This window comes from Acomys minous (assembly GCF_964271855.1).
Source record: "Acomys minous genome assembly, chromosome: 20".
In the NCBI taxonomy this organism is placed as follows: Eukaryota; Metazoa; Chordata; class Mammalia; order Rodentia; family Muridae; genus Acomys; species Acomys minous.
The window spans coordinates 25029963-25097005 of record NC_140502.1 but is presented as its reverse complement, the minus strand read 5'-3'; the positions used below and the strand labels follow the sequence as shown (position 1 = coordinate 25097005).

Below are 67043 nucleotides of genomic sequence, written 5' to 3'. Positions count from 1 at the left end.
CAGGCTCAAGGTCAAGTCTGTGAGTGCAGGGGGTAGGGAAAAGCGGGAGATAGCCCCGGCCCCTTTGTGCGTCGCCGCGGGCGCACGCCCTCCGCCTCCTCTGCCCGGCCGGGAGCGGGGGAGGGGAGTGCCGCTCTCCTGCAGGGAGAGAGGGCGGGAGCGGCCACGCTCCTGTCACTCGTAGCTGGCTGTCACCGCCAGGGAAAGGGGGGTGGTGGTGGGTGGAGAGCGCTGGGACCCGGGAGTCCGGGATCCCGAGGAAGGACGGAGAGAGGGAAATGTAAAAGAGGCGAAGGCGGCATCGGGTGGCAGAAAGCGAGGGGAGACCGGGGGACGGTCTAGCCTCGGACGCAGGCGTTCGGGTCCCCGGTCACCTGGCCCAGCGGGCAGCCGGCGCTCAGAAGCGAGCAGCAGACAGGCCGAAAGGGAGGGAATTCCCGGAGAGGGAGGGCGCTTCCAGCACCGGCTCCCGAGGCACCGGTCCCCCGAGGGGATGGGAGGTGCTCGCGCTAGGTGGCTATGGGCGGGGAGAAGGAAGGATGCCACGGTCGGTCCAAGCCGACCGAAACGTCGGGACTTCTCGGTATTGGAGAGCCGGGAGCAAAGAGAGGGGACAGCAAGGACTCGAACGGGGACGGCCTCGGCTCCCACTCTGCAGCCGCGGGGTTCCCGGAGAAAGACCCGGCAAGAGAATGGTGCTTTGATGAGGAGAATGGGGTGAGATGTGTAAGGATCTAGGTCCGTACTTAAGAGGTTGGTACCACCCTCCCGCCCCCGGGGCAGTCGGGCAACCCCAAAAAGACGCCGAGGAACAGAGACGGCCTGGGCGAGCGAAGCCCCTACCCCCACTCTGGGTGGGGACACGGCCTCCGCCACCCCCCCTTTAACCCGCGGCACATTCCTTCACTGACAGCCACAAAGAATTGGTGCCCCCGCGATCCAGAAGGGCTCCCGTACCTAACCCCTGGGGACGATAGGGGTTGGGGGGCCCTCAGGAGAGCCGGGGCGCACAGGGGGTCCCCGAGTACCATTCCACGCGCTTGCGTCCCCCACCCCAGCCCAGCCCAGCCCAGACCCGGGGAGTGTAGGGAGGGGAGGACCGGCTTTTGGAGGATGGGGGTCCGGACTTGGGGAGGGGGACACTCACGACTTGAGCGGGTTCTGAATGGCGGTGGCCATGGCCCGCTCGGCTGGGCTCCCTCCGGCCCGGGGCGCCGCTGCCACCGCCGCCACCGCTGCCACCGCCGCCGCCGCCGCCGCCGCGCGCGGGCCCAGCCCGGCCTGCGCCGCCCGCTCTGCCGCCCAGCGCGCTACGATTTCATTCATTCTTGGGGCTGCAGCGCGAGCGAAGCGGGGCGGGCCGGGGGGCGGGGCTCGGCCAATCCCCGTGCGTCCCGGCGCACGACGGGACCTGGAGTCTAAGGGGCGCGAGGCGGCGCCCGAGGGCGCCCCTGCGGGGACTACACGTCCCAGGGGCCTTTGGGAGAATGGCGCACCCATTGGTTGCTGGGGATACAGGGCGGGGCTCGGCATCCCACCAGAGCATCCTTCCTTCCCACTCTGGGGATGTGTAGGTACCAGCTGAGCTCGTGGTCCCCTACCACCCCCCACCCCGACAACCCCGAGCCCCCGAGGGATAACAGATGACCCACAGTGTGTGTGGAGTGTTTTAGCCCCTGTGCCTGCTTGTCTGAGTGGTTCTAACTTGTAAAGTTTAATCGATGCCTTTGTTTACTGACTGGGTACCTGCGGGCCAGCATTCTCCTGGGCACTGGAAATATAAGCAAAGACAAAGTCACTGCTGGTCTGAAGGAGTCCACATTCTAGTGATGGCTTTAGCAGTTAAGAGCTCTTCCTGGAGCTGGAGAGATGGCTCAGAGGTTAAGGGCACTGGCTGCTCTTCCAGAGGTCCTGAGTTCAATTCCCAGCAACCACATGGTGGCTCACAGCCATCTGTAGTGAGATCTGGCGCCCTCTGCTGGCCTGCAGGGGTACATGCAGAGAGAGCACTGTATAAAAAGAGCATTTCCTGTTCTTCCAATGGACCCAGGTTTGGTTCTCAGCACCCACGTTGAGCTGCCCATAACCACCTGTAACCCCACCTTCAAGGGTCTGGCCTCTATGAGCACCACACATGTACAAAGTACACACACACACACAAAGCAAACACTAGTACAGAGAAAATAAATCTAAAATGGTTTTTTATTATGTATTCAATGTTATGCACGCATGTACACCTGCAGGCCAGAAGAGGGCGCCAGATCTCACTATAGATGGCTGTGAGCCACCATGTGGTTGCTGGGAATTGAACTCAGGACCTCTGGAAGGGCAGCTAGTGCTCTTAACCGCTGAGCCATCTCTCCAGCCCCTAAAATGAAATCTTAAAATGAAAGGTACTGTAAGTGAATACAAAATTAAGACAAATTTGAGATGAGCAAGGACCCTGGTAGTGTAAGGTCTTGTAGAAATGCACAGTGTGTTCTTGTTTTTTGTTTGTTTTGGTTTGGTTTTGGGGTTTTTTTTTGTTTTGATTTCTGAGACAGGGTTTCTCCGTTTAGCCCTGGCTGTCCTGGCCTCATGATATAGACCAGGCTGGCCTCAAATTCACAGAGATCTGCTGCCTCTGCCTCCCTAGCGCTGGGATTAACAGGCGCATGCACCACCATGCCCAGCGCACAAGCTGTCGTCTTCTTCTTCTTCTTCTTCTTCTTCTTCTTCTTCTTCTTCTTCTTCTTCTTCTTCCTCTTTTTTAGAAGCCCTCTTTTGACCTTCTACTTCATATAGGGCCTCATTAAGTTGACCAGGCTGGTCTTGAACTCACTCTGTAGCATAAATAAGCTTTGCATTAACTATTCACCTCTGTGCCTGCCATGGTTACAGGTCTGTGCTATGAGGCCCAGCTAACACCATTTCTTCCAAGCATTTATAGCTGTTATATTACATATATAGTTAATCATTTAACCCATTGTCTGCCTCCTCTCCTTAGAATGCTGGTTCTCATCGGCAGTGGTGGCGCACGTCTTTAATTTCAGCACTCGGGAGGCAGAGGCAGGTAGATCTCTGAGTTCGAGGCCAGCCTGGTCTACAGAGCCAATTCCAGGACAGCCAAGGCTACACAGAGAAACCCTGTCTTGAAAAACAAAAATAAAAGGAAGGAAGGACGGCAAAGGATGCTGGCTCCAAAGGGCTTGTTGTCCCCTTCGTGGCTCTGTCCTGTCTGTGTGAATGAGAAAACAGCTGCCACTGCCCTCTCTCCTGTGCGACTCTCAGGACAGACACAGCAGGCAGTAGTAAGGTGTCAGCTGCGCTCTGTCACACACCTGCAGCAGCAGGGTTGGGGACAGGTGGCGGCCTGCTGTATTAGGGACTTCACCACCCAGTGGGGGGTCCCAGGCTCCCCTCAGGGCAAAGGTTTATGAAAGGTTAGAAGGTGTCTGGCATGGTGACCTTTGGTGACCTTAGCTCTCAGGAGGCTGAGGCAGGAGGATCAGGAATTGAAGGCCTGCCTTGGCTGCACAGCAAGTTGGAGGAAGGGATCCTTGTTCGGTTGCAGAATATGAGTTGGTATATTTACTTATCCCCAGAGTATTATGGGATGCCCCCTAAGGAGCTCCTGACTCCGGGGCCTGAAGTGATGTGTTTCTGTGTTTCTGGCTGACCTCTGTGTGAATACTTTTTTTTTTTAAGATGTTTTTGGTTTTGTTTAGTTTTTCGAGACAGGGTCTCTCTGTGTAGCCCTGGCTGTCCTGGACTCACTTTGTAGACCAGGCTGGCCTCAAACTCACAGCGATCCGCCTGCCTCTGCCTCCCGAGTGCTGGGATTAAAGGTGTGCGCCACCACCATCCGGCTTTTGGATTTTTTTCAAGATAGGGTCTCTCTGTGTAGCCTTGGCTGTCCACGACTTGCTTTGTAGACCAGGCTGGCCTTGAACTCACAGCAATCAACCTACTGGGATTAAAGGCATGCTCCACGACGGCGGGGCAAGATTTTTTATTTATTTGTTAAGCATAGTGCCCTGCCTGCATGTACACCTGCAGGCCAGAAGAGGGCGCCAGATCTCACTATAGATGGCTGTGAGCCACCATGTGGTTGTCGGGAATTGAACTCAAGACCTCAGGAAGAGCAGACAGTGCTCTTAACTGCTGAGCCATCTCTCCAGCCCCTCTGTGTGAATACTTTTGAGGCCTGTCCCCCTGGTCCTGATCACTGGCCAAGGTCCTTGAGTTCCGACCTCTTTCATCCTTGATGCCTGGTCATCCTGTCACTCATGTCCTGGGGACCAATGCTATTTTATCATAACCATCATGATTTATCTTTTATTTTTTTGAGACAGGGTTTCTCTGTGTAGCCCTGGCTGTCCTGGACTCGCTTTGTAGACCAGGCTGGCCTCGAACTCACAGCGATCCTCCTGCCTCTGCCTCCTAAGTGCTGGGATTAAAGGCCTGCGCCACCACGCCCGGCACCATCATGATTTTTCAAGACAGGGTTTCTTTGTGTAGTCCTGGCTGTCCTGGAGCTAGATGTGTAGACCAGACTGGCCTTGAACTCAGGGATCCACCTGCCTCTGCCCCCCACCACGCCACCCCCACGCTCTCTCAAGTGCCGAGTGTTTTAAACCCTTGGTCACTTCTCTTCCATCTGGAACTGAAAAGAATGTCCACTAGAGGGCACTATGGCTCAGTCTTTGTCCAGCAGAGCTGGTTCTTGCCTCAGAGGATGGAAATGCCATATCCCAAATCCTGGGGATATTCGAAGGAGAAGTTGGCAAAGATGGTGGAATGGTGCGTTCTGATAGAGACTGGTGGAACCAGAGATGCGGCTGCAGTGACAGGGGTTGGGGGACACGATGAGTCGGGGGGGGGGGCTAAGCAGGGCCAGCCCGGTGGTTATCAACAGCCTGGAACCTGCACAAGGCTCTGTCCCCGAACATGCCGCCCAGCCACAGGGTCGCCGTGGCTCGGAGCAGTGGCAGGGTGTCTGAGATGGTGGCCCCTCGAAGCCTTCCTTGGTCCGTGCTGACCCCAGAGGCCATGTCGGTATCCCTGCTGCAGCTGGGGGAAGTGCTGACGCCCCAAGCCGCGTTGATGACTTGGTCGGTGTGGATGCCTGTGGTCCATGCTGTTACCGGAGGAAGCCATATTGATGTCCTTGGGCCGTGTTGCTACTGGAGACCACGTTGATGTACGTGGCCCTTGCTGCCACCAAGGGCCATGATAGTATCCGTGGTCCGTTTTGCAACCAGAGGCCGTGTGGATGTTCTCGGTCTGTGCGCCCATTGGAGGCCTTGTTAATATCCATGGCCCATGTTACCACCAAAGACGATGGGGATGCCCTGGTTTTCTGCCACTGCGGGCCATGTTAAAGTCCATGGTCCGTGGTCCATGTTACCACCAAAAGCCACGGAGATGTCTGTCCATGGTCTGTGCTGCCATCTGAATTTGTGTGGATGTCTGTGGCCAGAAACCATCTGGAAGTCACGATCCGTGTTGCCACTGTGAAGGGCTAGGAAGCGTCTTCTGCTGTGCTGCCAATGACTGCACACGCACAGCGAGATGAGAGACATAGACGGCTCCCGTGACAGCCTCTCCCCACGCTCCCTCCCCCACATAGACAGAAAGCCATTGAAGAGAACTCCTAAAGCTCCTAAGAACCCAGCACGGTGGCGCACGCCTTTAATCCCAGCACTCGGGAGGCGGAGGCAGGAGGATTGTTGTGAGTTCGAGGCCAGCCTGGTCTATAAAGCCAGTCCAGGACAGCCAGGACTATACAGAGAAACCCTGTCTTGGAAAACCAACCAATGAACAAACAAAATTTCTGGTAAGGATGCTGGAGTGTAGCTCTCCACAATTGATGGCTTCTGGGGTGGGTACAGTGAGGAAGGACTCTGTTTTCTTTCTTTTTTTAACGTTTTCGAGAAAGAGTTTCTCTGTGTAGCCTTGGCTGTCCTGGACTCGCTTTGTAGACCAGACTGGCCTTGAACTCACAGAGATCCGCCTGCCTCTTGTCTCCTGAGACTCCATTTTCTTTAGGGAGCTGGCCACTGGGAGTTGTGTGTGCAACAGATATTGGAATTGGTATTTCTTTTCTTCTTTTATTTGTGGGGAGATCACAAAGGGGGTGCCGACTGGAAAGTGAGCGTGATGTGAAATTCTGAAATAATCAATACAAATATTATGTTTGGTTTTGTTTTTTGTTTTTTGTTTTTTTAAAGAGGCTGAGGTAGGAGGATCACAAGTTCAAGGCCAGCCCGGACTGCTCAGTCAGTTTCAGGACCACAGAGCGTGGGGTGTCAGTGTGGACACGCCCTTCTTTGCTGAGTTAATCTGCTGAGTGCTTTACGGCTGGCTGGGCTATCAGGAGAGCAGCCTGTCTGGAGGAGCAGCTCTCTGAATCCAGGCCCTTAAGGGACGTCTCATTCCTGGTGCTTTGGGGACACCAGGAGGGGAGTGCTGGGATTAAAGGCGTGCGCCACCACGCCCGGCCGGTTTTCTGTCTCTGTTGATACCTCAGGCTGGCCTTGAACTTGAGATCTGGTCTCAGCCTCCAGGGTTTTGGGGTCCTCCCACACCTGGCTTTGGAATGCAGTTTGAAAACTAACCCGCGCAGCCAGGCGGGGCGCTGCATGCCAGTAATCTCAGCGTTCAGGAGGAGGATGCAGAAGAGTCGAGAGATCAGGGTTACCCTCTGCTAAATAGGAAACTTAAGATCAGCCTGGGCAACAGGGGACCCAGATGAAAAGAGATAGTTCTATGAGGAAGGGAGGAAGGAAGGGAGGGAGAGAGGGAGGGAGGGAGGCGCGAAAAGGCTCACGTCGCCAAGATGAAGCACTCGTGGACCTCACGTCCGCACGGGCTGCAGTTACGTAAACGTGGCCACTAGGGGGCACTGGTAGCAAGCAACTTCTGATGGACAAGGCGCTGCTACGTGCTCTGCTTGGTGGTGCACTGAATTTTGTGGAAGAAATTAATCAGGTTAACTCTAAGAGCAGGTGTTCCACGGCAGGGCGACAGGAAGATCTGAGACTGAGAAAAAGCACGGCGGCAGCGGGCTCTATGGGAAAGAGGCCAAGGTGTGTGCATGACACCAGTAGAGGGACAGATGACCAGAGGGACACATGAAAAGGGGGGGGGAGGGGAAACCTTAAAATATTTGCTTAGGGGCTAGAGAGAGAATTCAGACATTAAGAGCAGACTGCAGCCGGGCGTGGACAGCCAGGGCTATGAAAAAACTAAAAAGAAAAATATAAAGCACTGACTGCTCTTCCAGAGGCCCCAGATTCGGTTCTCACAGCCCAACATGGCAGCTCTCAGCCGTCTGCAAGTCCAGTTCCAGGGACCCGACGGCCTCTTCTGAGTTCTCTGGGCACCAGGCACACACGTGCCCCACAGACATATGTTCAGGCACATAGAAAGGGCCTGGAGAGATGGCTCAGTGGTTAAGAGCACTGTCTGTTCTCCCAAAGGACCCGGGTTCAATTCCCAGCAAGCACATGGCAGCTCACAACTGTCTGTAACTCCAGTTCCAAGGGATCTGACACCTTCACAGTAATGCATATAAAATTAAAATAAAGAAATAAATAAAGCCAGGTGTGGTGGCGCACGCCTTTAATCCCAGCACTGGGGAGGCAGAGGCAGGAGGATCACTGTGAGTTCGAGGCCAGCCTGGTCTACAAAGTGAGTCCAGGACAGTCAGGGCTACACAGAGAAACCCTGTCTCGGAAAAAAAACAAAACAAAACCAAAAACACATCCTCAGACCAAGAACAAAGAAAAGAAAGCATGAAAAGACTGACTAATGGGGAAATTACCAACAATTGACTTTTTGGAAACTATTTGCTTTGGAGAGGAGAGGGCGCATGTGCAGGTCAGGGGACAGCCCGCAGAAGTGGCCTTTCCTCCCACCATGTTGAAGGGACTGTTTGTCACACTCGGCAGCGGGGAGTCACGAGCCAGCTCCGCAGCTGCAGAAACGCATTTTTACCACAGCGGGGTCGAGACGGTTTTGCAGGAAAGGGGAACAGTGAACAACGGGGTGCGTATAGGCTGGAAGTGGACAGTTAGAAAATTGTCATTTGAGCCAAGTGTGGTGGCACACGCCTTTAATCCCAGCACTCGGGAGGCAGAGGCAGGTGGATCACTGTGAGTTCGAGGCCAGCCTGGTCTACAAAGTGAGTCCAGGACAGCCAGGGCTACACAGAGAGACCCTGTCTCAAAAAACAAAACAAAACAAAACCCAAAAAAACCAAAAACAAAAAAGAAAAGAAAAGAAAAAGAAAATTGTCATTTGTCTGCTCCGTAGGAAGCAAACTGTGGGCAGGTGTGTGTGTGTCTGCGTGTGTGTGTGTGTGTGTGTGTGTGTGTGTGTGTCTGCGTGTGTGTGTGTGTGTGTGTGTGTGTGTGTGTGTGTGTGTGGGTCCCCAGGGCAGCATGGGCCATGGTGAGAGAAGGTGGTGAGCTGGGCCAACCTCGTGACACAGGGCATGTGACACACAGCGTCTCCCTGGCCAAAGAGGTTGGGCCCTTTCACCATGACAGGGTCCGTCCTGCGTGCACCCCTCGGCACCTCCAGAGACCTCACCACCTTCTAATCATCTTTACTGAGGGATGCAGGCACGCAGGGCCATGGTGGAGGTGACAGGACTTCCCAGGACAGTGCGGATGGCATCTGAACTCAGGCAGACATGCCTGGCCTGTGGTAGTGCTGGGGTTTGAATCTTAAGACCCAAGACGTGCCAGACAAACGTTCACCTCCTTTCTAAAACGCACCCATGTGGAGGAGGGTCTCACCTGCGTGTGTGGTACCTGGTGCTCACAGAGGCCTGAAAACTGTCAGAATCCCTGGGAAGTGTGAGCCGCCATGTGGGCACTGGGAGTTGAACCCAGGTCCTCTGGAAGAGCAGCCAGTGCTCTTAGCTGCTGGGCCGTCTCTCCAGGCCCTCTTTCCTTTTTTTTTTTTTTTTTTTTTTTTTTTTTTTGAGACAAGGTCTCATGATGTAGCCGTGGCTAGCCTGGACCAGGATGGCCTCCAATGCCTCCATGCTGTGCCACACACATATCAGGGGGCCCAAGGGACAAGCTGTGGGAGTTGGTTGTTTTCCATCTTGTGGGTCCCAGGGAACCGAATTCAAGCATCAGGTGCCTTCACCAGCTCAGCCTATCTCCGGCCTCCCTTTTCCTTTATTTCTTCTTTTGTTTTTGTGAGACAGAGTTTCTCAGTGTAGGCCTGGCTGTCCTGGATCTCTCTGTTATCAGTAGACCAGGCTGGCCTCAAACTCATAAAGCTCCGCCTGCCTCTGCTCCCAAGTATTGGGACTAAGGGCGTGCGCCACCACTGCCCTGGCTCTCACGGTGGGGCTTTTTTAACCACACAGGCACGCAGCTTCCTGGTGCTTCTGCTGTGGGCTCGCACTTACGTAACTATACTGCCTTTTCATGGGAGCTGTCAGCAGTCGCCAACACCTCCGTAAGAATTAGCCAATCTCCTGGCAACACTAAAAAATGACTCAGTGAAGTGTTCAGTGATAGCTGAGCCCCGCCCGGGGTCGCCATGTCCCAGCCCTGTGACTTTCAGCAAACGCTGCCACTGTTGGTGTGGGCCTCTGGGTCTTAGGCTGAGGCGGCGGCTCTTGTTTTCTATGGGAAACCGAGAGTGAACGCCCAGGGCTTGAACCGGGGTTCCTCACCTCCACGGACCTTGAGGAACCAAAACTGGGTTCTCTGAAAGGGAAGTACAGGGCAGGCCACGAGCCCCAGGTGAGGGGAGCCGCTCGACGCCCCCCCCCAACCCCCCACCCAGTCCTTTGCATGGAGGGAGGAGGAGCCAGAGAGGCCGGAGTGTGTAGGGCCAGCTAGGCCAGCGGCGGGACTGAACAGGCGGGGTGAGCTCACTAGTCTATGGCTCCGATCCCGGTGTGGGGACCCCTGATCCGACGGCACAAGGCCTGGGGTGTCTCTCTCCATCTCGTTACCCACAAGGTCCTCCCTGCTGGGTTCTAGGGACACTAGACAGTTCTTGATCACTAGACTGGGATTATCCCCGACGGGACCCCAATACCAACCCCTCTGCTTCCAAGTTCAGTCTGCAGCGACGGCTGCACACAACCTGCGCAAGCGCACGGTCTTTCTCTGACGCGGCGTCTCCCAGGAAGTCATCCCTGATCTTTAGCATCGCTGGGGACTGAACCAGTCTCTCTCTTGTTTCCGCTGAGGAGGTGCCCACTGCGCACACACAGCCCCGGCCCCTCTCTCCCACTTTAATGCCAAGGGGTCCTGTGGCTTCAACTCCAAGAGCCAAGAGTGGGCTAACGACGTCATTGCCGCGTGCTGCCCTCACCGGGGTGGGGGTGGGGGTGCGAGTGGGTTACAGTGGGCCGTGCGCTCATCTCTACATCTCCTGGGCTCAGGGATCTGGCTTTCCTCACGGGAGCTGGGACTGGGTCCATATGGGGGAGGTGGGGACAGGATGCGAGTCTCCAGGACGCCTCTGGGTCAGCAGGGTACACGTTCTCAGGCCCCGTGGCCAGGAGGAATGCTTCTCCGTCTGCCACAGGCCAGCTGTGGCCTGGAGACCAAAGGCAGACCCTGCGGAAGGTCAGGGGAGTTGGGGGGTCGGGGGAGAGAGAGAGAGAGAGAGAGAGAGAGAGAGAGAGAGAGAGAGAGAGAGAGAGAGAGAGAGAGAAGGGAAGGAGGAAAAAAAAAACGCAGACGCCGGAGGCAGTTACAGAACCATTAAATACAACTTAAAAACAATCTGGGCTTTGGGGGCGGAGAGCAGAGGCGGCAGCAGTCAGGGTGGGGCAGTGTGCGCCCGGTCCTGGCGGGGGCTCAGGCTGGGGTCATCTGAGGGGCTGGGATGCGGGAAGCCCGGCTGCTTGTGCAGGCCCCGCAGCTTGGCCAGCAGCTCCTGGATGAAGTCCTGGGGACAGAGCGGGTTCTGAGGACAGAGCAGGACAGCGGCCTCCCAACCCCTAGGCCTGCGACTCTTCAGGCAACAGTTTATTCAAAGCAGGGAGCTGAGGCCTGGCAGGGAGGAGGGCGGGCCCTGAGATAGACCAGGGGGGAGGGGGAGGGGGGAGGAGAAGGGGGTGTGAGAAGGTGACTCAGTGGTCAAGAGCACTGGCAGCTCGTGCTTCCAGAGGGCCTGGGTTCAGGCCCCAGCTCCCACATGGAGCCTCAGAACCATCTGTGATTCCGGTGCCAGGGCATCTGATGCCATCTTCTGGGCTCCATGGGTACCAGGCACACGTGGGGTGCACAGAGATCCAGGCAGACCAAAACACATATACGTGTAAAATAGAGTCATGGAGAGAGCCAGTCAAAGAGCCAGCCCCGAGAGAGAGTTACAGACAGACACGGTCCGCAGAGGGAAGGAGGGAGGGAGAGATGTTTCTCAGGCTGAGGAACTGGTCCCTGGAGACCAAGGTCTGAGCCAGCTCCAGCTCCAGGCCGACTGACAGGCAGTGACGTTTGTCCCTCAGGCGGCTAGGCACTAAGGGGAGAAGCCTGAATATTTTCCCTTTTAAAGCAGGGAAGGAAATGGGGATGGTGGCGTTGCCAGCTCCAGAGCCCGCATGATGGGCCCCCCCGCCCCCCCCAAGGGGTAGACGGGATGTTGGGGGGAACCCCAGTCACAAGGGAAAGAGATGGAGAGAGGGTGAGCCCCCCGCCCCCACCCCCTAGACAACCATGGAGGGACAGGCACCATATGCGCAGAAACAGGAGCCTCACGGGGGGAGGGGGAGGGGCTCGGAGGCAGCAGCCTGTGGATCTGGGTGGCAGATGGTAGGAGGAGGAGGAGGAAGCAAGGATGACAAGCAGCAGGACAGAGGTGGGGGCTCCCTGGAGTTCCCCGGGCCAGTCTCCATCCGTCCTGGCTATGGCCAGCGTCCCCCTCCCCAACTCACCCCCCTTAAAGATGAGAGGACAGAGCCTCACCTCGGTGGGATTCCTGCAGGATTCCAGGAGTCCCTACGGGGAGGGCGGGGTGGGAGGTGCAAACAAACAAACAAACAAACAAACAAACAAGACAACCGGTAAATGACTGACATCTATCCCCTTCCCTTCCCCCAAGGGAGCAAAAGACGGGTGTGAGCAACGCGCCCAGGACCTGAGAGCGACCGAGAGGCCGGAGCTACTAGAAAGCCGAGCCCCTGCCTCGGGGGTCCTAGTTACGGTCAAGACCAGGTGTGTGGCCCCAGGGACAGTAACTGAGCCTCTCTGGGCCTCACCCCCCCCCCGCCCCCACGGTGGTAAATGTGCTTACTTTAGAGTGCGTTTGTGGGGGATTTGGTGTCTGGTATAGGAAGTGTTTAATAAACATGTCAGTTCGCGCCGTTCTGTTTCGGGGGACTCGTAAAATGTTGGGCTGCGGGGGCTGGGGGGGCGGGGCGGGGGGGAAGGGGGGCGGGGCGGCTTCCTCCCGTCTTCCCCACCCACCTGGATTTTCAGGCTTCTTTCAGCCTCGCTGTCCAGTTCCAACAGCTCGTCGATGTTGACTTCATCTGGCATATCTGACTCCTAAGGCGAGGGCGAAGCGGGCTGGTCAGAGCCCATGCCCCCGCGGTCACCCGCCCCCTCCACAGGCTTTTGTCCAGGACTCTGGAGGCACCCCACGAACCCCAGGCCCAGCTGGCCCGGATAGTGTGGCAGGCAGGGACAGCGCCACTGAGGCAGGCCGACATCTGGGTGTCAGGGGGAGGGGTGGGGTGACAGATGGGTGGAAAGAAGCCCAGGCCCCTCCGTACCAGCCCGATGCCCGCACCCTTGGCTCGGCCCCGGGTGCGGGCGGGGGGGGGGGGCATGATGGGGACCTCGGGGTTGGCTGGCACGGGGCTCTCTCTCTCCTTGGCTGCGGCTCCCACTCAGCAAAGCAGGCCCGGTCGAGTCTCTCTCGGAATGTCAGATTCTGGGATTCAGGAGGGGTTGGCTCCTGCCCTTTCAAGGGAAAGTCTTAGCCGTGGTGTGGGGGAGGGGAGCCAGCTGGGGCCGGCCCCTTCCCCTGGGGACAAGAAGGGCTTTCTGAGCTTAGGGCCAGCCAGGCCTTCCTGGGCCACACGGGCGGGCTGTTGGGTCGGGGAAGCGACCACCTAGGCTTGCCGTGGCGGGCTGGCAACAGGAGTCCTCTCTGAGAGCAGGGTGAGGCCTCTGGTCACGTTGGGGACAAGACTCAGCTGTCCTGGGCCTGAGGCCCCTGGGCCGAAGCCTCAAGTCCTGCTGCCCAGCTGGGGGAGTGAGGGTGCTGCCCTGTGTGGGAGGCATCTAAGTGTGCTGGGCCAGGGACTGAGGGGCCTCATGAAGGTGTTCGGGGACCCACATGGCCCGAGTGAGTGTCGCCAGTGTGGTGGCCACTCGGGTGTGGCCAGCTCATGTCAGACCTGGCGAGCTGTAGGGACCATTTTTATTTATCTTTTTTTAAAAAGTGGGGGGAGGGGCAGCCTGGTCTACAAAGCGAGTCTAGGACAGCCAAGACTACACAGAGAAACCCTGTCTTGAAAAAATCAAGAAGAGAAGCCGGGTGTGGTGGCTCACGCCTGTAATCCCAACACTCAGGAGGCAGAGGCAGGGGGATCGCTGTGAGTTGCAGGCCAGCCTGGTCTACAAAGCGAGTCCAGGACAGCCAAGGCTACACAGAGAGACCCTGTCTCAAAAAAACCAAAAGAAAGAAAGAAAAGAAAAGAAAGGGTGTGTGTGTGTGTGTTTCTGTACGTGGCCCTGAACGGCCTGGAACTGTGTAGACCAGGCTGGCCTGGAACTCACAGAGACCTGCCTGCCTCTGCCTCCCGAGTGAGTGCTGGGTCTAAAACCTGTGCGCCACCATGCACGGTTGGTTAGCTTCGGATTTTCCAGACAGGGCCTCCCTTATCTAGGGTTGGCCCTGAGCTAGCTAACCCTCCTGCCTTCACCTCCCAAGTGCTGAGATCACAGGCAGTAGAGGCCGTGGCCACCCTGGTTTCTAATGTCTGTGTTCCTGGGGGCACATTCAGCACTTTTGTGTAACTATAATTTCCACAGGTGTGTGTGTGTGTGTGTGTGTGTGTGTGTGTGTGTGCGCGCGCGCGCGCGAGCCTGGAGCTGTGACAGCTGTCCTTCAGTCTGTAGGCGGCTAATGGACGGTCCTATGTAACTCGAGTCACCTTGTATCCCGGGATAGCTACTGGAGTGTGGGGCGCTACAGCTTAAACTGATGCGTATCTCTCTCTCTCTGTACAGCTGTAACTCTCCCCTCGGCGCTGGCGGGCGCGCGGGGGGAGGGGGGCGCGTAATGGTGTTGCGTGTGCATTGTTGTGTCCGTGGCAGGCCATGTGTCGTCCCTTGAATTGATCCACTCGTGCCCCTGGGAGCCTGGGAGCGGCTCACCCCTGGTGCTGTATCTAGGAGTGGCTGTGACTTCCGTCCTCTCTGCTGTCCTATCTCCCCTGTCACCCACGTCTATGTTTGGCTTAAGGACATGCCCTCTGCCTATCCGCTCTCTCAATATGTTGGCGGCTCTGGCCCCCTGGATTCCTTCCTGTACGGGGCCTTCCGAGGTATCCGGACGCACGCGTGTCTGGGGACCCTGGGCGCACGCCTGTCTTTTGAGTGTGAGTTTGCTGGATGCCTCTGAGCGCAGAGAACAGGGCCTCAGGGCATGCGTCCTCCCGGCAAAGGCCGCTGTCGGTGCACGGGCGAGCATGTACCAGGGTCACCGAGGTCGCAGTCTCTCTCAGGCCACCTCCGTCCCCCCCCTCCCCGTCCCCGCAGCAGCCCGGGGGCCCTCGGGGTCTCACCCTGCCTCGGTACAGCTCCTCCAAGCATCCGTCGATCCACTTCTCCACGTCCAGCCGCCGCTGAAGCTCGCGCCGGTCGTACTTGACGGTGACTCGAGCGTGGCGCTTCTGCAGCCCGCTGGGGCTGCCCCCGGGGCCGCGGGCCCGCGACGGGGACTGCAGCTTGCTCAGCACGCGCTTGCCCAGCCGCTGCGCTGCCATCGCGCCGCCGCCGCCCGCCCGCCCGCCGTTCCCACTTTGCGCTCGGCCTCGCGCTCCGGGGCTCTTAGGGGCCGGGGCGGGGCCGCCGGGGGCGGGGGCTCCGCGCTCTAGGACCCGCCCCTCTCCAGCCGCCGAGCCTCAGTTTCCCTTCCTGCAGAGGCGAGCAGGCTAATGGGAGGGCTTCAAGGCGGAGTTCCTTCGGGGTGCACATGGGGGGCGGAGCGGGGGCCGGCGGGGCTCCCCTGCTCAGAGCGCTCCAGGGTGCGCACCCCCGGGCGGGGTCCTGGGACACGTGTGTGTGTGTGTGTGTGTGTGTGTGTGTGTGTGTGTGTGTGTGTGTGTGTGTGTGTGTGTGTGTGTGTGTGTGTGTGTGTGTGTGTGTGTGTGTGTGTGTGTGTGTGTGTGTGTGTGTGTGTGTGTGTGTGTGTGTGTGTGTGTGTGTGTGTGTGTGTGTGTGTGTGTGGAGTTCTGCCTTGTGCGCCCTCTGGCGGCAGCAAACGGTGCTGCAGGGGTGCCGGGCTTTGAAGTTTCTCGGTTTTTTTTTTGTGAGGGGCCCAAAGCTTTTAAGACCTGGTCTCAGTTAGCCACGTCTGTCCTTGAACTCCTACACCTCCTGCGTCCTCGGCCTGAGTGATGCGATCCCAGGCCTGAGCCATCACACCCTTTTCTTTCTTCTTCTTTCTTTTCCTTTCTCTTTTCTAGAAGGTGGTCAGGAGACTGACCCTGGTACCTCAGGAAAGCAAAGCAAGTGCTGCGCCTCCAGACTGTGCTTCATTCGTGAACCATTGTTTGGTACATCCCCCGCTCACTCATTCACTCCCTTAGCCACCCATTTTAAAATAAATAAGTAAAGGACGCACATCTATAATCCCAGCACTCGGAAGGCAGAGGCAGGTGGGTCACTGTGAGTTCGAGGCCAGTCTGGTCTACAAAGCCAGTCCAGGACAGCCAAGGCTACACAGAGAAACCCTGTCTCGAAAAACCAAAACATTAAAATAAATAAGTAAATAAATAAATAAATAAAATAATAATACTAAATAAGTAAAGCCTGGGTGGATAAGATGGCTCCATTGGTTATAAGCCTAAGGACCTGATTCTGTCTCAACTCCTGCAAGCTGTCCTCAGGCCTCCATATGTGTCACAGTACTGCGCCCGCGTGTGCACACACACACACACACACACACACACACTATTTTAAAAAATAAATATTATCAAGTGTCTGCTATATCAGCCACTGTCCTAGCGAGAACTGGCGAGCAATGCGGGGCAGGCCACCCAGAGCTCACCCTTCGGCAGAGACGGTAAATGCCACTCACTTGAAGGCAGCCAGCGGGAACCAGTGCTGCCTCCGTGGTCGGTCGAGAGCCGAGGGGAGGCCAGGGAGTCCAGGCCTCAGAGAAGCTGAGCAGGTGTTCTACCGCTGAGCTCAGCTCCACAGGGCGGCGGCACGTTAGCAAGGTGTATGTGTGATTTCCTTGTTTGCTTTACTACTGTCTCTCAACCAGGACCTTAGGGGAGGCTGGAAGTGTGCACCTCGGGCCCAGGCAGAGAGGGGACAGGAACCAGTGCAGTCGGCCCAGTGCATTCCCTGCAAGTGCGAGGGTCCCTGGCCCCCGTGTGCTAGCCCGGCTCGGGGGCTCAGCGGTAAAGAGCACTGGCTGCTCTTGCGAAGGACCCGGGTGCAGCCTCCAGCACCCGCGCGGTGGTGACTGACTCACGAATGCCTGTCGTGCCTGTGGTGCAGTCCCACCAGCCTGCTTCCAGGTTGCCTAGCAACCTCTGACATCATCACCTGCCTCAGTTGCCAGCTGCGCAAGATGAAAGGACCTGCCGGCTCTCTCCTGGTCTCTCACGCTTCTGGTTTCTCTCTCTCCCTCTCTCTGTCTATCTGATTCCCTCAGTCATGGCTGCCGGTCCCTATCTCTCCTCTTCCCCACTCCCCACCATAAATCTCCTTTTATGCCAGGACTGTTTTGCGGCATGTTTATTACATAACAACGCCAGGTTCAGCGGTGCTAACGTCTTCTTCTGACCTATAAGGGCACCAGGCACACACATGGCACACATATATACATTCAGAAAAATGCTCATATAAATAAAAATAAACAAACAAAAAAAAAAAAGCTGGAGGCTGGAGAGATGGCTCAGAGGTTAAGAGCACCGCCTGCTCTTCCAGAGGTCCTGAGTTCAATTCCCAGCAACCACATGGTAGCTCACAGCCATCTATAGTGAGATCTGGCGCCCTCTTCTGGCCACAGGTGTACATGCAGGCAAAATACTATATATGTATATATCTTTTTTTTCCCCGAGACAGGGTCTCTCTGTGTAGCCCTGGCTGTCCTGGACTCGCTTTGTAGACCAGGCTGGCCTCGAACTCACAGCGATCCAGCTGCTCTGCCTCCTGAGTGCTGGGATTAAGGGCGTGCGCCACCACTGCCCATCTTAAAGAATAAAAATAAAAAAGCTGGGTATAGAGGTGTCTGCCTGCAATAATAGTGCTGGAAGGTTAGAGACAAGGAGACCCAGGAGAGACAGGTGGCAGCTCTCCATGTTATTTTTTGACCCTGGGGTTTGCCGGACCCGGAGACTGCCAATTTGGCCAGACTTAATTTGCTAGCAAAAGTAAAGCCTAGGCACCCGCCAGCCTCTGCCTCCCCAGCTCAGCACGGGGTCACTTTGCTGTGCAGCCTGACTTTTCACATAGGTGTGTGTGTGGGGGGGTTACGGAACACAGGTCCCTGGGTGGAAAGACAAGCACTTTACTAAGCCGGTTGACCAACTTTTGTTCCTCCTCCCCCACCCCCACCCCACCCCCTCAGGGTCTCTCTGTGTAGCCCTGGCTGGTCAGGAACTCCCTGTGTAGATCAGGCTGGCCTCGAACTCACAGGGATCTGCCAGCTGAGTGCTAGGGTTGAGAAGACACTACCATGCCCAGCTTCCTGCTCCTCTCTCTCTCTCTCTCTCTCTCTCTCTCTCTCTCTCAGGCCTTGGTATGTAGCCCAGGCTGGCCTGGCAGTCATCCTGACTTTCCTGCCTCAGCCTTTCTATCGGCAGGGATTTAGAGGCCTGGCCCACCGAGCCCATCTGAGCAGTATCCCAAAACAAGGGTCACGCCAAGCACCAAACACCTGACCATCACCTCATGGTGCCTTGGACCGGGCTGGGATCCGCTCGCCCTCCTACCTTCGCAGCATCGACAGCGGGTCCTGACTCACCACGTGCATGGGCTGAGTGACTACGTGGTTCAGTGCGCGAGTGAGTGGACCTGGACTTTCTCCTCAACTGTGACCTGAGCCACTCAGCGCTGTTCACCAGCACAAACTGGGCGCTGCTGGGGAGCGGGATGGGGGGGCAGGGGGGACTGGAGTTCTGGGGAAGACAGCCAAGAACTTCAAGGCAAGATAAAGAAGACAGCTGGTAGCCAGGCGGTGGTGGCGCACGCCTGTAATCCCAGCACTCGGGAGGCAGAGGCAGGGGGATCGCTGTGAGTGCGAGGCCAGCCTGGTCTACAGAGCGAGTCCAGGACAGCCAAGGCTACACAGAGAGACCCTGTCTCGAAAAACAAAAAAGAAAAAAAGGCAAAGACTGTATTGATAACTTGCATTTCCTTGGCTTTAAGCCAGAAAACAACCACAACAGTAACGGTGGCCCTGAGTTCTGCAGTATTGCCCAGGGATCTGTGTTCTGTATGCCAGGACAGCCAGAGCTGCCGGAGAGACCCTGGCACAAAACAAAGAGCAACTCCTGGCAAAGGTCTCGGGTTTGGTCCCCGGCATCTATATGGTGGCTCACAAAGACCTATAACTTAGTTACAGGGGATTTAATGCCCTTTTCTGGTCTCTGTGGGCACCAGGCACACAGATATGCTGTGCTCATACATACATGCAGGCAAAACATTCACACACACAAAATAAACTTTAAAAAGTCTAGGTGTGCCAGGCGTGGAGGTGCACGCCTGTAATCCCAGCACTCGGGGAGGCAGGGGCAGGCAGATCAATGTTCAAGCCCAGCCTGGTCTACAGAGTAAGTTCCAGGACAGCCAGGGCTACATAGAAAAACTCTGTCTCCCCAAGAAATTCAATCAAACAAAAAATAATCTTTTAAAAAAGAGACTTATCTGCTGCTCTTGATGCTTGTAGGTTTTGTTCCCTGACTCTAATCCTTCAGTTATTGAGGCTGCCTTTTTTTTTTAAAGATTTATTTACTCATTATGTACACAGTGCTCTGCCTGCATGTACACCTGCAGGCCAGAAGAGGGCGCCAGATCTCACTATAGATGGCTGTGAGCCACCACATGGTTGCTGGGAATTGAACTCAGGAGCTCTGGGAGAGCAGGTGGTGCTCTTAACTGCTGAGCCATCTCTCCAGCCCGATGGCCAATTCCAAGGCTCTTTTGATTTATTCCATTCCAGCCCCAAGTTCACTGTCCAGTTTTCAGGTTGTTGTTTTGTTTTTCAAGACAGGGTCTCTCTGTGTAGCCTTGGCTGTCCTGGACTCACTTTGTAGACCAGGCTGGCCTCGAACTCACAGCGATCCACCTGCCTCTGCCTCCTGAGTGCTGGGATTAAAGGCGTGCGCCACCACACCTGGCTTATTTTATTTTTCTTAAATACATACGTGTATGTACGTGTGTGTACGTGGGCAGGCATGTGCCATGGCTAGAGTGTAGAGGTCAGAGGACAGCTTAAGGAAGTCAGTTCTTTTCTTCCATCCTGTGTGCACCAGGAATTGAACTCAGGTCTTAAGGTTTGGTGGCAAGAGTCTTTAGTAAGCTGCTTTGCTAGCCCACACAAAAGCACTATTTTCCTTCTTGTTTTTTGTTTTTCTTTTTTGAGACAGGATTTCTCTGTACATCTCTGCTTGTCCTGGACTCGCTTTGTAGACCAGGCTGGCCTCCTCAAACTCACAGCGATCTGCCTGCCTCTGCCTCCCAAGTGCTGGGATTAAAGGTGTGCGTCACCAGTTCCCTGCTAATAGCACTACTTTCTTTTCCTTTTAAAAATTAATTTACTTTTTGTGTGCATTGGTGTTTTGCCTGCACATATGTCTGTGTGAGGGTGTCAGATCTTGGTGTTATAGACAGTTGTGAGCTGCCACGTGGGTGCTGGGAACTGAACCCTGGTTTTATTTATCTTGCTGGTGGTCTGGTACCCAGTCAGTCCCGCTCCATCCACCCAGTTCATATGGCCTCTCCTCCCAGAAGCTCACCCTGGTTCTGTGGTTCCCAAGTCTCCTTTGGGTCCCGCCCCCGCCCGCAGGCGCCCTTTTCAGCTCAGCTGACATTCACCCTAACACCTCTTTATAACCGTGTTTGCCTTTCTGTACAGGGCCCAGGGAAACCCGCTGTTTTAGGGGGATTTTCCACCCTTCCTGGCTGGCAGTCGCACTGAATAGGGAACCTGTGTGGGCGCCCGTCCTGCCCCGGTTTTCACTGTCCCAACCCTTGCTCGCTCACCCCCAGGATTTCCCCATCGCATTCCTGATCACCCTCCCCCACCCCTCGGCTTCCGCATGGCTACTCCCGGCTGCTCCGGGCTGACGACACACAAGCCAGCCTGGCCTGGCCACGGCTGAATCCGGGACATTTGATTATGGCTCAGACAACGTGGAGTTTACACGGGATCACTCCCTGGGCCGAGCAGAATGCCACAGGTTTCCAAAAAGTGGGTGTCGCCCCCCCTCCCCCGCCATGGCAGCTCACAACTGTGTGTAATTCCAGTTCCGAGGGATCCGACACCCCCACACTAATGCACATAAAAAGAAAATTAAATTAAAAAAAGAAAAGAAAAAGGAAGTGGGTGTCTCTTTGCCACAGTCCCAGCGCACGAGGGCGTCCAGCCAATGTCCACTCCTCCACCCGCAGGACCGGTTGTGGGCGGGACCAGATCCAGCCACGCCCCCTTCCGCGGGCTGGGGCGGAGCCAGGCGAAGGCCCCGCCCTCCCCAGAGAGGCGGCTCAGGTGCGGGCACCCCGCGCCTGCGCAGTGTCCCGGCCCCGCCCCGCCAGGTGCGCCCCACCCCGAGCCGGGCCGCCACCTTCGCTTCGGTTGCCAGCGTCCGCCATTCGCAGTTGCGCACCCCACTTCCCAGCCCGCCCCCCGAATCCCGGCCGCCTGGAGGTGTGGAGGCCTCCCACGTCGCGCGGGCGCGGGGAAGAGTCGCCGAGTGCAGTGCCGCCCGCCGTCCAGGGTCGGGGTTGGGAGCCCGCGGAAGAAGAAGGCGGCTTTCCGTGGCGGGGTGTCCCGGCGCCTCCAGGTCCTCCCCCCCCCCCCCGGGGCGCAGCCGCACCTGGGCGCGTGGGCCTCCGCTGCGCGTGCGCGGCCGTGGGCTCCCCCGCCACCCCCCCCCGCACCTGCTCGCGGGACACCTCCCCCCCCCCCAACGGCCGGCGGCTCGAGGCCTTGGCGCGCGGCGCGGGCGGCAGCAGCACAGCAGGTCATGGCGCAGCAGTGGGAGCCGCGGCGGAGCCGGGCGCTCCTGGCCCTGCTCGTTTCTCTCCTCCTCTCCGGGGCCGAGGCGGCCGGCAGAGACCTGGACGTCCACGGTGAGGGCCAGGAGGAGGAGGGGATGGAGGAGGCCGCAGCTGAGAGGGGACAAAAGTGGGCTCTGGGCGCGCGGCGCCGGGGGGCGGGGGGCGGGGCGGGGGAGAGGTTCCTTGGAGATGGTGAAGGGTGTGCGGTGAAGCCACCGCTGCAGGTGGAGAGGGGAGGGCTGGGAAGGTTGGGGGGGACACAGCAGGTGGAGGGGAGGGCTGGGAAGGTTGGGGGGGACACAGCAGGTGGAGGGGAGGGCTGGGAAGGTTGGGGGGGGACACAGCAGGTGGAGGGGAGGGCTGGGAAGGTTGGGGGGTCACTGCAGGTGGAGGGGAGGGCTGGGAAGGTTGGGGGGGACACAGCAGGTGGAGGGGAGGGCTGGGAAGGTGGGGGGGTCACTGCAGGTGGAGGGGAGGGCTGGGAAGGTGGGGGGGTCACTGCAGGTGGAGGGGAGGGCTGGGAAGGTTGGGGGGGACACAGCAGGTGGAGGGGAGGGCTGGGAAGGTTGGGGGGCACTGTAGGTGGAGGGGAGGGCTGGGAAGGTTGGGGGGCACTGCAGGTGGAGGGGAGGGCTGGGAAGGTTGGGGGGCACTGCAGGTGGAGGGGAGGGCTGGGAAGGTTGGGGGGGACACAGCAGGTGGAGGGGAGGGCTGGGAAGGTTGGGGGGCACTGCAGGTGGAGGGGAGGGCTGGGGGGACACAGCAGGTGGAGGGGAGGGGTGGGAAGGTTGGGGGGGGACACAGCAGGTGGAGGGGAGGGCTGGGAAGGTTGGGGGGCACTGTAGGTGGAGGGGAGGGCTGGGAAGGTTGGGGGGCACTGCAGGTGGAGGGGAGGGCTGGGAAGGTTGGGGGGCACTGCAGGTGGAGGGGAGGGCTGGGGGGACACAGCAGGTGGAGGGGAGGGCTGGGAAGGTAGGGGGGTCACTGCAGGTGGAGGGGAGGGCTGGGAGGGTGGGGGGTCACTGCAGGTGGAGGGGAGGGCTGGAAAGGTTGGGGGGGCACTGCAGGTGGAGGGGAGGGCTGGAAAGGGGAGGACACATGAGGGGTGGAAGGGTTGGGTGAGGAGGAGAGGGGGGAGATGAGGGGTATTAATCCAGGAAGGCGTGGCACAGGCGCTGGTCTGTCCTGTGGCAGGAAGTGGGCGAGGAGCTCCACGGAGCGGAAATTGGATGGCCAAAGGAAGCCAGCCCTGAGAAGGTGGGGATTTGTTTGGGTGACCTGTTGGCACCTTTGGGTACAGAGAGAAAGAAAGAAAAAAACTCTCTTAAAACACCTGTTGTAGAGCTGGGGTGGTGGTGGCGCACACACCTTTAATCCCAGCACTCGGGAGGCAGAGGCAGGCGGATCACTGTGAGTTCGAGGCTAGCCTGGTCTACAAAGTGAGTCCAGGACAGCCAGGGCTACACCGAGAAACATGTCTACAAAAACAAAAACAAAAAGACACCTGTTGTTAGGATGTAGGGCAACAGCCTTCCGTGATGTCCGAAGGAAGACCGAGAAGCAGCTGTGGCGGAAGGGAGGAGCTTTGCCAGCGTGCCTGTCAGGGTGGGGAGCACCTGGTCAGAGAGTGGTTGGTGCTGGCTTCTTTGAGCAGTTTTGTTACAGCTTTTAAGGGCTTCCGCCAAGCGCTAGGCAGCTTTGAAAAGATCCCTGTGGAAAGGATTCATGGATTGAGCAAACTCCCTGAGTGTCAGGACAGTGAGGACGGGCACTGGCCCTGGTGACAGTGGCTGCTGACTCAGACAAGACAGGTTAAGACAGGTTCCTGCCTTCAGAGAGCGTGGATTTCCAGTGGGAGAGACCGTGAGCGAACACTTAAATGCAGAGTACTCACCGAAGATTAAATGACTCAGTGGTGGCAGCAGAGTGCTAGGTGGGACTCAGCTCAGGAGGGTCACTGAGGAGGGGGACACCAGTTCTGAGCTGGCAGCTGTGCCAAGACCTTGGGACCAGTGTCCTAGGGGAGTAGGGGAGAGCTAAAGCCTCGGTCTAGAGTGACATTGGTTGTGAACAAGGGAAGGACAGACCCCCCCTCCCCCCAGGGCTGGAACAGAGGTGAGGAGGTGGGGGGGAGCTGAGGAAAGCAGCCACATGGCCTGTACTGGTCAGCCTGCTGGGTGAGAGAGAAAGCAGCAAGTGTGGCAGCCAGGCCGTCCCTTACGGTGGCTTCTGAGGAATGGTTTATTCCTGTGTCTAAGGCCAGACGAAAGAATTACTGGGAATGCCAGCGGCCTGTGGAAGGTCTGGGCTCAGGTGCAGACACTGTGTCGCTGTGAACCTGTAGCCGCCTGGCCCCTGACTGCATCTGGTTATGGCCTCTCTGAGCTGCAGGGCATCTAAGCCTGTAACCTACCTGATGCGGCGGTGACGCCATAGGCCTTTGGAAGGCCACACCATAGTAATTGCTGAGGCCGGGTCCTGCTGTCCTTTTTTGTCCTCAGTGGCCTCCGGGGAACACTGCGGCTGGCTTGACCTGCTGACCTTTTTGAAGTACTGCTGTCTGGCTTGGTGACCTGCTGCCCTCACTTATCTCAAGTGCTGTTTGTTTGAAAGTTGCAGCAGCTTGCTCCGAGGCGGGAGGCGCTTTTGATAGGGTTGGAGGGGGGGAGGGGGAGACGCTGGCTTGGTGGGTGGCTTTGGTTTTCTCAGCAAGCAACGCTGTGCACTCAGGTGAGGCGTTTCTCTGGCACATTCCAGCTGTACAGTGCTACCAAAGGGGCGTGAAGGGCCGGGGAGAGGTGATGGTGAGGGCTGCTCCTGGGGTTTTACCTTCACCAAAGGTTGAGACAGGACAGATGGCTGGAGTCAGGGGCTGGAGGAAAGACCTAGAACACTGGATAGAATAGGCGTGCGCGTGGGTGATGCAGCTGGTTTCTGAAGAAATCTAAATGTCAGTGTTAACCGAGAGGTGACGTGTAGGGCAGGGTCATTGGAGAGAAAGAACAAGGTGCCTTTGTCTTGAGTGGAAATCCCCACACGTAAGCACAGCCCGAGGTGAGGTCAGCCATGAACACACAAGGTGGGCAGCCAACCTTCTGCTCTTGATGGCTGTTTTGCCACGAGAGATTTGGGGAGGGTGAAGGGAGAATGGTCTGGAAGCAAGAGCCCATAGATTCTGCCTAGAGAAAGGTGTGAAGGCTCATAGGGGACCAGAAGACATTAGCTTTGTAGACCAGGCTGGCCTCGGACTCACAGCCTCTGCTTCCCTGAGTGCTGGGAGAAAGGGCATGCGCCACCTCGTCTGTTTCCCACTCAGCGTTCTTGTAGAAGATCCAGACTGAGTTCCCAGTAAGCACATGATGCCTCACAGCCACTAGCCTCAGTTCCAAGTATCAAGTGTGCACATGATTTATATACACACATCCAGGCAACGCATTGATACACATAAAATCTTAGTTTGCTCTTTCTGGGTTTTTTTGCTTTGTTTGTTTTTATTTGTTTTGTTTGTTTGTTGTTGTTTTGAATCAGGGTTTCTCTGTGTAGCCCTCACTGTCCTGGAAGTTACTCTGTAGATCAGGCTGGCCTTGATTTGAACTCATAGAGATCCACCTGCCTCTGCTGAGTGTTGGGATTAAAGGCGTGCGCCATCACCGTGGCTTTTTTTTTTTAAGGCTCAGAAAAGAGAGTGAAGAAATGAGAGGGTGTCGGACTTAGAGACAGATGAGTGAGTGGGGATTGATGTTTTGAGGTCTGGCAGTGCCAGTGTTGGTGGCTGAGGGCGGTGGGAAAGGACGGGACGGGACAGCCGATCCTGCACCTGGTGTTTCTGTCAGGCACTCAGGGATGATCTCAGTATCCATGGAGACAGACCCCAGGAGGCCTTCACAACCTGTGGTGATCATATGGGAGTTTATCATGTTAAAATGCTTAATTTGGGGGCGTTGCCTGAAAGTATGAAGGTCTGGCAGAACCCGAGTAAACACGGGCCTGAGGTCCTATCACATGACGCCATGGGCCTGAGCCAGGAGGAGCCTTTATAAACCAGGACGACACTTTCCAAGTCTGTGTCGTTTGTCCCGGCCTGCCCCTGTGTGTGGGTTGTGGGCGTGTCGCAGGAGGGTAAAAGGACGGTCCTTATGGGGACAGTGTGTGTGGAGAGAGCGCCTCAAGGCCTCCTTCCCAGGTGCTCTACTTTCTTAGGATTTAGGTGATAGACCCTGATACTTACTTACTTACTTACTTACTTACTTACTTATTTATTTATTTTGTGGTTTTTTTGAGACAGAGTTTCTCTGTGTAGCCTTGGCCATCCTGGACTCGCTTTGTAGCCCAGGCTGGCCTCAAACTCACAGCGATCCGCCTGCCTCTGCCTCCCGAGTGCTGGGATTAAGGGTCTGTGCCACTACTGCTTGGTTTTTAAGATTTATTATTTACACAGTATTATGCCTCATGTGTGCCTGCATGTACACCTGCACACTAGAAGAGGGCGCCAGATCTCACTATAGATGGTTGTGAGCCACCATGTGGGTGCTGGGAATTGAACTTGGGACCTTTGGAAGAGCAGACAGTGCTCTAACCTCTGAGCCATCTCTCCAGCCCCCAGCCACCTTTTCTTTTTCAAGACAAGGTTTCTCTGTATAGTAGACCAGGCTGGCCTGGCAGAGGAGGAGTTCCCTGAGGAAACACACAGAGATCACCTGCTGTGCTGGGATTAAAGGCGGACGCCACCACAATCACAGCTAGGCAGGCACTTTTAACATTTATACTTGTTGTCTTCAAGCAGTGTCTTTTTGTTTTGGTTTGGTTTTTTGAGAGAGGGTTTCTCTGAACTCTGGCTGTCCTGGAACTTGCTCTGTAGACCAGGCTGGCCTCGAAGTCATGGAGATCAGCCTGCCTCTGCCTCTGGATTGCTAGGATTAAAGGCTTAAGTCACCACCGCCTGGCTGAAGTGGTGTCTTCTAGCCCAGATTGGCTTTACATACATAGCCGAGGGTGACCTTGAACTTCTGTTATAGGTTTGCGTCCTGCCTGCCTGGCTGCCTTACTTTGAAGCCGACTCCAAGTTGCCTGAGTTGGCAGTGAACTCAAGTGGGCCTTGCGCTTGGAATTTTCTCAGCCTCCTGGATGGCTCAGGTTACAGGCTTGGCTGTAATAATGTAATTTTGATCTTTTGTTTGTTTTGGTTTGGTTTTTCAAGACAGGGTCTCTGTGTGGCCTTGGCTGTCCTGGACTCAACTTTTTTTAGACCAGGCTGGCCTCGAACTCAAAGCAATCCGCCTGCCTCTGCCTCCCGAGTGCTGGGATTAAAGGCGTGCGCCACCATACCGGGCCGTAATTTTGATCATTATTACAAGGTCAGCTAACATGATTTTCCCAAGTTGGAAATTCCTTTAAGAGTCATCAATTCAGTTCAGTTCCCGCTGCCGGGAATGGTTAGCCACACCTTGGCATCAGTGCTGTTAACGGGTACTTGACTTGGCTTCTTTGTTGGTGGTTCTTGGGAATTTCCATTGGCGCTGAGCCCAGCAGCATTCTTTCCTGAGCTTCCACTGACTTTCAAGCAAGCTTCAGCTTCCATTAGCCTCCTGGGTTAGTTCCAGCTTCCCCGGCACCTAAAGTGCGAGGTGCACGCTCCCCCAGCTGCCCTGAGCATGGCCTTGGTGCCCAGCTCTTTTCCCTGCGTACGTAGCAGCTGGAGCTGAGGTGCATCTGGTCACTGAGGAGGGCGTGTCCTGCTGGGGGGCAGGCTCTTTGAAATACTTACCAGTTTAGCTGACATACCTACTAAGCACCTGCTAAGTACTAGGCGCCAGTTTACATTTCCAAATCGAACAGCGAACAAAACAGGCTGGGGAAAGGCTGAGTCAGTACAGAGTTGTCCACAAGCACGAAGCCTCCCCAGCACACGAGGCAGAGCCAGGTGTTGTCGAGTACGCCTGTAGTCACAGTGGGCAAGGAGGAGGACGGGCTGGGCATGGTGGTCTGTGCTTTCAGTCTCAAACCCGGGAGGCTGAGGCAGATGGTTCTCCTGAGTTCCAGGCCAGCCTGTCAGGGCCAGGGAGTCTGAAGAAAAGAAATAAAAAGAGAAGCAACCTCATGAGTTGGAGACCTCTGACTGCTGCACACACATGAACGTGGTCATATGCCACAGAGAAGAAAGAGGGTCTTAGAAATGAACGGCGTCTTTCCTTGCAGGTTACTGCAGTGGGCTGTGGCGTGTGGCTGTGGACGGAGGGGAGGGTGGAATCCACAGTCCTGTTTAGTGCTGGGTCTCAGGCAGCAGTGGGTGTGAGTGGTCGTTGGCATTCAGCTGATGTAGTTTATAAAGTGTAGACTTTTCCATCTAAATATTTTATATATAAAAGGCTAAAATGGTATAACCATAACACCAAAGTTTTATGACCCTTTAAGTTGGATTGGTCATTATAAATGTTCTCTCCTTATAAATCCCCAGGGGATATCTTAAAGCTTCTGAGTTAGCCCTCTAGGGCCTGGGGTGGGGGTTAGTAGGGTTTGTCCTGGAAATAACTGTTGAGACACATCAGCTACCCAGCTAACCAAAACAAGTGGCTTTGTAGATCTGCAGAACAAACAGCCACGCGTGGCGGCATACGCCTTTACTCCTAGCTCTTAGGAGGCAGAGGCAGGTGAATCTCAGAGCTGGACGCCTGCTTGCTGTGCGAAGGGAGCCCCAGGCCAGCCAGCTACACCGTGAGAAAGAGATGAGTACAAAGTGCATGTCATCACCGTGAGTTCGAGGCCAGCCTGGAATACAAGTGCAGGACAGCCAGGGCTACCCAGAGAGACCCTGTCTTGAAAAACAAAAACAAAAAACAAGTTCATGTCAAGTTTGGAACTTCAGGATCAGACATTGTTTTGGGAGATGGGGGAAGAGCAAGGACCACGTGGGCCCAGCACTTTGAGACACTGGGCAAAACAAAAACAAAACAGCAGCACAAGGCCAGGTATGGCAGAGGCAGTAGATCTGGAGTTCAAGGAGGTTAGCCTTGGCTACATGGAGTACCAGGCTAGCCTGACATATATTGGTCTCAATAGACAAGAATGCTGTTGCTTTGTTTTGAGACAGGGTTTCTCTGTGTAGCTCTGGCTGTTGTCACTCTGGACCAGGCTGGTCTCAAACTCAGACCCGCCTGCTTCTGCCTACCAAGTGCTGGGATTAAAGGCTGCGCCACCACGCCCGGCTTAAGTCTTATTCCCCAGTTCCTGAGGTCTCTGCCTCCCAGCTCCTTATCTGCACCCTGTCCCTGTGCAGGCGGGGACCAGGCCTGGAGACTTTGCTGTTGCCACGGGAGAACTCCCAGGGGAGAGTGGTGCCTCTTACAGATCGGTCCTGTTTGGCTGGAGGCTGTTTTGCCTTCATCTTTCCCTGTGGGTGGTGGATGGCTGTTTTGTTGAGTTTTAGTTGAGAGCTGCTTTTTTGTTTGTTTGTTTGTTTGTTTGTTTGTTTTTGCCAAATAGCAGTAGTCCTGAGTTGGCCCGGGGTGTACCTGACTCACAGGGCTGCACAGGCTCCCCAATGTTTTAAGCATTTATTACTAATCCATGGCATCTAAGGTGTCGCTGCATACCATACCAGGAGTCTCCCTTTGCTTTGCTTCGCTTTTAGGCAGTGAGTGGACAAGGCGGCAGAGTGCACCTCTGAAGATGAAGCTGACTGACCTTGTGCTTTGTGAAGAAAGCTCCAGGGTCAGGGTGCGGGCCGCAGGTGGAGGCTCGGGGGAGGGTGTGAGCCTCCAGCTTGGAGCCTTGGGTTCCGTCCGCAGTGCATGCATGTGAGCCCGCTGCAGTGGCTCTGGCCTGGGATCCCAGCGCTCTGTACAGTGGGGGTGACGGTGAAAGACAAGGAAGAGTAGTAGGCCAGGCCAGCCTGCATTTCCTGAGACCTGGTCTCAAAGCAAGGCGTGAAGCCGGAAGCTAAGTGAAGGCCGACACAGGCCAGCGCTGCCAGTGAGCTGCCAGGAAACACTTTGGTACTTAGCACACCCAGTGCAGGTGTAAATCACACAGACGGCCTCTGTCCCCGGCGGCAGCTTATATCGGTTATAATGTCCTCACAGCACAGAGGGACACAGCAGTCTCCCAGTCAGGCTTCTGCTTCATCCGCAAAGCGTCTAAACACCGCGGGCTGCGTGTTGCACCGTATTGCCCATGCCGGCCTTGAACCTAGCAAGGTAAAGCGAGTCACCTGCCTCTGCCCGGCGGCACATTGCACTTGAGGCCCGTGCCATTGTGCCCTGGTGCTATTTGTTTTAGCCAGGCTTAACTCAGAGAAAGAGGGCTGGCCATGCCGAAGACTGTAAGGCTTTTTGTCCATGTCCAGTGAGCGCTACGGAACTGTTCCCAACTGCCAGGGAGATGGAGGCAGGGGAATCAAAGTGTAGCCTTAGCTGCAGAGAGGCATGAGGCCCTTCCTCAAAATAAACCCTGGGGAGGGCTGGGGTGTGGTTCAGAGGTGGAACCACTGTCCAGCATGTGTGAGGCTGTGCTCACTCTCAGCACTGTCTTGTTTTTCTTTCTTTCTTTTTTTTTTTTTTTTTTTTGGTTTTTTGATACAGGGTCTCTTTGTGTAGCCTTGGCTGTCCTGGACTCACTTTGTAGACCAGGCTGGCCTCGAACTCACAGAGATCCACCTGCCTCTGCCTCCCGAGTGCTGGGAGTAAAGGCGTGCGCCACTATGCCCGGCCTTCTCGGCACTGTCTTAACGTTTACTCTTCCATTACATTTAAACATTTTGAAACGCTATTTAGTTTATGTGTGTGGATGTTTTGCCTTCATGCGGGTCTGTGCACCACGCGTGCACCTGGTGCCCTCGAGGCAAGCAGGTGGTGTCACATCTCTGGGTACCCTGCTACCACTAACACTTGAGTCTGGGTCCTATGAAAAAGTAGCCAGTGCTCTAAAGCACTGAGCTATCTCTAGCCTCTCACTAAAGTTGTGAGTGTGGTGTGCACGTGCTCACATGTGCATGCATGTCAGAGCACAGCCCACAGGAACCCCTCCTTCCCATGGGTGGGCTCAGGCGTGGTGGTGAGCACACTTCCCCACTGAGCCTCCACAGCGCCTGTCCACTCTTGCCCCTGCCTGTGTTGTGCTGCTGCTCCCTGCTGAGAATGAGGAAGTAGCTGAGGAGGGCAGGGCACGGGCAGGAACCAGCCACCCTGGGGCAGCATGCATGAGTTCACTGCCAGCTTTTTCCTTGTGGGGTTCTCTGTGTTCCCTGCTTCGGCCTAAGGGTTCCTACTGTTGGGGCGCTCCCTTGCACCTCGTATGGCTTATGATAAGCCCTTTGAGTGATCTTAATAGTTTTTCTTGTGTCTTTTTGCTTCATTTTTGAGATAGTTTATCTAGTAGTCCCTGGCTGTCCTAGAACTTACTTTGTAGACCAGGCTGGCCTCAGACTCACAGTGTTCTGAGTACCTCTGCCTCCCAGGTGCTGGGATTAAAGGTGTGCGCCACGAGGCCTACCCCTTAAGTCAATTTCTAATGGAAAGATTTAAGAAAACAAAAAGGACCAGGATTGGTGTCAGCTCTCCTGTAAATCCCAGCAGGAGAGGCCCAGGAGGGAGGCCAGCGGGGCCACTGGTCACAGTGTCAAACTAAACAGAAAGCTTTCTCATCCACCACCCAGGTCAAACCCTGTTAGGCCTTTATTTTAAGTGGAGGCTGGGGTGATGGCTGACCCGCTAAGAGCATTGGCTGCTTCTCTACAGAGCCTGGGTTCCGTTCCCTGCACTCATGTGGCAGCTCACAACCATGAGTAATTCTGGTCTCAAGGGATCCTATGTTCTCTTCCTGCCTTTGAGAGTACAAGCGTGCACATGGTGGGCAGACGTACACATAAGATAACATTTTAAAAAGTAATAAGACAAGCCCTGGTGCAGATGGCAGGTTCTTGTGTGCAGGTGCCCAGGACCTGGGAGTCTCTGCCCCATCCGCCTGATATTGTGAGCCTAGAAAAGTCAGAGCCGGGGTGCAGTTGCCTAGTGTACAGGGACCTGGGTCAGAGCTGGGGTGCAGTGGCCTAGTGTACAGGGGCCTGGGTCAGAGCCGGGGTGCAGTTGCCTAGTGTACAGGGGCCTGGGTCAGAGCCGGGGTGCAGTGGCCTAGTGTACAGGGACCTGGGTCAGAGCCGGGGTGCAGTTGCCTAGTGTACAGGGGCCTGGGTCAGAGCCGGGGTGCAGTGGCCTAGTGTACAGGGGCCTGGGTCAGAGCCGGGGTGCAGTTGCCTAGTGTACAGGGACCTGGGTCAGAGCCGGGGTGCAGTTGCCTAGTGTACAGGGGCCTGGGTCAGAGCCGGGGTGCAGTGGCCTAGTGTACAGGGGCCTGGGTCAGAGCCGGGGTGCAGTTGCCTAGTGTACAGGGGCCTGGATTAAATTTCCAGTGCTGCAGAGTAAGTGAAAGAAGTGAGGGAAAGAGCTACTTTGGCTCCCTTGCCTTTCTCGCCTCCCTCTCTCCCCCCCCCTCCCCTCCCTCCTCCCTCTCTCCCCTCCCTCCTCCCTCTGCTCTGCCTGCCCCCTCTCCCTTCCCCTCCCTCCTTCCCCTTCCCCCTGCCTCCTCCCCTCCCTCCTTTCCTTTGTTGTTATTATTTGCCTTTATTTTATGTGCATTGGTGTTTTGCCTGCATGTGTGTGTGTGAGGGTGTCAGATCTTGGAGTTCCAGTTGTGAACGGCCATATGGGTGCTGGGAATTGAACCCCAGGCCTTTGGAAGAGCAGTCAGTGAGTGAATGCTCTTAACTGCTGAGCCGGCTCTGTGTCCTGCACCTCTCCCCACATCTGCCCCTTTGTTGTTTTTTGGGCAGTGTTCTCTGTAACCCTGGCTGACCTGGTAGAACTTACAGGTCGACTGCCTCTGCCTCCTGAGTGCTGGGAGTAAAGATGTGGGGCAGTATGACCCTTTTATTAAGGTTGGTATCATGTCTCTAAATTAAAAGGGGAATTCAAGTTAAAATACACTTGAGGGTGGAGACGCAAACCTCTAATCCTAGCACTTAGGAAGCAGAGGCAGGTGATCTCTGAGTTTGTGGTCAGTCAGGGCTACATTTGTAAAACTCTTACTTAAAAAAAAAACAACAAGCCGGGTGTGGTGGCGCACGCCTTTAATCCCAGCACTCGGGAGGCAGAGGCAGGTGGATCGCTGTGAGTTCAAGGCCAGCCTGGTCTACAAAGTGAGTCCAGGACAGCCAAGGCTACACAGAGAGACCCTGTCTCAAAAAACCAAAAAACCAAAACAAAAAACAACAAAACAAAACCACCACTCTGCCTCCACTCCTCTGTCTGGACATTGTTCCCCTCTCCTGGCACATGCACGTCTGTTTTTAACAGTATTCCCTTATGTGGCTATCTCGGGATTGTTTTGCCGGCACAAATGTGTCAGAGGGACGATTCAGCTGCTGTAAATCTGTGAGCTCTGAGGCCTGTGTGGCTGTGGTGGTCGCCCTGCTCTGAGTGACCTCCATTTCCCCTCTGCTTTCCTTCTCCAGTCCCTCCCCCGCCCCCCCGGCCCCCCCCCCCACAAGCTGAGTTGGAGCTGCTCACCAGCACGCCCAGCTTAGGTCTGTTGTTACTTTCGCTGCTGCCTCACACTGTCAGAGCTCTTGTAGTTGTAACCTGATTCCCTTTGAAGAGCACAGTTGAGCTTTGCATGGCCTAGACTTTTGGTAAAGGATAAAGTACGGACTGTGTGCTGAGGGCTGCAAACCTCCAAAGTCTGGGTTACGGTTCCTAACTTTCAACTTGCAGTCTGTCACGTGGTGAGCAGCTTTCTCCTAAACGCTCTTAAAAGAAGGAAGTGACAAGATGGCTCTGTTTGTTTTGTTTTTCGAGACGGGGTTTCTCTGTAGCCTTGGCTGTTGTGGGCTTGTTTTGTAACTCACAGAGATTCGCCTGCCTCTGCCTCCCGAGCGCTTTGTGGGGGTGACGATGCACATGAGTGAGGGCGGCACTAGCACACACCACACACTTGGACGAGTCAGTTCTCTCCTTCCACTGGGGGCAAACGCAGGTCCCAGGCTGCGGGGCACCGAGCCAGCTCCCGGTCTTCCCAGCCCTGAATTGCACCTTGTAACAATGCCTGCCGCCGCTCCCAAGTGCTGGGCGTACAGGCAGGTGTGTGCCACCACACCCAGCAGTTTGTTTTTGATTAGTTGAACAAAATCCAGAGAGCGTTATGTTGTGATTTGGAAATGTATAAAGTTAAGTTAGAACGCACCTAAAACATTTGCTGTAATACATACGGCCATGCCTTTTCTCCTTGCCCAGGGCAGCCTGTGTGATGATGGCAGCTGCCAGACCGTGTTCTCCACAAAGCCTGCTGCGGTAAAGGCGGTCTTCCACATGCTCGGATTTTACTTACCAGCTTTCCTCAGGAATCTGAGGTTCTGCAGCAGAGGCCACATAGGAGCCTTCAGGGTCCATTAGCTGTGAGGCCGCGGGTACACAGCAGTCTCCACCGCTGGCCCCTCAGTGACGCGCTGTGTGAGTTATGCACAGGCGCCTGAGGAGGAGGTGCTGCTGCTGTGTGGCCGCTGCCGTTCCCCACTTGGCTAATATACGCAGCAGAGCATGTGGTGGTTCTGCCCCGCGGCCCTGTGATGACCTGTGTGACCGCTTACAGGAGTGGGCGCTAGAACTGCAGGGAACAAAGCAAAGCAAAACGAAACAAAAGTGCCCAAGAAAGCAGTAGCCCTGCCAGTGAGTGAAGGAATGGCCGTGCCCGCGCTGCCCCATTGGAGGCTGTGGCCACAGATCAGGGCTTGCAAAGGCTTCCTAGGAACCAGGAAGGTGCTGCAACCTCTGTGCGGAGGGGAGAGAAGGCAGCAGAGGTTTGTAGAGTGAGGCACCTCAGAGCCGGGGGTTGGTGGTTTGTTGGTTTGCTTTAGATACAGCCTCAGTATGCCCTGGCTGTTCTACAACTTGAGATCTACCTACCTGCTGGAGGGCTGGGTGCTAGGAGGAAAGGTGTGTGCCGCCATGCCCACCCTCACTCAGGCAAGTACTGCACAGTGGAGGAGAAAGGCCAGCAGCTCATGAGCTTCAGGTTCAAGTGCCTTCAAGTCTCAGTGTTGAGTGGGGCGTGGTCGTGCGCACCTGTAATCTAGCAGCCCATTGAGAAGAGATTGCAAGTCTATTTTGAAATATTGTTTTGACGCAGGGCGTGGTGGTGCACGCCTATAATCCCAGCTCTTGGGAGGCAGAGGCAGGTGGATTGCTGTGAGTTCGTGGCCAGCTTGGTCTACAGAGCGAGTCCAGGACAGCCAGGGCTAACACAGAGAGACTCTCTCGAAAAACCAAAGAAAGAAAGAAAAAAAAATTTTTTTAGACAAAGTTTGATTGTGTAGCAACTGTCAAATGGAATTCAAACAGTAGGACCTTAACTTAATTGTTGTGTGTTTCAAAGTAGATTTGGGAGCTGGGCTGTAGGTCAGTGGCAGCGCTTTGCCTCACGCACCCTGGGCTTCCTTCCCAGAATGTGTACATCTTGCAAGAGTAAAGGGAATGGATATAAAAACAACATGAAAGAAGGTGGATGTGCTGAGAGCGCACTCGGGAGGCTGAGGCCCAGGTTCCCAGCCAGCCCGGGCTATGGTCTGACTCTGCCTCGGAGCAGAAGAGGCTGGGAGAGGGAGTCAGGGCTGACTGCTGAGGCGCCTGGGCTGTGGTGGAGCACTTCCCTGGCATGTGGGGCCCCAGGCTCTGCCTCAGAACCACAAGTGACAGCGCTGAGGAGCCGCACACTGCGTTTCCTGCGCCTTTTCAGCATATTTGAAGTATTCCTTAAGCAAACTTTCTCTGCAGTAAGTACTCAGAGCTGTGGCTGTCTGAAAATGCTAGGTCTGTCTTTTTAAGCCTATAACCCAGACTGGTGATGCTTAGGAGCCTAAACTTCCTGTGATGTTTTGTTAAAAAGTGACAGCAAGTGGTGCCTCGTGTCTCCCAGCTCATAGGAGGCTACAAGTTCAAGACCAGCCTGGTCAACATAGAGTTCCAGGAAGCCAGGAAAGCTACACAGAGAACCCTGCCTTTAAAAAAAAAAAGTGTGCACGCCTTTAATCCCAGCACTCGGGAGGCAGAAGCAGGTGGATCGCTGTGAGTTTGAGGCCAGCTTGGTCTACAAAGCGAGTCCAGGACAGCCAAGGCTACACAGAGAGACCCTGTCTCGAAAAACAAAAGAACAAAAACAAAAAAAGTGACGGTAGATGTTTCCATTTGGCAGAGGAGATGAAGTGATGAGCCACAGGCAGATTGTCCTGGTTAAAACTAGTGACCTGAGAGCTAGAGAAACCAGTTTCCTCCCGACAGCATCCCCAGACACCAGTGTGCGGTTATGGCAGCCGTGTTCTGGTGCCTGCCAAGTCAGGCTCTGTTCCCTTCAGCTCCTGCCTGGTTCTCACGGGGAGAGGCCTAGGAGCTTCCTCTGGCTAGCCTGGGACTCAGTCTGAGTAGACCAGGCTGGGCTCCAATCCGAGGTCACCCTGGGGTCGCTTAGAATGTATGGCCACCATGTCTGCTCAGCCTTCCTGCTTTTCTTACCTGTTTTGTAAGCAATAGAAATAACTTTGTGTTTTACATGGGCTGTACCTGTGATCCCGGTATTTGGCAAGCTGAGGCCAGCGTAGGCCACATACAAAGACCCTGCCCCTCCACATTTGTGTTTTGGCATGTGTGAGTATGTGTGAGTATGCCAGTGGGGCGAGGACTTGAGCTGCTGCGCATCGTGGGTAGAGTGCTTGCTTGTCTAGACCCTCACCACTGAAAAGAAGGAACCAACAAACAGAACCAGAGACCGGCCTTTCTTGATTGCCTGCAAACCAATTGTTTCTCTTTTTTCCTAGACAAGGTCTCGAGGCTGCCCTGGCACTGGCTGTGTAGGACAGGCTGCAGGCTGGCCTTAAACTCAACATGCACTTGCCTCTGCTTCTGAGTGCTGGACCAAAGGTGGTGTCACAACTGAATACTGTTTCCGTCTTGTTGTTATTGAACAGTAAAAGCTCTGATTGAGAGAGAACTTGCTGAGGTTATGCCCAGCCACGCCCATCAGCCTTGGCTAGCACGTCAGTGACCTCTTACCTGAAAGCAGAGACTTCTGATAAAGGGAGGCCGCCTTTGTGAGCCCTCAGAGTGTGGTCAAGGGCTCAAGGAGTGTTGGCTTCCAAGCAGCTGTTTTGTAATTCCGCACTGCCTGCAGGTGTCGTCAGTTCAGCGGCCTCTGAGGGGCCCTTGTCCCAGCACCCGGGCTCTGAGCACCGTGTTCGGAAGTAAAGGGCGTGACTTTGTGATCCTGTTTCATTGTGGAGATGAAGTTATTGTTGTTATGATTACATTTAATGTGCATGTGTGCTCTCAAAAGCTTGTCATAACACTTGAGGTCAGGAAGGAAGAAAACTTCGGGGAGTGTGTCCTTCCACCGTGCAGGTCCCAGAGATCGAACTCAGGTTGTCTGGCTTGGCAGCAAGTGCTAAGTCAGTGTTCTGGGCTGTTTTTGTTGTTGTTGTTGTTTTGTTTTGTTTTGCTTAAGATTATTTATTTATTTATTTATTACAATGTTCTGTCTGTGTGTGTGCCTGCCCAACAGAGGAGGGCGCCAGATCTCACTATAGATGGCTGTGAGCCACCATGTGGTTGCTGGGAATTGAACTCAGGACCTCTGGGAGAGCAGCCAGTGCTCCTAACCTCTGAGCCATCTCTATAGCCCCAGTGTTCTGGGTTTTTGTTTTGTTTTTTTATTTTATTTTTCGAGACAGGGTTTCTCTGTGTAGGCCTGGCTGTCCTGGACACTGTAGACTAGGCTGGCCTCGAACTCACAGCGATCTGCCTGCCTCTGTGTCGTCTCAAGTGCTGGGATTAAAGGCGTGCGCCACTACTCCTGGCTTTTATTTTGTTTTTTAAAGGTAGGTTTCTATAGCCAGACTAGCCTTGAATTCACTGTGTTGCTGAGTGAGATTTGTCTTAAAATTCTGATCTTCTGCCTCTATCTCTTTGGAGCTGGGGTTATGGGTGGCACTGCACCAACACTGTCCCTAAAACCGCACAGAAAGCAGCACAGTCCCAGCTGGTGCCACCAGGACTCTGAGCTCAGCACGGCTTCTGTAGCGCTGTCCCCTCAGGGTGCTTTCTGTAGGGAGCCTGCCCGGGTGCTGCGGTTCCCCCACCTGACTGTGTGGGTTGTGCTCTGCGTGTGTGCTCTGGGCCTGTTGGTCCGTCCTGTGTTCTGTGATCTTTGGTGCACGGTCAGAAGTACCTGTTGCAGGTCTGTGGCGGCTGCTTCTCTGCCTCGCTGAGAGAGATGCCTTGGGCCCCACACTGCCAACAGTTCTTTCTGGGTTTGGGAGATTTTTTTGCTTTGTTTTGTTCTAAGTTTGAGGTTGGATCTTAATTCCTAGGCTAGCTTTGAACTTTCCTTTGGTCCGTGCTCCAAGTAGCTAGGATTACGGGCCTGTGCCATGAACCTGGCTGGGGAGGAGGTTCAGGTCACGGGCGTGAGGACCTGCAGTTAGAGCCATGGGGCCCACATGAGAGCCAGGGGTGGCAGCGCGCGTCAGTGACCCAGCTGGAGGAGGGCTGAGAAAGACACGTGCAGCCTTCGGGGGGGTCCTTAAGCTTGTGCAGCACTTTGACCCCCTGAGCCACCTCCCTACCCTGGAACCTTCCTTTTCTGTGCCTTACCTGAGAGCGACTGACGTGTGTGCGCTGCTGACGCGGAGCTGTTTTTCACAGTGCAGTGTGCTGTGTCTGTAGATTGCTCTGTTGAGAGCTTGGGTTCCATGTCCATCATCCTAACAGTTTGGGATAGAGCAGCCCTGCCCTGCGTGCTGCCCACGGCTGTCTCCAGTGACGACATGAGCACGCTGGAGAGCGACAAGGAGAGCCTGTGACGGAGCTGTCATGTGGCTGCCGCTGCACTGGCCTCTGGGCTGTGACAGGGAGGACAGGGTGGCACTGCAGAGGAAGACGGGGCCCTCCCGAACCACTCCTGTGTGTCAGGTGATTCCTGTGCTCTGCCACAGCCCCTGTCCAGCCGGATACTGTGCTTGGTGTTTTTCCCTTTGAAAGGAGTGGGGCGAAGGTTGGGACTCCCTGGAACCCAGGCCTGTGAGCTGGGTTGCCCTCTAGAGATGGGAAAGCAGAGGTAGGAAGCTCATCTGAGCTGCTAGGGTGTGAGTGTGGCAGATGTGTGGCCTGGAACAAGCCTGCCAAGTGCTCTGCTGGCTGCACCCTCACCTGTGCATGTCTGGTGAGGACGAGTCAAGGGCAGAAGCCACCTGCAGGTGCAGCTGCATCAGGTGCTTTGGACTTTGTTGCCAGGTGATGTGTTCTTTCCATCTAAGGAAGCTGTACAGCATCAGCACCAGCTTTGGGAACAGGGCTAGGGGAACTGGCAGACCCAGAACACTTTGCTTCCCCTTTGGAGGGTCTTGAAGACCTCAGACTTCCGTGTGTGTGTGTGTGTGTGTGTGTGTGTGTCACGCTTCCTTCGACCCCGGGATTGTCTCCATCAACCCACATGGGTTCTGTTTTGTTTCAGAGTCTTGTGGAGTTTGGAAGGTAGCGGGGGCCTCAATCCCCCGGGGGGTGGTACAGTGCCTCTGCTGGGTGCTGCCAGCCGTGTGTGTATGGAGGCTGTGAGGGAAACGGCAACCACCACCAGAGCCAGGAGGAGTGTCTTGGGAAGTGTGCTGGTGTCACTGGTAAGACAAGTGTGGAGGCCTCAGCGGCTAATGCAGCACTCAGGGTTGGCGTGTGCACACGTCCTGCTGATGGGTCTTCTTCCCTCAGCCCAGGGAGCTGGTCCCCGGGCCACGCTGGTTTCACAGCAGGCTCCCCACCTTCTTACCAGAGTCAAACCCTCCCCCCCTCCTCCTTGAATGCCAGGCCACCTCCTCGGGCATCCTCTGAAACAAGTGACCTGAGTTAGCGCTGGGGTGCACACCCTGAAATCCTTCCTGCTCCAGGCTTCAAGTAGCTTTGGCCTCACAGGTCAGACAAACCAGAGGGCCTGGCAGAGAGCGCGGAGGCCTCATCCCGCCCTGTTGTCCCCAAGGCCCACTGAGCCCCCACAGAGGTTTCACACAGCCTTTGGGATGGCAAAGCTGTGACTGGTTGTGTGTGGACCCTCAGTGATGTCCACGGCTCTGGGTCTCCTCACTCAGAGTTGAGACAGCCACGTTGAGGTTGCACGGCGGCGTCAGCGGTGGCCTCTGGTCTGCTGCGGTAGGCACAGGGCTTGGGGAGAGAATTTAGAGAGAAGGCGGGTGGGATGGGCAGGCAGGAATTGATCTTACTGTTTTGACCCATGGTTTTATTTGCTTGCTTGCTTTACTCTATAGTCCAAGTCTGTGGCCCCCACCTCTCAGGTGTCACCACCATGCCTGGCGAGGGTGCGATTTTAGGTGGTGTGGGCCAGTCCTTCACCTTTTGGGTGGTAGCTGGTACATCAGGAATCTGAGTGAAGAAAATGGCGTGTCTGTGTGATCTCCTCTGCGTGTGGACACGTTTGCTCCCTGCTGTGCTGTGACCATCTTAGAGGGATGAAGTGACAAGGACATGAGCAGTGGGCACAGGGCACTCGGTGTCCCCTGCACAGGCTCAGAGCCTGACCCCGGCTGCCAGGCCTGGGAGGGTGTGTGGCAGCTGCTTGTGTCCCTTGGCATTCTCAGGGGAAGGAGTCTGAAGGCAAGCCTGTCTTCTGGGCAGGCCAGTTCTGAGTGAGGCCAAGGGAGGAGGAGGAGGGTGTGCGCGTCGTATTGAGAGCCCGAGCCTCCCAGGGGCCAGGCTGTCCCTGTCCCTGCCTTGGGTCCACGTGGTCAGGCTTCTAGCAGATTTTGCCTGAAGTGGCTTGATGGGAGCTGGGCAAGGTGACTGCTGAGTGCCACCAGGCCAAGCCAGCCCAGGTGCTGGAGACAATCTTGTCAGGTGCCAGGCACAGCATTACCCAGTTAGAGTTCCAGCTGCAAAATTGAGAGGTAGGGACAGGTGGGTTCCAGGAATTAAGAGACCGTCCTGGCTAATGCAGCACCACCTTGTGTCAAAAAGAGAAATGCCCACACCCCACATAAAAACTGACCGTTTCAGCTTGGCAGTAGTGGTGCGCACCTGTCACCCCAGCACTAGGGAGGCAGAGGCAGGGGGATCTCTGAGTTCCTAGGCAGCCAGGGCTACACAGAAAAACCTGTCTCAAAGAACAAAAACCAGAAAAACTGACCACTTTGCAGTTTGTCACTCCCCCCTCCCCGCTTTTGAGACACGTTCTCTCGGCTGCGGCCGCTGACTGCTCAGTAGTTGGGCCTCTAGGTTTGTCATCTCACTGCCGTGTCTTTTCAACCATTCTAAGTGTGTGGCTCAGAAATATTAAATACATTTGCAGCCAGGCACGGTGGCACACGCCTGTAATCCAGTACTCGGAGGCAGAGGCAGGCGCTCTCTTGAGAGTTTGGGGCCATGGGGCTGGAGAGGTGGCAAGGCCAGCCTGGTCTGAGTCCAGGACAGCCAAGGATACACAGACCAAACAACAAAAAATAACGCCTTTGAAAATTCTAGATAAATAAGTACAAACCAGGTGTGCGGGTTCATGACTGTAACCCTCCTAGAGGAGGATTTACACGTCTGAGTGACAGGGTGCAAGGAACCCTGCCTCAAAAAGTGAAAATAAGGATCTAGAGAGATGGCTTAGAAGAGCACTAGTCAGAAGCTGGAGAGATGGCTCAGAGGTTAAGGGCACTGTCTGCTCTTCCAGAGGTCCTGAGTTCAGTTCCCAGCAACCACATGGTGGCTCACAGCCATCTATAGTGAGATCTGGCGCCCTCTTCTGGCCTGCAGGTGTACATGCAGGCAGAGCACTGTGTATGTAATAAATTTAAAAAAAAAAAAGAGTGCTAGCCAGGGATGGTGGCACACACCTTTAATCCCAGCACTCGGGAGGCAGAGACAGGCGGATCACTGTAAATTCAAGGCCAGCCTGGTCAAAAAAAAAAAAAAAGAGTGTTTACTGCTCTTACAGAGGACCAGGGTTGAATTCTCAGCACCTACATCAGGCAGCTCCCAACTGCCTGTAACCCCAATTCCTCACTCCAGTGCCCTTCATCCACTTCAGACATCTGTAGGCAGGAGATACACATAAAAACATGCTCACTCTGTAGACCAGGCTGGCCTCGAACTCACAGCGATCCGCCTGCCTCTGCCTCCTGAGTGCTGGGATTACAGGCGTGCGCCACCACGCCCGGCTCCAGTTCCTCATCTCTAAGTGGAGAAGCTTCTCGTGGCCCTCATGCACCACAGGGCTCCACAGAAAGAAGGAACGCGGGTTGGCTGTGACACGTGGGGCCCACTTGACAGTTTTCTTTTCTGGTCTTTTCCCCTCACAGAGAGCACCATTGACAGTGTGGCCAGGAACAGGAATGGAGCCGACTCTTCTGTCCTGAGTGGTAAGTTCATAAAGTCCAGGTTGTATGAAGGCTGCCCAGGTGGTGACTGTGAAGGGAGGCTGAGAGCTGCTGCTTGCAGAGCTCTACCCAGGGCTCAGCCCCGCCGCCCTGCCCCTCTTTTGTGCTTAGGGGACCTGCCGCAGGGGCCGGGTGAGTGGACCCTTGGGGTTTAGGCCACAGGCCAGGGGCTCAGCAAGACCTGCCCTTCCACAGAGGGGGCCACTGTAACCCCCCTGATAGGAACAACACTCCCCGCTCCCCAGCAGGCGGCAGTCCCATGCACTACTGTCTGACCCCAGAGCCCATGCGGGAGGTCTGTGGCTTCTGGGGCTCACTTGGCTTAACAGGTGCTGGGCAAGGCTGGCCACGTCCCAGTTGTTCCAGACCCTTGCTGACTGTTGAGGGTCCTGCATGGTCACTCTTATTCTCAGCCTATTTCTGAAGGAAATTATCCCAGTAGAATAAAAGTGTCTGGGTGCTTCAGAAAGCGAACAAAGCTATCTTCTTGATCACCTCAGAAACCAGGCTGAGAATAGTAACCACAGAAGCAGCAGGAATCCCACACCCAGTGTTGAATGTGTCCTATACTCCAGAGGCCACTAGGACCAAGGGATACGTCACCCCTTAAAGGTGGCGCTGCCGTGCGTCCTCCGTGGGCCCTTGACAGTCAGCCCCGCTAGGCCGGCGGTCCTGTGGCCCCCAACCAGATCTCTGTGTTGCAGGTCCCAGACAGCAGGAGCCTGAGGACCTCTCTGGCGAGATCTTGAGCTATGAAGGTATGACGTCCTTCTGTGGACGGGAATTGAGTTCACTGCAGGAGCTGGCCGCGGGAAGGCAGGGGGGACATGCGCTTCCAGGATTTACCTTCCACCCTTATCACCAGCTCTGTGGCTGTAGACAGGAGCCATGCCCTGTGCCTAATCCCATGAGTAAAGTGAGGGCCCCAGGGCGGGTCCGAGGGCAGCCCAGCCTGCATGATGACAGAATCCCTGGAACTGAAGGCCGCCCCTCCCCCACTCCCAGTGGCGTGCAACTGAAATCCCAGCACTTGGGGTGGGGTTAAGGTAGGAGGATTGCCATGGGTCCAAGACCACATGGTTTCCTACCAGGACGCAGACACCAGAAAAAGAAACTGTAAAGCTGGTGTCAACAGGCTGGGCTGGCGGTGTGTGCTCCACAGGACGCACACTGAGCAGACGGCGCTGTCCATCGCTCAGCCGTCCTCACTCTCCTGCTCTTGACCCTGCTACTCTGTCCTCCTGAGAGTCCCTTGCTCCTGCTTGCAGAATACTGTGTCCCGAAGGCCGTCACGGGGCCCTGCCGGGCAGCCTTCCCTCGCTGGTACTACGACCCGGAGAAGAGCTCCTGCGACAGGTTCATCTTCGGCGGCTGCCGCGGGAACAAGAACAACTACGTCTCCCAGGAGGAGTGCATGCGGCGCTGCGCTGGCACGTCACGGCCTCGCCCCCTCCCTAAGCCCTGGTGTTCGGGAGGCAGGGGGCCACCTTGGGGTGGACAGCATGGTAGACTGACCTCGGCATTTTCCGTTCTCTATAGGCAAGCAGATGCATCCTGTTCTGACGCCTGGGACAAAAAGTAAGTGGCCTCGGCCTTCTCCTCCTGCCCCGCCCCGCCGCGCTGGCTCTCCTGGACTGACTGGGTTCCACCCACTAGTGTTTCCTGCCTTGCTTACAGCATTGTTTCTCACTGGAATGTTGTTGTGGCAGAGGGCTGTGTCTGTGAAAATGGTGAGGCAGCCTGGAACGTGTGGACCTTGGCGCTGCAGTCAACGCTGTGCACAGGTGTAGAGTCAGGGCTGCCCTGCGCAGACGGCCTGGGCTGCAGGGGGTGTGGGTAGGCAGGCCTGCCCTGTGCAGGTCACTCACAAGGCTGAGGGTTCAGAGGGAGCCCAACTGCTGTGAGGTGTGAAGAGTTGGTCAGGGTGTCAGGACACAGGCACAGTGGCCGGCCTGGCCTGCTGAGGAGGCCCTGTGGGCTCCCTCTTACGTTCCTGCGCCTGTGTGGGCGGTGAGGTGAGCCCTATCCTGTGGACTTGCCGGGCTGGTTTGGCCTCTTTCCTTGTTCCCTGTAAGGGAGCCCAGACAGGCCTGCCAGTCCACCTCAGGCAGAAGTCACATCTGGTTCTCAGGGCTGGGCTGGAAGGGTGCCAGGCCTGCAGGGCTGGCTGTGGGTGGAGTTGGGCAGGGGATTGCCCCAAAGGCTAGCTAGGTCCCTATAGCCAGCGGAGGAGGGGAGCCAGGTGACTGTCGCAGGAAGTCACATGCCTGAGATTAGGCCCCACCCGGGAAGGAAGCATCTTAACTGACCAGTAGGGCAGCCACTGTTACTCATCGCACTTAGAAGCCCTGGGGGCCCTCCCGGCTCTGCTCGGTACCCCCTCACCCACCAGGCCTCATTGCCCAGGCGGCCACTACAGGGACTCATCTTTTTTGTTACCACTAGGAATTTAAGGCCAGACTCACCAGCTAGGACAGCCTTGGCCACCTGAGAACTTATCTCAAAACAGAACAAACCAGGCTGCTGAGACAGCTCAGCAGGCAACCAGCCTTGCCCCCAAGTCCGACTGCCTAGTTCCCACCCACACGGTGCCTCGCAGCCAAATCTAGTTACGGAAACGCAAAGCCCTCTTTTGGCCTCCTCAGGCACCATGCGATGTCCAGACACACATGCCCACAAAACACACACACAAAATTTACAGATGAATGCAAGCTGGTGCGGGACACAGAGGCAGGAGGATCACTGTGAGTGCGAGCGCAGCCTAGTCTACAAAGCATGTCCAGGACAACCAGGGCTACACAGAGAAACCCTGTCTTGAAAAAACAAAACAAATCTTTAAAAACTAAGGTGCAAAAGCCAGTGTGTGTGTGTGTGTGTGTGTGTGTGTGGCGTTGGGGCGACGACCCTGGCAGGCAGTCTGTCCAGATCCCCAGGTTGAGGGACAGCTGGTCCTCGGTCAGGTGCACTTGGGCTGCTGTGCACTGAGTCGCCCTGCTGTCCCTCCTGTCCTTAGCTGTGGTCCTGGTGGGGCTGTTCCTGATGGTGCTGATCCTTCTCCTGGGAGCCTCCGTGGTTTGCCTGGTGCGTGTGGCGCGCAGGAGGCAGGAGCGCGCACTCCGCACCGTTTGGAGCACTGCAGACGACAAGGAGCAGCTGGTGAAGAACACGTACGTCATGTGAAACGGGGCCTGCGCGCTCTGCCCGCCCGCCCACCCCCTTCAGCATCACTGGTAGTCTCTTCTAGTAGTTTTCATTGTTTGATTTATGTGTTTTTTAAGTAGATGAAGGTTTTTTAAAATTGGGATCTAAAAGAATATGTTTAATAAAATGGGCCTTTGAAAATAAAATTTACTATGTAGTTTTTCCTTGTGATTACTAATTATACCTGCCAACACTGATCTCAAGACTCATGAGCCTCTCTGGAGATGGCATGGATTCTGTGTGTCAGGCTGCCCCTGGGCTCTCATGGGACTGAGATGACTTTATCTTGTGACCCCTTCTAAGTGCTGGCATTCCAGGTGTGTCCCAAGGGCCCGCTTTGGTTTTTTTCTGGGTTTTTTTTTTTGTTTTGTTTTTTGTTTTTTGAGACAGGGTTTCTCTGTGTAGCCTTGGCTGTCCTGGACCAGGACAGGCCTTGTAGACCAGGCTGGCCTTGAACTCACAGCGATCCCCCTGCCTCTGCCTCCAGAGTGCTGGGATTAAAGGTGTGTGCTCCACTACACCTGGCCAACACTCAAAAATGTTTGGGATTTATTTTTATCTTATGTGTATGACCGGTTTGCTTGCATGTATCTCTGCTCGGCACCCAAGGCAGCTGGATGGTACTGTAACTGGAGTCACAGATGGCTGTGAGCCGCCATGTGGGCTCTGGGAACCAAACCCAGGTGCTCTCTCCAAGAGCAGCCGGTGCTCAGAACCACTGAGCCATCTGTCCAGGTCTTTTCACACTTAGAAATTCCTGGCCACATTCCTGAGTTCGCGCTGACCGCCCTCCTGGGTGCAGCCACGGTCCTTGCTTCCCTGGCATACACACACTCGTAGATGCTGGTGGTTGGGGAAGGAAAGACTCCGCTGTCCTGCGTTCTGGGACTCTAGAGTCCATGGCTGGGACGGGGTTGTTGTTAGGTACGCGGTAGGCAGGGGCCCTCAGCACACACCTGTAATCCGCTCAGAAACAGGAGGATCTCGCTCGGTTTGAGTCCAATGAGTTCCTCTCTCAAAAATAAGACCACTTGGGCAAGGAGCTGGTGTAGAGGAATGTTAACGCAGAACAAGGCTGCTGTGGCAAGAATCACACCCAAAGACCCACACAGGTCTGTGTGATCCGGCCGGATTACAGACAGTTCAGGGCCAGCCTGGTACAGAGCAAGGTTCTGATAAAGACAAGGTTGGGTCCAGGCGTGGTGGCACAGGCCTTTAGTCCCAGCACGCAGGAGGCAGAGCTCTGAGTTCTAGCCAGTGCTGTTCACAGCAGTTTGGTTGAGTCAGGGAAATTGAGTTTGTGACAGTTCAGTCTGGGCAATTCAGAAAGCAATTTTACCAGCAGAGTTTTACAGAGTTGAGTTGAAAAGAATAGCCAGAGGATGGTGAGATGGCTCAGAGGTCAAGAGCACTGGCTGCTCTTCAGAGGTCCTGAGTTCAATTCCCAGCAACCACACAACCATCTACAGTGAGATCTGATGCCCTCTTCTGGCCCACAGGTGGACATGCAGGCAGAGCGCTCATACACTAAATAAATGAATAAATCTTTTTAAAATAAAAATAAAGCTTCATGCCTTTAATCCCAGCACTTGGGAGGCAGAGAGGCAGGCGGGTTGCTGTGAGTTCGAGGCCAGCCTGGTCTACAAAGTGAGTCCAGGACAGCCAGGGCTACACAGAGAGACCCTGTCTCAAAAAAACCAACAAAACAACAAAGTAGATCATGGCCAGCACCAAACCCTGCTTTGTCCAATGCTTGACGGTGTTAGTGGAGGCCCCGGACCTAGGACTCAGAGGCCCACATGTACATAACGTGTGTGTACACACACATACACACACACACAGAGACACCCCTACACCTACCTACCAGCTCCAAGTGAAGCCTGTGGTTGACTGTGTAGCCAAATGCCCCATGTGCCTTCCTGCAACTTTTATGTTTGTGGGGTTGGTGGCTGCTGAGTAGCTCCATTTACAGTGTGGGGGTTGTTGGCCATTTGTCCTTGGCCCTTACGGTGTCACTAAAGGTCACAAGTCCATCTCGTCCATCTGTTGGGTCCAGTGGATGACAGACCCTCAGATACATCCCCTGAGCTAAGGCTTCTGGGCGGTGTAGTGGAGACGTCCTCACTTTGTCGCCCGGGGACGAAACAAGGTGGAGGAATTTGCCTATGGCTTCTGTCGGTCAGTCCGAGTGGTCGAAGCATTCATCGGAGCCACATGCTCAGTAGATGCCAAATGCGTGAGGGCTGGGGACTGGCCTGCTGGGAGAAGCCACCCACGTGGGCCCCCCTCCGCTCCTGCAGGTCCTGCTTGTGCTAAGTTTACAAAACAGTTGCACTTGCGTCAGACTCCACAGGTGGGTCTGTGGTGAGCAGCTGGGACCAGCAAAGAAGGAAGAGGAAGCTCTTTAAGCCTTTCCCGCCTCGGGAATGCACCTGCCTCATCCTGGGCACATCCTCAGCTTCAAGGTTGAAGGACAGGTGGTCCTGAGCACTGTGAGGGGGCTGTGTGTGCAGCTTGCATGTTTAGGTAGGAGTGGAGGTTTCTGGTATAAAGCTGTCCCAAGGGGTCTCCAAGCATCCCAACTCCCCTTCCTCAACGGTAGGTGACCAGCAGGCCACTGAGCCACCTCCTCACCCTATTTACGTCCCTCTTACGTCACAACCCACCGCACATGCCTGGATGTGTTCATCTGGGGTCCTGTGAGCAAAGAAACCGCATTCAGGCGCTGGCGCTTTGCTGTGCGTGAGAAGCCAGTTTCTGACCAGGCGCCTAGAGGTTAGCAGCCAGGACGTTTTGTTTCGTTTAGTTTAGAAATAAACCCTGACTGACACCTGGGTGAAGGCCAAGCTCCGCCCCTCACCACTGATCCACATTGCCCATCAGCATCCCAAGGGCCAGCGCAGTGTTGGTGGCGGTCACAGGCCAGCGCTGTGACTTCATCCAGCTGCTGGGATGCGGTTGGACGGCGAGAGCAGTGTTTACAACAGCTGGGCCTCTGTCTGAGGAAACTCCAGGAAACACTAAACCTTGGTCACTTTTCTAATCAAACATATCTGACCTCAAGCATGTAGGAGGGACCTCACGCATGTAGCAGCCCAGGAGACGGTCCCTCAGTACCTTGGCTTCCCTGCGCACTATAATTGTTGACCAGAAATATTTTTGTGAATTGAACTAACAAAATCCCAGGTTTGCCAGGCACTGGTGGCGCACACCTTTAATCCTGGCACTTGGGAGGCAGAGGCAGGTGGATCTCTGTGAGTTGAGAGCCAGTCTGGGAGAGGGAGAGAGGGAGAGACTGAGACTGAGACTTGAGGGGCAGAGTGACACTGTTTAACCCCCTTGGCACCAAGCCATTTTGGGCAGAAGTAATGAAACAGAAGGAGCCAGAGATTGCCAGCTGTAAGGCAGAGAATCCTGAACAAAGGCACACACCACCACACCAGGCTGGTTTGTTTTCTTAAAAATGCATTTGTTGGGGCTGCAGAGATGGCTCAGCGGTTAAGAGCACTGTCTGCTCTTCCAGAGGCCCTGAGTTCAATTCCCGACAACCACATGGTGGCTCACAGCCATCTATAATCTGGCACCCTCTTCTGGCCTGTGGGTGTACATGCAGGCAGAGCACTCATATACATAAAATAATTAAAAAAAAAAAAGATTTGTGAGCCAGGTGTGGTAGTGCTCGCCTTTAATCTCAGCACTCCTCGGGAGGCAGAGGCAGGTGATTCTCTGTGAGTTTGAGGCCAGCCTGGTCTACAAAATGAGTCTGGGACAACCAAAACAAACAAAAAACCCAAAATTTGTGCGAGTGTGTGCCATGTGTGGGCTGGGGCCTGTGGAGTTCGGCAGAGATGTCAGCTCTCCAGCTGCAGGCAGTTGTGAGCCCCCTGGTACGGGCAAGCTCAGGACCCCTGCATAGCGCACGTTCCTAGACAGAGTGATCTCAGCCCCCCAGTTTTGTTTGTTTTTTACGTGTATGTGTGTGTGTGCCATGTGCATGCGTGGTGCCCATGGAGGTCAGAAAAGGACACCAGAGCCCTCAGTTTCAGACCACCACGTGAGCGCTGAGAATTGAGCCCGGGTCTTTCACAGGAACAAATGCGGAACCCCTGAGCCAGCTCTCCAGCCTCTCACGTTGGTGTTCTGAGCTCAGGCCGGCCTCTAAATAGCAACCCTCCCACCTCACCTCCCTTCCCCAGTGCTTGGATTACTGGCCCCTGAGCCTGGCAAGTGTTTACCTCACACCAGGGAAAACCGGTCTGGAGCCCTTAGGGGTAATTGAGGTGTACCTGTCACTAGGAACTGGCTGAGCACTCCCCAGTCAGAGGTAAACCACTCCATCAAGTGACGGTACACGCCACTCCGAGTCAGCTGTCTGGGTGAAGAGCAAAGCGGACTTGGTCTCATCCTCATGGAATTTATATTCTGTGTGGACAGACTTTCTCTTCCATCCTGCAAGGAGCTGTGGGCACAAGGGCCATGGCTGCTCGCACTGGCCTCCTCCCCTGACTCATGCTATAGACCAAAGGTCCCCGCCCCCTCCTTTCCTCTGCCGCGCTCCTATTTTTCCACTCTGACTTCCTTATAGGTCCTTGGACAACATTCCTGCCTCAAGGCCTTGGCACCTGTGACCCCTTGTACCTGCAACACCCTACCTTAGTTTACTATTAACCTTTCCTTTCCTTTCCCTTGGTTTTCTTAGAAAGTGTCTCTTGTGTCGTCCTGGAAGTTGCTCTGTAGACCAGGCTGGCCTCGAACTCTGAGGTCCACCTGCCTCCCCCCCCTGCCCCCCCAACCCCACCTCCCGAGTGCGCACCACACAGATGCTAGGCAAGGACTCTTATCACTGAGACAAGCCCCTACCTGCATCAGTCCCTTTGTTCTTTGGGACAGGGTCTTGCTTAAGGCGTATGGACTGACCTCGTTTGCAGAGTCCTGGGATTGTGAAACAAAGCAACATGCTGGTTTGGTGGCGCACCTGTGTGGCCTCCGCTCAGGGTCATCCCCAGGGACATAGCAAGCTTGAAGCCAACCCTGACTGTTGGAGATCCGGTCTCAAAACCACCACCAAACATCAACTCCAATGAGGTTTTCACTTTTAAAATGCAATCGCTCTACAAAGCAAGTCCAGGACAGCCAGGGCTACACAGAGAAACCCTGTCTCAAAAATAAAAAATACAAAAACAACAACAACAACAACCCCACCAACTAACCACAATAAAAACACACACAAAAAACCCCAACCAATCAAGACCAGGAAAAAAAGAGAACCCTGTCTCGAGAAAGAAAGAAAAATGCCCAAGGCCTCCCCGGCACACCACACCATTAGCAGGTCTCTGCTTCTGCTTTTACTCCTCTGGTTGGTGGAATAGGCATTGGGCTTTGGACACAGAGTTCACCTATATTTAAGACCAGTTTTAGCACTATACGGACTTGCAGGACACACAGGTCAACATGAGACCCCGGCTCAAAAAAAAAAAAAAAAAGCAGGGGGTGGGGGGGGGGGTACTGGAAAAGACGGCTCAGTGGTTAAGAGCACTGGCTGTTCTTCCAAAGGTCCTGAGTTCAATCCCCTGCACCCACATGGTGGCTCACAGCCATCTATAGTGAGATCTGGTGCCCTCTTCTAGGGTGCAGGCAGAGTGCTGTATACATAACTTAAAAAAAAAAAAGAGGCTGACTGGCTCCTCTTCCAAAGGACCTTGGGTTTGATTCCCAGAGCTAACATGGTGGTTCACAACTGTCTGACTCCAGCTCCAGGGGTTCCATATTCATAAGAATTTAAATTTTAGCGCCAGGCCTTAATCCCAGCACTCGGGACACGGAGGCAGGCGGATCGCTGTGAGTTCGAGGCTAGCCTGGTCTACAGAGAGAGTCCAGGACAGCCAAGGCTACACAGAGAAACCCTGTCTTGAAAAAAAAAAGTGTTTGCTGTTTGGGTGGCTTAAAACCACCTGTAACTGAAGTTCCTGCATCTGCCCTTCACAGACACCAGCACACACATACATGCAAATATTCATACATTAAAAAAAATTTTTTTTTAATCTTTAAAACTAAAGTAGTTCAGATAATGGTCAGCACCAAGTGTGTGCCTCAAGGATGGAGAGGCAGGTACGGAGCCTGCAGCAGCCAGGGCAGGCGTCTCTGCAGTCACAGGTGGGCAGGGACCTGTGGTGGCGCATGCCCACTGCGAATCCTGAGCAGCCACCTCCTCCTGCCTCGAGGCTCACTTTCGGCAGATACAGGCAGGTGTTTGTAGGCTCAATTTTCTTTTCTTTTTCTTTCTTTTTTGTTTTTCGAGACAGGGTTCCTCTGTGTAGCCTTGGCTGTCCTGGACTCGCTTTGTAGACCAGGCCGGCCTCGAACTCACAGCGATCCACCTGTCTCTGCCTCCCGAGTGCTGGAATTAAAGGCGTGCGCCACCACGCCCTGGTTCTGGCTCAATTTTTCTTAACAAATTGTTATTATGAGCGTAATAACCTCACTTATAACCCGACTAACCTAAAACAGGAAACAAAGCTGAAAGAATAACGAAACCATAAGGACATCAGTAACGAGGAAATAGCCTCCTGGCGTAATCAGCAGGATTTCTTCTGCTGGAACCTGGAGCAACCAGGACCCAGTGCCTCAGCCAGAGGCTGGAGCCCTGAAGCCTTCCCTTGAGCCGTTCTCTCCAGGAGGGTCTCGAAGTGCAGCCAACACTATCCCCAGTCTCCAAAGGCCCCGCCTCCTGTTTTTGGCTCACATTTATACCTCCTCTCAGCATTTGTTCAAGGATGCTTTTCAGCTGGTTAACAACCAATCTCCCCCACACGGTGGTTCGACTTCTAAGGGGATAAACATCACCTGCTCTCTCACAAGTCTTTTTCTCATCCCCCTCACTTCTGATCTAAGCAAAAAACATGTTTATCTCTCCTTTAGGTGTTTGGTTTTGAACAATTTTCTATTATATTACTTTTTCTTTTTCTTTTTTTGGCTCTGTGCAGCCTTGACTGTCCTAGACTTGCTTTGTAGACCAGGCTGGCCTCGAACTCAGAGATCCGCCTGCCTCTGCCTCCTGAGTGCTGGTATTAAAGGCGTGCGCCACCATACCCGGCGTATAGTTAATTTTCTAAAGATTTATTTATGCATGCATAAGAGCACTCTATTACATGTATGCCTGTGTGACAGAAGAGGGCACCAGATCTCACTACAGATGGCTGTGAGCCACCATGTGGTTGCTGGGACTTGAACTCAGGACCTCCGGATGAGCAGCCAGTGCCCTTAACCTCTGAGCCATCTCTCCCGCCCCTATCGTGGTCATTTTGTGTGCTTGCGGCTGGATGTGCCCCTGCGGAGGTCCAGAGGCGATTTGCAGGATTCAGTTCTCTTCCCCCATCTCAGCTCACTAGACTTGGCACGGGGACATAGTGCGCCACCTCACCAGCCTCCTTCACCTTTTGCGACAGGTGTAGTCCTGACCGGTCCAGGGTGTCAGGGCAGGGCTAAAGGCGGGCGCCACCACACCCAGCACTGTCATGCTATGTGGCCTCGGCTATAGCAGAACTTTCAACCCTCCTGCCGCAGCCTCCTGAGCAGGAGGATTACAGCGCCTAACTTGGAGCTAATGCTTGTGTCCCAGTCCCAACTGTCGGCCCTAATAGGATCTTGATTGTGAGAAACCAGGACAACTTGGCAGGGCGCAGGCCATCTCCGTACCAGGGCCCCTCACCGCCAGTGCCTGGCCTCCAGCTCCCGCCTCTACAGCTATGAGCTACATGACTGTCTAACCACGCATCTGTTGTGTTTGTTGTGACAGCCCAGATTAAGACACTCGCCTTTACCAAACACGTTTCACCACCACACACTCGGACAGGCACCAGTCTAGGAATTTAACCCATCCGGTTTATCTTCACCATCACCCCAGGGTGCAGCTTTGCCGAGGCCTCTCAGCTGGCACCTTGGCACACTAGCCTGCGCCCCAAATCCCTCAGACACGCCTTTCCTCAGGCCCAGAGGGGCCGGGAACTCATCGCTCCCAGGATGCACTGCGTCTCTAACTTTGTTCAGGGCTTTCCCCCTTATCCCCAGCAAAGGGGATAATTGATGACTGACCTCATTCCTGTCCCCAGAAACCTACAGCCACCCCACCTCCATTTCCCACAGAGGAAAGTCAGGGTGGGGCTGGGAGCGGCAGGGCCGTGAGTCAGGGGCCAAGAGCCGGGAGGACGAAGGTCTGGAGGTGGGGCTCCGCACGGCTCCTGGGTGTGCAGGTCCCACCCCCGCCCCAGGCACTGCCCGCCTAGGGCCTCGGGCCCTCCAGACCGACTAGTCCCCGCCATGGAGTTCGACCTGTCGGCAGGTGTGCTCCCCGACGGCGGGTCTGCGGGGCGAGGGGGCCGGGCTCACGCGCAGGGCTCCCCACTGCAGGCCACCCCCGCCCAGCCCGCCTGACTTCCCTCTCCTCTGCAGCCCTGGGCCCTGGTTCTAAGAAGGCCGAGGGGGCAGGCCGAGGGGGCGACCCCAAGCACTGTCCTCTCAAAGCTCAGGCGGGCGCCGCGCACAAGCCGGTAAGTCCCCTGGCCACCGCGTGGCGTCCCGAGAGCCGGGGACCGGCCCTGCCCTCCCTCACGGTCGCATCCCCCTCCTAGCACGGCTCCTCCGACTCCAGCAGCAGCAGCGGCTCCAGCGACTCGGAGGCCGAAGGGAAGGTAAGAGGCCGCCCTCGCCCGCTCGTCCCCGCTTCCCACCCGGCCACCTCCTCTCCCTCCCACCCACCGCCCTCCGCTCCCCAGACGCACGCCGCTGGCCCCAAGAAGCATGACCGCCCCTCGGACAAGGCCAAGAAACCCAAGGTGAAGAAGGAGAAGAAAAAGGTGGAGGAGAAGAAAAAGGACAAGGCCCCCCACTGACTTATTAAACGCGCAGCCCGCCCGCTCCACAGCGCCCTCTGCGGGTGAGGAGCGGAGGCGGCGCCGGCGCAGCAGGTTTATTGTTGCGGTGTGCAGCTGGCGACGGGGCGCGAGCACCTCGGCCGGGAGGGAGGGCGGGAGGAGGGAAGAAGGGAGGGATGGGGGGCCCGGGGGGCGGGCGAGATGAGTGTGGGCGCGGCAGGCGGGCGGCCGCTCACCGCACCAGGTGGAAGGTGAGCCAGTACATGAGCAGCGGCTGCGCAGCCGCCACCGCCATGGTCAGGTACATGCGCAGCTGGTTCCGCGCCCCGCGGACCGGCACCCCTTCTGCCGCCGCCTGGGCCAGGATCTTCAGCCGCAGCGTCCGGATCTGGGTAGCAGGGAAAGATGGGTCAGCGTCGGGGACGCCCTAAGTGCCAGGCAGCCCGGGACGAGCCCCTACACCCTCTGCGGCCTCCAGTTTGCGCTCCTAGAAGGTTCTGCGGAATAGCTACCTCCCTAGCCCCCCCCCCCCCCCCCGGAGCAAAGCCGCCTACCCATGCTAGGCCAGTGCGCTACCACTGAGTAACACCCTCAGCCCGCAAGACACATTTTTTTCTTTTTTCTCAAGACAGGGTAGGATTTCTCTTGTAGACCAGGCTGGCCTCGAACTCAGAGATCCCCCTGCCTCTGCCTCCCCAGTGCTGGGATTAAAGGTGTGCGCCACCGCCGCCACCACCACGCCCAGCTTGACACATTTTTAAGACAAGTTAGAAAAGCTATTTTCTTTTTCTTTTCATTAAGGTACATATTCTCTTTCTTGCCTCAATCTTCTTAGTGCTGGGATTAGAGCCCCGAGTGACATTTGGCTTCCCCACCCCCACATGTATATATGTGTGTGTGTTTCCTAGGGTTGGGGCGCTTGGGTTCTTTTCTTCCACCATGTGGCTTCCGGGAATAGAAGTCAAGTTGTCAGGCTTGGCAGCAAGTGCCCCTCACCAGCTTAGCCATCTCACAGGCCGTGTGTGTGTGTGTGTGTGTGTGTGTTCGTGTATGCACACACATGGTTTGTTTGTGGAGGTTAGAGGACATCCTCGGGGCTCTCCTTTTTTTCACACATGGTCAGTCTTTCATTAAGCAGACAATTACTGGACAGGCCAGGCTGGCAGGCCAGTGAGCCCTGGTGCCCATCTCCAGTTCCTAGCTCTGTGATTACAAGGGTATACCTTCACTCCAGCTTTCCCCCCCTAAATGTGGGGGTCTAAGGATTGAACTCAAGTCCGCCTGACTGTCGGAGCCATCTCTCGGCTCTTAGCCTCAGTGTCAACTTCTGCCTGTGGGTCAGGCTCTCACTCACCTGGGTCTAAATCCTGACTGCACCTGTGAGCTGGGCAGCCCTGGCCTGCAGCGTCCTGACTGCACCTGTGAGCTGGGCAGCCCTGGCCTGCAGCGTCCTGACTGCACCTGTGAGCTGGGCAGCCCTGGCCTGCAGTGTCCCGACTGTGTCTGTGAGCTGGGCAGCCCTGGCCTGCAGCGTCCCGACTGCGTCTGTGAGCTGGGCAGCCCTGGCCTGCAGTGTCCTGACTGCGCCTGTGAGCTGGGCAGCCCTGGCCTGCAGCGTCCTGACTGCGTCTGTGAGCTGGGCAGCCCTGGCCTGCAGCGTCCTGACTGCGTCTGTGAGCTGGGCAGCCCTGGCCTGCAGTGTCCCGACTGCGTCTGTGAGCTGGGCAGCCCTGGCCTGCAGCGTCCCGACTGTGTCTGTGTGCTGGGCAGCCCTGGCCTGCAGTGTCCCGACTGTGTCTGTGAGCTGGGCAGCCCTGGCCTGCAGCGTCCCGACTGCGTCTGTGAGCTGGGCAGCCCTGGCCTGCAGTGTCCTGACTGTGCCTGTGAGCTGGGCAGCCCTGGCCTGCAGCATCCTGACTGGCTGTTGCTCTAACAGAACCCACACAGACTTCCCTCTCCTAGGAGGCTCTCCTAGACCCCAGACTTGGTTCCTGGATGCTCAAAAGCCCTCCCCGATTCGGTCCAGGAGGCCGTGGCCTCAGCCTTGCCCATCCTGAGCCCCACTCACCATGAACACAAAGATGGACACAGAGCACCAGGCAAGCACCAGGTAGTAGCCAATCTTCCCAAAGAGCAGGCCCGTGAGCACCCCGCCAATCATCCTGAGTGCAGGGGAAATCGGGGTGAAGAGGAGGCCGAGGTCTGGGACTGGCAGGCAGGGCAGAAGCACTCACCCGACATATTTGTAGCCCAGGAAGGCCAGCAGGTCGATAGTGGTGAGGTCGGTGTTGACAGTCACCAGGTAGAGACTCAGCAGGATGGCCACCACCTCCAGGGTCAGCCAGGCCAGGGCCGAGCTCGCCTGCAGTCCCAGGAGGTCTGGGGAGAACCTGCCGGAAGTGACACCCATACTTGCTCGGTCATGGGGCTGGTAGCCTAGACACCCCTGAGCATCACCTGGGGCAGCCCTGTGTTGAGGGCGCTGGGGACGGATCAGGGACCACCAGCAAGGACCTAGGTCTGTCCCTTGACGGTGACACTCAAGTCAGGGCTTGGATGGGGGACATCGGAGCCCTGAGAGGGCTACCACCAGGGCTCCTCCCTAAAGAAAGGACAGCCGGGCGAAGGCTGAAGAGTCAGGAACTTGCTCCACTCTGGAGGCCGAGCAATGGTTTTGCTGACACTTGTTTTCAGTGCACAAAAGGGGGGACAGGCCACTGTGAGTGAGAGGTGGGCGCACTCAGCCTGGGGCCTGTGAAGTGACACAGGACAGGAACCACAGTGCATGTGCAGGTGGGTGCTGCACACACGGGAGGGGCACACTCTGTGCCAGGCAAATGGGGGTGGAGGGACCCCGGGGTGGCCGCAGCGGGGCTGGGTGAGCCTCGGACAGCTGCACAGAACAGGGTGGGTGGAGGCCAGGCCCACCTCTTAGGCCGTTGGCTGCCGCTAAAGCAAAGACACAAAAGGTGAGTGAGGAGCAGCTCATTTAGGGCGCTGTGAGGCAGAGGATAGATTTGTGGGTGAAGGCCAAGAGGAAGGAAGGCTGGATTTGGGTTACCCAGCACAGATGGGCATGATGCAGGCAGGTTAAGGGGGTCACGTGACTGACACCGTCTAGGCCGCCTGGCAGCGAGGTGGGGCTGTTCCAACATAGAGAAGCTGTGACCTCTCTCAGATGGCTCTGGGCCACCTCACAGCCCCTGCTCTGGGATCCTTACCTGTCCTGCGTCCCCAGTGCAAGGCCGGCCACCAGGATGTAGGTGATGAACGCCATGGCTGTGGAAGACAGACACTGTCAGAGGGCGGGGGAGGCCCTCGGCGGGCACCAGTCCCAGACTCCCCCAGGCAGTGGTGGGAGGGCGCGACCTGGGATGTAGAGGTCTGGGGCGTTGATGTCAAAGCGGGGGGCCACCGGGGTGTCCTGCTGGTATTGTACCTCCCAGTCCTGTGGAGAGAGTCGAGGGGGTAGTGGGACCTAGGACCGCAGGGAGGGGGGGGGACCCTTCCCGGCTCCCGGCCAGCTGGGTGGGCGGGGCTCACCTGGTGTAGGTAGGGAAAGACAAGCAGGCCCAGCTTCTTGCCTACGTACATGGTGTCCACAGCGAAGTAATACTTGAGCTTGCTGACGGGGATGAAGCGGTCAATCTGCCGAGGCGATGCTCAAGCCTGAGGCCCTGGGCACCCGGCATTGCCCCCTCCCCCCCCCCCAGCCTACGCCCCGCCCCCAGCCTCCAGCCCACCACACGCCCCGCCCCCAGACTCTGGCCAGTAGTCCATCCTCCTCACATTCTTGTCCACCAGCTCCTTGCCCTGAGCGGCCAGGCTGCTCCCATAGGCCATCGCCATGTTGGACATAGGGTCAGCCAGGAAGGCTGCCTCGGGAGACGAATGGGTGGGGTAACCCAGGCCACCTGGTGACGGCTGGCCTCCGTAGCCGCGGCTCGGGGTTGAACTCGTGTCATCGAAAAACTGGTGGGGATCAGCCATGGCGGGTTGGGATGCTGGGACCCTCCGCTTTGAGGCTGCGGAGAAAAAGGGAAGGAAGTTGGTTAATTCTGCATACAGGTCCCACCACCCTTTGGGGCCACAGCTGGGACAAGGTCACCAAATGGTTGTGAAGTCGGATGGGCTGCCCATCCTTCAGCCTACATGCCTGCATCCATGCTTTCATTACCCCCGCCATCACCTAGCCTCCACCTCTCATCTACCTATCCAGATGATGATGAGCTCATCACATAGCCCTGTGCCAGCCACTACCAGCAGGGCCTGCGTTCCTACTCCTTCCACACTGACATCCCCCAGCCTCCGCCACCAGGCCTCTCCCTCCGTGTTCCCTGGACCGCTCGGCACATACCCCGCTCAGGGCCTCTGTACTAGCCATGCCTCGGTGGGAACTGTTCTCCCCTGACACTCTCCAGGCTCTCTCCTGTCCTCCCCAGGTCCTTCCTGCTGCGCACAATGCAGCTCCCCTGGCAGGGCCCACTGCTCCGCCCTGCAGGGATGTCTAGAGCACTGAGCATCAATTGGCAGATGGCCTGTTTCTTTTCTCTTGTTCACAGGCGAATGCCCTAGTTCCTAGAACAGGTTTAGATCGGGCAGATAACCTCCTGGGCAGCTACGTGGCTAGGATGTAGCAGTGACCCCGCACCATGTGTATAACACAACAGCTAAGCTCATATACTCACAACTGTGACAATTCAACCGATGCCATTACCAGTTGGAAATTCTTTTTATTTATTATGCATACAGTGCTCTGCCTGCATGTACACCTGCAGGCCAGAAGAGGGCGCCAGATCTCACTATAGATGGTTGTGAGCCACCATGTGGTTGCCGGGAACTGAACTCAGGACCTCTGGAAGAGCAGCCAGTGCTATTCACCGCTGAGCCATCTCTCCAGCCCCTAAATTATTACTTTTTGATTTGTTTTATGAGACAGGGTCTCTCTGTATAACCCTGGCTGTCCTGGACTCACTTTGTAGACCAGGCTGGCCTCAAACTCACAGAGATCCACCTGCCTCTGCCTCCGAGTGCTGGGATTAAAGGCGTGCGCCACCACCGCCCAGCCTTGAGCTATTTTTAATAAGGCAGAGTTCCAATATAGACTTAAGCACAAGGGTCGAGAGGCTCTTCAGAAAGAGATAAGACACTCTGAGGGCATGGGTGTGACTTGCCATTGTCCACAGTTTACAGAGGAGAAAAACAAGACCAAAGAAGCTGAGGTTCCGTGTTGGGCAGTGGTGGCGCACGCCTTTAATCCCAGCACTCGGGAGGCAGAGGCAGGCGGATCACTGTGAGTTCGAGGCCAGCCTGGTCTACAGAGTGAGTCCAGGACAGCCAAGACTACACAGAGAAACCCTGTCTCAAAAAACAAAAAAAGAAAGGAAGCAGCAGCTAAGGTTGATAGTCACACAGATACCACAGGACAGCGCCTACTTCAAGAGCTTGCCCAGGCAGGTATGGGCTGCGTGCCCTTCATCCCAGCGTGTGGGAGGCAGAGGCAGGGGGATCTCTGAGCTCCAGCCCAGCCTGGTCTACATAGCAGGACTACTTACAGGGTGCCAGGACTACCTGCCTCCACAGACAAACACTCTCCCCAAGAAGAAGAAAGGAAAAACATCAACAAGGTAGAAGGGCTGGGCAGAGGCTTCAGCGGGCGGACCTGGGTTCAAGTCTCTGCCCCTCCCACCACCTGTACTCTCAATTCCAGGGAACCCAACCCCCACCCTGTGGCCTCTGCAGGTACACACACACACACACACACACACACACACATACACACACACACACACCACACACACAAAATTAAATAAAATCTTTAAACAACAACAGCAAAAGCAACCTAAGCCCATAGTAGCTAAGACCCGAGTAATGAAATCTAAGGTTGACCTTTTGCATCCATGCACAAGCATGCGCACGCGCGCGCGCACACACACACACACACACACACACACCCTTCTTCCCCATCACACACACACAAAACAAAGAAGAAACCAAACAAACTGCTGTTGGAGCACTGACCCAAGCACATGCGAGGTCCAGGGTTCAATTCCCCCGTAGGGCATATCTGTAAACGCCCCCCACACGCCATGGCGGAGACCCACAGACAGGACAGAGAAGGAAGAGTGGAGGCTGATGAGTGGGCCAGGCCGAGACCAGGGTGGACAGACAGGGCCGGGGTGGGGTGGGGGGCATGCTGAAGCTGTGCTGAGCCGGGGGGTGTGGGGAGGAAGTGGGGGAACCCCCAACCTTCTCAGATGGTCGAAGCAGAGGTAGGAGGTGTTATCTGGAGAGATGGGGTTAGCCCCAGGGCCCAGATCCTGGTTGTTGAGCACGCGGCCCGGGGAGCTGTGTGCGTGCGACTGCACGGCTGGGAGGAGCGGCCCGGGAGTGGACCTGCCTCTCAGCGAATCCTCGGTAGCCTCTCAAGCTGACGGTCCTGACACCCATAAGCTGCGGGTTCAGCCGGGACGGTGGCTCACATCTGCAGTCCCAGCACTCAGGGGGCTGAGGCAGGAGCATTATCTGAACATGTTCTGTTTTGTTTTGTCCGTTGTTCTCTTTGAGACAGGGTCTCTCTGTGTAGACCAGGCTGGCCTCGAACTCACAGCGATCCCCTGCCTCTGCCTCCTGAGTGCTGGGATTAAAGGCGTGCGCCACCACCTCCCGGCTAAAAGAAGTAAGTCTTTAAAAGCAAAACAGGCCGGGCGGTGGTGGTGCACACCTTTAATCCCAGCACTCGGGAGGCAGAGGCAGGGGATCACTGTGAGTTTGAGGCCAGCCTGGTCTACAAAGTGAGTCCAGGACAGCCAGGGCTACACAGAGAGACCCTGTCTTGAAAAATTAAAAAAAAAAAAAGAGTAACTTCTTTTTATTTATACATGTATGAGAGTTTTGCCTGCTGCTGGGAGCCACCGCATGAGTGCTAGGAACAGAACCATGCCCTCTGCAAGAGCAACGCCTGTCCGTAACTGACGAGCTGTGCCCAGTCCACTGCACGTGTTATGTGCACACAGCGTGCGTGTGTGTGCAGAGGTCAACAGCTGTCTTGCTCAGTCACTCTCCACTTACATTTTGAGACAGGCTCTCACTGACCACACAGCTCACTGGTCTGCCTAGGCAGGCTGGACAAGAAACTCTCGGAACCCTTGGCCTCCGCAGGGCTGGGGTCACAGCATGCGCCACCACGCCCGGCCACTTATGTGGGTGCTGGGGGTCCACACTCAAGTCCTCCCACGTGAGCAAAGTACACGACTGCATCCTTTTGCCAGCTGCTCCCTTGCCTCTTGCGAAACACGGTCTCACTCTGTACTGGCCCAGGCTGGTCTTGAACTCAGGACTTTCTTCTGCCTTGGCCTTCCACGTATCTAGGACAAGAGGCTGATCCCTCAGGCCCAGCTTGCTCCACTCCTCCCTAATGGGCATTTGGTGCCACCGACCCAGGTGGTGCCAACCCCCGACTCCTTCTGAGACACCGCGGAACGACCAGTTCCTCTCTCGCGGTTCGGCCAGAGGCGGCTGGCTGGAACTCCTGTCAGCCAGCTCCAGCTGGAGACACGGCAGCACAGAAGGCGACGGTGCCCTGACTTCCTGGTCGCTCTCTGGGGCAGATGCTTCCCAGCTCGCAGAGACGGGTGACCCAATTCTCCAGCCTGGCCCTCCTCTCGCTCACAGCCACGGTGCCTTTGGCTTCTGGGCTCATCTCCGCCTGCTCTGAGGCCTTCTGGGTCAGGCCCAGGTCAGCTTCCTCCAGGAACCCCCACTAGCTGTCCCTGGCTTCCCCTTTCTGCCCACCTGGCCCCTCTTGACATCTACCCAAGTCCCCCACCTGCACACACGACGCCAGGCGCCTTGCCTGTTCTCGGCCGCATTGAAGGAGTCTCCAGTGGCAGGCAGAGGCGAGTTTTTTGTGAAGTACTGAACGTCGGAAACCAGGGCCTTGTGCGGGTTAAGCGAGTCTCTACCACTTAGTTCCACCGCCAGCCTTCTTTCTATTTCTTTTTTATTATAAACACAAAGTATTGCCGGGCAGTAGTGGCACGCGCCTTTAATCCCAACACTCCGGAGGCAGGGGCAGGCAGATCGCTGTGAGTTCAAGGCCAGCCCGGTCTTCTACAAAGTGAGTCTAGGACAGCCAAGGCTACACGGAGACCCTGTCTCGGAAAAACCAAAATAAGGGCTGAAGAGATGGCTCAGCAGTTAAGAGCACTGGCTGCTCTTCCAGAGGTCCTGAGTTCAATTCCCAGCAACCACATGGTGGCTCACAACCATCCGTAATGAGATCTGACGCCCTCTTCTGGCCTGTGGTTGTATGTGCAGGCAGAACACTGTATACATACATAATAAATAAATCTTAAAAGAAAACCCAAAATAAATATATAAATAAATAAAGACAAGGTCTTGTTGGAGTGTGATGGCAAGCGTCTTTAATCCCAGCACTCAGGAGGCGGAGGCAGGTGGACCTCTGGGGGTTTGAAAGCTACCAGGTCAGCTAGGGCTACACAGTAAGAGCATGTCTCAAAGAAAAACAAACACAACAAAGCAAAAACGCAAAACAGGGTTTTACTAAGTTCCCCAGGTCAGGCTGACTTGGAATTAACTATGTAAGCCCAGGCTAGCCTTGAACTTGAGATCTTGCCCTGCCTCCCAAGCAGCTGGGTTTACAGACCTACACCACCGGTTTTAACTCTGTGATCCACTTACTGGCCTCGAACTCAGTGATCTTCCTACCTCTGCCTCCCAAATGCTGGGATTAAGGGCCTCAAACTCACAGCGATCCGCCTGCCTCTGCCTCACGAGTGTTGGGATTAAAGGCCTGTGCGCCACCCCTGCCCGGCTTCTTTTTTCTTTTTGTTTTTTGTTTTATTTTGGTTTGGTTTTTTGAGACAGGGTTTCTCTGTGTAGCCTTGGCTGTCCTGGACTCACTTTGTAGACCAGGCTGGCCTCAAACTCACAGCGATCCACCTGCCTCTGCCTCCCGAGTGCTGGGATTAAAGGCGTGCACTACCACTGCCCGGCTCTTTTTGGTTTCTTAAGAAAAGGTCTCAGGAGCTGGAGAGACGGCTCAGAGGTTAAGAGCACTGGCTGCCCTTCTAGAGGTCCTGAGTTCAATTCCCAGCAACCACATGGTGGCTCACAACCATCTATAATGAGATCTGGGGCCCTCTGGATATAAAACAAATAAATAAATCTTTTTTAAAAATTAAAGAAGAAGAAGAAAAAGAAAAGGTCTTACTATGTAGCTCCTGCTGTCCTGGGACTCACTCTGTAGTCCAGGCGCTGGCTCTGAAAACATGGGTCACCCTCCTGCTTGGATCAGAGGCAAGCACCCCATCACCTAGATAATCCTTTTAAAGGAACATGAGCCTTCTCATCCTCTGCCCAAGATCAGGGACCACTGTGCCGTGAACCGAATACAAGCAACTCCTCGGCCCTGTGTGCCCTGCGCCGAGTCCTGCCAGCTGTGCTGGCCCCAGATCCCAGGCCTCTCAGGTCCCAACTCTGACAAACTCTTTGCTTAACACCCAGCGCATGGGCGCCTGGCAATGCCACACTCGGGGCTCTGCTCGGATGTTCTCTCTGCTCCTGGGCTCCTTCAGGCCTCATAACCGCCAGGCTCCTGTTTGCCCTCCCCAGCATCTACTCAATTGTCTGTGTTCTCGCCACAGGCCTCCCCCTCCATGAATCCCCTTAGGTCTTTCAGCAATAGGCATGCCCTCTTCAAGGAAGCAAGGACACGTCAGGGCCAACATCTCCATTCCTGCCTCTGCCCGGGTGTGCGCTCCACACCCCCAGGTAGTCAGGCTTGGTGGTAGGCGCCCTTCCTGGAGCCATCTCTGGGAATCTACACCTGACTTGCCCCACTGTTTGCTTTAAACAGAGAGTCGCACCATGTTGCCAGGCAGGCCTTGAACCCACAATCCTCTTCCCTCCAGCTCTCCAGTGGAGAGGACACCTTGCCCTCCCCCCACCCCACCCCACCTCCCTTTCCTATCACAGCAGCTCCATCGCTTCAGTTGGTCCCCGACCTCGACTCTGCGCCGGCAGCTCCCGCACAGGAATGAATGCTAGCTGGCCTCGCTCGGCTGGATCCCCCTGCATCAACAGGCCCCCAAGGCACAACCGGGGTTTCTGTCTCTGACTCGCTGGTTCTTATTACATCTCAACTACTCTGTTGTGGGTTTTTTTTTTTGGTTTTGTTTTTTTGTTTTTCGAGACAGGATCTCTCTGTGTAGCCCTGGCTGTCCTGGACTCGCTTTGTAGACCAGGCTGGCCTCGAACTCACAGCGATCCGCCTGCCTCTGCCTCCCGAGTGCTGGGATTAAAGGCGTGCGCCACCGCGCCCGGCTTTGTTGTGTTTTTTTTTGTTGTTGTTGTTGTTTGTTTTTGTTTTTTCCTCGAGCCTAGTTAAGTGTCTGCCTTCCTCCTGAACTCTAACTGTGAGAAAGCAAGGACCAAAAGGGCTTTGCTGGTTACTAGTGCGTACCCAAATCCTAGCCCAGGGCCTGTCACAAGGTTCGCTGGAGCAAGATACGTTGGATAAATAAATGGAACATTATATATACATATATACACACACACACACACACATATATATATACATGTCGAGAGGGACTTAAAGAGGGATTCAAATTCACAGCTGGGGAAAGGAGGTTAGCAGGACAGTAAGTACTGGCTCCGACCGTCAGCGGGGTGCCAATACGGCCCCGTCTGCACACCCAGTGGGCCCGTGCTACGGAGCGTGGGGTGGGCGACAGCTCGTGGGCACCGGGGGGTGGGGGGGGAGCCTCGGAAAGGGGGCGAGCGCAGGAGGGCGAGTCGCTGACCGCAAATGAATGGAAGTCGCGTTTCTCCGAACGTCAACACGTTCAGCCCTCCTCCCGCTCGCCTTCTTTTTAAATGAATATTATTCCCTTTAAGAACCTTACCCGCGACGCGCCCCCTGCCCTGCGGACTGGACATCCCCGTGTGCCCGCCGTGCGCGACCGGGCAGCTCCGGGTCCCGGGTCTCGTGACCTTCCGTGCCGACCTGGAGTGACCTCGCCAACCGCCGCCCCGGCCCGCCACACCCTCCTCGCCCGCCCCCGATCGCCTCAGCCGGCCACGTACGCCACTTACGCAGCCGGGGCGTCCCCGCCGGCGCCGCCAGGCCTGCCGCGTGCATGCTCGGACGCCACCGCCGCGACCCGCCTCCGCCGCGGTTCGGATTGGGCCCGCCCGGCTCCCGTAGCCACGCCCCCATCGGTCCCGAGAGAGCCAATCGTAGAGCTACGCCTTCTAAGGGGGCGGCCCGCTTGGGTGGGCGGAGGCTTACGTAGGGGCGGGAACTGGAGCTCGTGACGTCAGGGGAGAGGCCGTCCCTGAGGCTCCACGGGGCGGAGCCTGATAACGATCCTAGGCGACCAAGGCTTCTGGCGGGAAGGAAAACGTTTTCTGGCGTAGCGTAGGGGTTGACGGGAAATGTAGTTCTTTACAAGGCTGGCGCTTCGATTTAGCGGAGAGCAGAGCAGGGTGGCGGGGAGCGGTGGATTTTTATCGCAGTTATGCGGGCTCTCCCGTTTACACGAGAGCAGCAGTCTTTATCCAAGTATTTAGGGAAAGGAGCCGGGCAGTGGTGGCGCACGCCTTTAATCCCAGCACTCGGGAGGCAGAGGCAGGCGGATCGCTGTGAGTTCGAGGCCAGCCTGGTCTACAAAGCGAGTCCAGGACAGCCACGGCTACACAGAGAAACCCTGTCTCAAAAACAAAACAAAACAAAACAAAACAAAGTATTTAGGGAAAGGAACGAAGCTTTGTTTTTTTCCTTCCCCGAGACAGGGTTCCTCTGTGTAGCCCTGGCTGTCCTGGACTCGCTTTGTAGCCCAGGCTGGCCTCGAACTCACAGCCATCCACCTGCCTCTGCCTCCCGAGTGCTGGGATTAAAGGCGTGGGCCATCGCCGCCGGGCTAGAAATGAAGCTAAGCATAGTGGATCAGTTCCGTATTTCCAATACTGAGGAAGCGGAAAAGTTCAAAGCCATTCTAAGCTTTGAACATAGTGCACTCTAATCCCAAAATAAATAAATAAATAAATAAAAATGGGGGTGGGGTGGGGGCGAAGACATGGTTCAGCAGTTAAGAGCTCAGCTGCTATTAAAAAAATAATAAATAATAAATTAAAAAAAAAAAGAGCTCAGAGCCGGGCGTGGTGGCACACGCCTTTAATCCCAGCACTCGGGAGGCAGAGGCAGGCGGATCGCTGTGAGTTCAAGGCCAGCCTGGTCTACAAAATCAGTCCAGGATGGCCAAGGCTACACAGAGAAACCCTGTCTCGAAAAAACAAAACAAAAAAAAAGAGCTCAGCTGCTCTTCCAGAGGACCCAGGTTCAGTTCCAACACCCACAAGGCAACTCACACCTGTCTATAGCTCCAGGTCTAGGGGGATCCGACACCTTTACACAGAGGTACATGCAATCACAACACCAATGCACATCAGATAAAAATAAATAAATAAATAATAAATCATTTTTTAATTAAAAAAAAAAAAAAGGAGCCGGGCAGTGGTGATGCACGCCTTTAATCCAAGCACCGAGTATTGTAGGATATTTGATTTCAATGTGATCCGTGAGGTTGTGAACTGGGAAAACCTCAATCTTTGATCCCATTGTGATCCGTGGGCGTGAACTGTAAATATCTGTTTCTTGTGGTTTAACCCTCACACCTTTAATCCTAGAGCTTTCTGTACAGAGGATTTAATAAAATTAACCCTAGGTCAAGAGGTAGAGCTAGACACCAGCGGGCAGGGATTAAGGAGTAGGGACGGCTTTCAGTTGAGATGCTCTCTCCCCTCCCCCCACCCCCACCCCTGCCCGAGACAGGGTCTCTCTGTGTAGCCCTGGCTGTCCTGGACTCACTTTGTAGACCAGGCTGGCCTCGAACTCACAGCAATCCGCCTGCCTCTGCCTCCCGAGTGCTGGGATTAAAGGCGTGCGCCACCGCCACCACCATCTGGCTTGAGTTAAGGGTTATTTAAGACAGCCTGTAGCTCTTGTGTGTTTGGGGTTTTAGCTTGAGCTTTTTAGCTCTCAGCTCTCAGCTC

At 55.7% G+C, this 67043-nt stretch overlaps 5 protein-coding genes across 10 annotated transcripts in view; 2 read left to right on the top strand and 3 right to left on the bottom strand.

Annotated features, from left to right (window-relative positions):
* Positions 1-1265, bottom strand: part of DPF1 (double PHD fingers 1) — a 14290-nt gene extending 13025 nt beyond the window's left edge. For 2 of the 3 annotated variants that reach the window (XM_084771227.1, XM_084771219.1), the window contains exon 1: positions 1148-1257. In XM_084771227.1, coding sequence (XP_084627353.1) covers positions 1148-1179 — 32 coding nt within the window. In that variant the 5' untranslated portion in view covers positions 1180-1257. Of the gene's footprint in view, positions 1-1147 lie in introns of all 3 variants that reach the window. The other variant, XM_084771223.1, reaches the window with a different exon arrangement.
* Positions 1266-10711: 9446 nt separating this feature from the next.
* PPP1R14A (protein phosphatase 1 regulatory inhibitor subunit 14A) lies at positions 10712-15100 on the bottom strand. 2 transcript variants are annotated; one of them, XM_084771282.1, is made up of 4 exons: positions 14765-15100; positions 12435-12515; positions 11903-11966; positions 10712-10914 (listed from the first exon to the last, which is right to left on the bottom strand). In XM_084771282.1, exons 1-4 carry the CDS (start codon positions 14963-14965, stop codon positions 10835-10837), a joined length of 426 nt encoding a protein of 141 aa, XP_084627408.1. In that variant the 5' UTR covers positions 14966-15100; the 3' UTR covers positions 10712-10834. The 2 variants fall into 2 exon arrangements, with proteins under 2 accessions (XP_084627408.1, XP_084627407.1); XM_084771281.1 differs by having other exon boundaries at positions 11934-11966; positions 14765-15064.
* A 5863-nt stretch (positions 15101-20963) lies between these two features.
* SPINT2 (serine peptidase inhibitor, Kunitz type 2) lies at positions 20964-45242 on the top strand. Its single transcript, XM_084771253.1, has 6 exons — positions 20964-21509; positions 41818-41877; positions 42600-42653; positions 43164-43325; positions 43435-43473; positions 44909-45242. Exons 1-6 carry the CDS (start codon positions 21404-21406, stop codon positions 45073-45075), a joined length of 588 nt encoding a protein of 195 aa, XP_084627379.1. The 5' UTR covers positions 20964-21403; the 3' UTR covers positions 45076-45242.
* A 7842-nt stretch (positions 45243-53084) lies between these two features.
* On the top strand, positions 53085-54069 carry LOC311591545 (immortalization up-regulated protein). Its single transcript, XM_084771286.1, has 4 exons — positions 53085-53434; positions 53545-53642; positions 53724-53783; positions 53868-54069. Exons 1-4 carry the CDS (start codon positions 53413-53415, stop codon positions 53982-53984), a joined length of 297 nt encoding a protein of 98 aa, XP_084627412.1. The 5' UTR covers positions 53085-53412; the 3' UTR covers positions 53985-54069.
* On the bottom strand, positions 53982-65232 carry YIF1B (Yip1 interacting factor homolog B, membrane trafficking protein). 3 transcript variants are annotated; one of them, XM_084771265.1, is made up of 8 exons: positions 65076-65232; positions 57756-57991; positions 57510-57614; positions 57336-57414; positions 57188-57245; positions 56201-56356; positions 56035-56128; positions 53982-54354 (listed from the first exon to the last, which is right to left on the bottom strand). In XM_084771265.1, the coding sequence occupies exons 1-8, from the start codon at positions 65206-65208 to the stop codon at positions 54199-54201; spliced, it is 1017 nt and encodes a 338-aa protein (XP_084627391.1). In that variant the 5' UTR covers positions 65209-65232; the 3' UTR covers positions 53982-54198. The 3 variants fall into 3 exon arrangements, with proteins under 3 accessions (XP_084627391.1, XP_084627392.1, XP_084627393.1); XM_084771266.1 differs by having other exon boundaries at positions 65085-65216; XM_084771267.1 differs by lacking the exon at positions 65076-65232 and adding an exon at positions 64895-65058.
* Positions 65233-67043: the final 1811 nt, after the last annotated feature.

Coding starts and splice junctions, on each gene's coding strand:
- PPP1R14A (XM_084771281.1), bottom strand. CDS start 14,965: ATGGCAGCGCAGCGGCTGGGCAAGCGCGTGCTGAGCAAGCTGCAGTCC. Junction 12,516..14,764: donor AGGAGCTGTACCGAGGCAGG/GTGAGACCCCGA, acceptor CCCTCGCCTTAG/GAGTCAGATATGCCAGATGA. Junction 10,915..11,933: donor CCTGCAGGAATCCCACCGAG/GTGAGGCTCTGT, acceptor CTCTGTCCCCAG/GACTTCATCCAGGAGCTGCT.
- SPINT2 (XM_084771253.1), top strand. CDS start 21,404: ATGGCGCAGCAGTGGGAGCCGCGGCGGAGCCGGGCGCTCCTGGCCCTG. Junction 41,878..42,599: donor CGACTCTTCTGTCCTGAGTG/GTAAGTTCATAA, acceptor TCTGTGTTGCAG/GTCCCAGACAGCAGGAGCCT. Junction 43,474..44,908: donor TCTGACGCCTGGGACAAAAA/GTAAGTGGCCTC, acceptor TCCTGTCCTTAG/CTGTGGTCCTGGTGGGGCTG.
- LOC311591545 (XM_084771286.1), top strand. CDS start 53,413: ATGGAGTTCGACCTGTCGGCAG. Junction 53,435..53,544: donor GGAGTTCGACCTGTCGGCAG/GTGTGCTCCCCG, acceptor TCTCCTCTGCAG/CCCTGGGCCCTGGTTCTAAG. Junction 53,784..53,867: donor ACTCGGAGGCCGAAGGGAAG/GTAAGAGGCCGC, acceptor TCCGCTCCCCAG/ACGCACGCCGCTGGCCCCAA.
- YIF1B (XM_084771265.1), bottom strand. CDS start 65,208: ATGGGGGCGTGGCTACGGGAGCCGGGCGGGCCCAATCCGAACCGCGGC. Junction 57,246..57,335: donor CCCAGACCTCTACATCCCAG/GTCGCGCCCTCC, acceptor TGTCTTCCACAG/CCATGGCGTTCATCACCTAC. Junction 54,355..56,034: donor TGTCCATCTTTGTGTTCATG/GTGAGTGGGGCT, acceptor CCTGCTACCCAG/ATCCGGACGCTGCGGCTGAA.